Source organism: Filicampus tigris, chromosome 3, assembly GCF_054856515.1.
Source record: "Filicampus tigris isolate MCC_2025a chromosome 3, RoL_Ftig_1.0, whole genome shotgun sequence".
Classification (NCBI taxonomy): domain Eukaryota; kingdom Metazoa; phylum Chordata; class Actinopteri; order Syngnathiformes; family Syngnathidae; genus Filicampus; species Filicampus tigris.
Window position 1 is genome coordinate 13,497,578 of NC_141219.1, and position 68,811 is coordinate 13,566,388.

The 68,811-nt window shown below is 40.6% G+C and overlaps 4 protein-coding genes across 16 annotated transcripts; 2 read left to right on the forward strand and 2 right to left on the reverse strand.

The window, feature by feature from the left end:
* Window positions 1-6,884: 6,884 nt before the first annotated feature.
* Window positions 6,885-30,091, forward strand: rufy2 (RUN and FYVE domain containing 2). 8 transcript variants are annotated; one of them, XM_086024780.1, is made up of 21 exons: window positions 6,885-6,975; window positions 8,009-8,062; window positions 14,113-14,282; window positions 18,179-18,352; window positions 18,437-18,554; window positions 20,203-20,304; window positions 20,450-20,573; window positions 20,646-20,710; window positions 20,783-20,848; window positions 20,936-21,005; window positions 21,094-21,195; window positions 21,385-21,501; window positions 21,590-21,682; window positions 22,138-22,212; window positions 22,337-22,434; window positions 26,261-26,380; window positions 26,545-26,674; window positions 27,378-27,496; window positions 27,782-27,830; window positions 27,904-27,984; window positions 28,062-30,091. In XM_086024780.1, exons 3-21 carry the CDS (start codon window positions 14,207-14,209, stop codon window positions 28,203-28,205), a joined length of 1,923 nt encoding a protein of 640 aa, XP_085880906.1. In that variant the 5' UTR covers window positions 6,885-6,975; window positions 8,009-8,062; window positions 14,113-14,206; the 3' UTR covers window positions 28,206-30,091. The 8 variants fall into 8 exon arrangements, with proteins under 8 accessions (XP_085880906.1, XP_085880907.1, XP_085880904.1 ...); XM_086024781.1 differs by having other exon boundaries at window positions 6,972-7,108; window positions 8,005-8,062; XM_086024778.1 differs by lacking the exon at window positions 6,885-6,975 and adding an exon at window positions 13,645-13,859 and having other exon boundaries at window positions 8,027-8,062.
* A 38-nt stretch (window positions 30,092-30,129) lies between these two features.
* hnrnph3 (heterogeneous nuclear ribonucleoprotein H3 (2H9)) lies at window positions 30,130-38,591 on the reverse strand. 2 transcript variants are annotated; one of them, XM_086024785.1, is made up of 11 exons: window positions 38,427-38,591; window positions 36,213-36,305; window positions 35,271-35,426; window positions 35,027-35,170; window positions 33,661-33,799; window positions 33,008-33,207; window positions 32,156-32,254; window positions 31,313-31,419; window positions 31,106-31,241; window positions 30,878-30,931; window positions 30,130-30,802 (listed from the first exon to the last, which is right to left on the reverse strand). In XM_086024785.1, exons 2-11 carry the CDS (start codon window positions 36,298-36,300, stop codon window positions 30,735-30,737), a joined length of 1,191 nt encoding a protein of 396 aa, XP_085880911.1. In that variant the 5' UTR covers window positions 36,301-36,305; window positions 38,427-38,591; the 3' UTR covers window positions 30,130-30,734. The 2 variants fall into 2 exon arrangements, with proteins under 2 accessions (XP_085880911.1, XP_085880909.1); XM_086024783.1 differs by lacking the exon at window positions 38,427-38,591 and adding an exon at window positions 36,984-37,099.
* Window positions 37,845-42,606, forward strand: LOC147149969 (phenazine biosynthesis-like domain-containing protein 1). 3 transcript variants are annotated; one of them, XM_086024788.1, is made up of 10 exons: window positions 37,845-37,900; window positions 38,378-38,477; window positions 38,896-38,994; window positions 39,237-39,346; window positions 39,561-39,590; window positions 39,668-39,756; window positions 39,969-40,060; window positions 40,892-40,975; window positions 41,109-41,171; window positions 41,289-42,606. In XM_086024788.1, exons 2-10 carry the CDS (start codon window positions 38,417-38,419, stop codon window positions 41,399-41,401), a joined length of 741 nt encoding a protein of 246 aa, XP_085880914.1. In that variant the 5' UTR covers window positions 37,845-37,900; window positions 38,378-38,416; the 3' UTR covers window positions 41,402-42,606. The 3 variants fall into 3 exon arrangements, with proteins under 3 accessions (XP_085880914.1, XP_085880912.1, XP_085880913.1); XM_086024786.1 differs by lacking the exon at window positions 37,845-37,900 and adding an exon at window positions 38,046-38,201; XM_086024787.1 differs by lacking the exons at window positions 37,845-37,900; window positions 38,896-38,994 and adding an exon at window positions 38,046-38,201.
* dna2 (DNA replication helicase/nuclease 2) lies at window positions 41,487-58,204 on the reverse strand. Of its 3 annotated transcripts, none has more exons than XM_086024773.1 (25): window positions 58,139-58,204; window positions 56,114-56,167; window positions 54,977-55,646; window positions 54,763-54,871; window positions 53,941-54,090; window positions 53,650-53,833; window positions 52,384-52,532; window positions 52,168-52,290; window positions 51,802-52,045; window positions 51,152-51,266; window positions 49,024-49,180; window positions 48,768-48,947; window positions 48,195-48,431; window positions 48,011-48,124; window positions 47,816-47,925; window positions 46,384-46,493; window positions 46,177-46,305; window positions 46,004-46,096; window positions 45,766-45,899; window positions 44,259-44,348; window positions 43,902-44,115; window positions 43,692-43,781; window positions 43,428-43,613; window positions 43,218-43,367; window positions 41,487-42,145 (listed from the first exon to the last, which is right to left on the reverse strand). In XM_086024773.1, the coding sequence occupies exons 1-25, from the start codon at window positions 58,178-58,180 to the stop codon at window positions 42,095-42,097; spliced, it is 3,885 nt and encodes a 1,294-aa protein (XP_085880899.1). In that variant the 5' UTR covers window positions 58,181-58,204; the 3' UTR covers window positions 41,487-42,094. The 3 variants fall into 3 exon arrangements, with proteins under 3 accessions (XP_085880899.1, XP_085880897.1, XP_085880898.1); XM_086024771.1 differs by having other exon boundaries at window positions 45,706-45,899; XM_086024772.1 differs by lacking the exon at window positions 58,139-58,204 and adding an exon at window positions 56,376-56,658 and having other exon boundaries at window positions 45,706-45,899.
* Between the last annotated feature and the right edge of the window lie 10,607 nt (window positions 58,205-68,811).

Sequence of the window (68,811 nt, forward strand, 5' to 3'; positions counted from 1 at the left end):
AATCAGACACTTTAAAAACCTTGCTTCTTTGCGGGGCTGTGTAGACTTTGTTTACAGCCATGTGACTGCTTGATTAGTGAGATGGAGTCAAACGTCACTAGTCGATAGGTTGGATTGGTGAATTAGAGTCATGTGACAGCACTCGAGGCAGAAGTCTCTCAAAGCAATAAAAAAATAGAATAAAATAAGTAGCAAGCAGAATCTCGCTCGGTTTGACAGAGTAAGAGTCGTGTTTCTTCTTAACATAACTGCCAAAGTCACTCAATGCTTGCTCAAAGGAAAAATTGTTGCATTACAACTACTCTGACGAGTACAATCGACCCGATAAGTGACTCTTAACAGAATATAGTGTGTGACTACCCACCTCTACTCATTAGAGAGACAGAGGAAAAGCCCGTGGGTGGAGTAGCCTAGACGTCTACATAACTAGAGTAAAGTGGCCGTGTTTGGACACTAATACGAAGAGGCAGGATGTATTCTGTGGTGAAGCAAATGAGAGAAGGCTGATTCAAGAAGAAGGGGGAAAAGACAACAGAGGAAAGGAAATGTAGGGCTGTCGGAGCGAGGTCAAGTATTAGGTATGAGGAGAGCAGTGGGAGAAGGTGGATTGGGACCTACTAAGAATAGACAGACCAACAAAAAACAGGAAGGGATGGAAGAAAAGAGGCGACATTGGGAGAGAGGAGAAAACTGACAGGTTTTGAGTTGACGGTCTGTTGTGTTGTTTCAACCACAGGAAACCCTGTTGGCTTCCCCTTTCTATATGTGTGTGCGTGGGTGTGGTTCTTCCAGTAGCAAAGACACAAACACACAGTCGAGCCCATTCAAGTCCTCCAGCCTGAGATTGCTTAATTTAACTGTTTCCCCTGCTTTGGTGGCCGTTCAGTTAGTCGTCTGCTATATTCTATTAACATATTCTCTCTGTTGTCTAAACATTCTAAAGCTTTTGGAGACAAGACAACCGCGTCTTGAATGAAAAGTGGAATGAGCGTGGGTTAAACTACTATGACCATAAATGCATATACGTCGCACGTAATTGCTTACCACATCGTTAAATGTATGCCTCTCCGATAGAGTCAGTCAAAACGGAGCAATACTATCTGGTTGTTGTTTTTGTTGTTTTTTTACGTGTATGTGCTCACATTGGCAAATTGTCCCAGTAACAGATGCACTCTGTTATTTTGGATTATTCTACAGACGCACACACAACGGTGACACAGGCATCCAAAAATGTGCATAGAGATTAAGTGACCAAACATAACCCTTATTTATGTGTTTACAGTATACGTCCAATAGCACAAAATACAGAAAACTGAGGGAGCAACTTCCATGGCGTATATGTGTGTGTGCGTGCGTGTGGTTAATAAAAGTGTTCAGTTTCAATGATGTGATGTAATCCTTACAGCCGTATTATATAATGTGCCATATATATCATCGCTGTCCTGTGAAAAACACATATGTCCGGTTTTTTTTTTTTTTTCCAATTTTCTTATTTTTATGTAAATGATGTTTCCGCGTTATAGACATCGCATTAATGTGAACAGTTTTTTAAAAATTCAAAAATTGGACGTGTTTTTCACAGAATAGCGACGATATAGTACATAATATAATACACATTATTATGAATAACGAAAGCCTCTTCTCTTACCTGTTGCCATTCTACCCTCCATCATCCCTCCCTCCCTCCCTCCCTCCCTCTCTCCTCCCTGTGTCTTTGAATGAATGCACTTTGACTAGTGGAACATATGCTGCTGGTTGTTCAATACCCTCCCTCTGAGCAGTAGCACATCCGTGTGTGCGTGCGTGTGTGTGTGTTTGTGTGTGTGGGTGCGTGTGTGTGCGTGAGTGAGTGTGTGTTCATTGAAACGTGCCTCCTGTTGCACATCGGCCATCTGTTCCTTGAATGGACTGATGGAGTACTCCTGTAACCATGGCGATAGGCCATTCAGTCAAATGGCACCATCAAGCCACCCCTGGCTGTTTTGTGTGTTTGTGTGTATTTATATTTATGTTCAGGAATGGAATTGACTGGCCGAGTGGAGGAATTCCCACGTGTTGATGAAAGCAGGCTGACAACGTGTGTAGGACCGCTACTAGATTGTTTACCACTAACCCATTAAAAAGAGGCAAGAAACATCATTTGCTGTGAGATCTGAAGAGACAACTTTCAATCTTGTTTTGTTTATATAATTAACCCAACCGTTGTTGATTTTACCATAATAGAAAGTGAACATACACGTGTTACTTTTTGGGGCCGGGGGGGGGGGGGGGGGGGGGGGTCGGACACACTGAAAAAAGGGGCTGTGCACAAGAGTTGTCTTGGCAATCTGACACATTTTGAGCTCTTTTGTACAGCAGAGTGGTCAAGTCAAGATGTCTGATATACTCCTCCCCCAAAACACTGATGATGTCATTAAAGCAAAAAGCGCTTCAACAAAGTATCGGTTTGAGGGAGGGTGTGCACACTGATACAACCATCTTATCTGGCCTTTTTTTTTTAATTGACTCCATGGTTATATTTCAGTGTAGTTATACATATTTATTATTGGTATTTTATTATGTGATAGTTTAAACCTTTACTAGTAAAAGTCGGTTCAATTGATTTGTTAAATGGTCATACGATGTAATCAAACATATTTCAATTCGACCTTAATTCAGATTTACGAATTATTTATCAGTCAAGGAACATACATTACCCACACAAACGTGATCGGTGCGACAGCAAAATGAATATTGGGTTTCAACTGTCTCAAATCACTGGCCTATTCATCTGCACTCTCAGACCATTCAGCAACCCCACCCTTGCACACACACAATCCCCGCTTACCCATTACACCCTACACACACACACCCTGCTCCACCCAGTGGTCCGGGGTCTGCTGGCCATATGTCAGCCCATCTCTTGTGAGACACCTCTCCTGAGACCCTGAGCCCTCTTTTGTGTGCGTGCATGTGTGCGTGCATGCACGCACTAATGTGTTTGCCATCTTTGCTCACGATCCATCTCGAAACCGCTGTCATCCACCAAGTGTTTGAGTGCAACTGACCGCACCACATCTGCATCGAGTCAATAATTGTCTAATTGCCAAACGGAATAGGCATTATTTACCAGTGTTCACGTTTGAGCCTCCAGGGTTTTCTGTCTTGCAGGGTATCAGTGAAATACAGTCGAACTTCAAATGCTGAACCTAATCTGTTCCAAAATGCTGGTTGAGCTCTAAAGAATTCGCATGGACACGGTTTTGCACATAAAGAATAATGGAAAAACAATGAATCAGTTCCAAAAAAGGTCAAACTGTCAACTTCATAAAACATTTATTAACCGTACAGTCATTTTTTTTTTTTTAAAGTAACATCTTAACATTCCTATGTGTCGAACAACACAAAACGCGCCACCATGAACGCATCACAAGGCGGATCACATTTTTTTTTAAAAACAAAAAAAACAATTGAGGTGAATGAAGGTCTGCTGTATTCACTTTTTGCCTTGAGACAGTTGCCCACTATAAGGAGATACATTTTATTCAGAAGGAGAAGATAGCAGACTACCGCAGCAAAAAGTGGAGATTGGAGTATAATACTGCAGCATCCACAGCATGAGGCGCAGCAACATGGTAAGCTAACATTGCATATTGCCTGCTGAGTATCCTCAAAACTTGTTGTAAATATGATGATTTTTTTTTCCCTTTGTTATTGTTGTCTGCACCATACATATTGTATTGAGCAGCCAGGACAGAGACGTGTGAACTGCTTTCTTACATTGAATTTGAAGTCATCATCAAACTTTTCATCTTTGTCACCGGTGTTACCCCTATGTGGCTAAAGCTAACGAAAAAGCAAAACTCAAAGCCTTTATATGCTTGAAGTGTGATGATGGTTGACACTATCTTTGCTCTTGACATCAGCAAGTTTAACAAATACATCCATCCATTTCCTATAGTGCCGGTCTTCATTAGGCTTGCGAGTGAGCTGGAGTCTATCGCAGCAGACAATGGACAAGAGTCAAGGTACACCCTGGACTGGTCATTAGCCAATGGCAGAGCCCGTACAGATGAATACCTATGGACAATTCAAAGCCTTAAGTCAACCTAACCTGCATGTTTTTGGAATGCGGGAGGAAATCAGTGAAAATCCTCGCAAGCACGAAGAGAACATGCAAAGGCCTGAGATGTTACGTTAAACCGACATACGAACCAGTAATCCACATGTAAGTGTCAATGTATTTTCCTATTAAATGTTGTGTCACAAGAGAACTTTCCTGTGTGTACTTGTGAGAATTAGAGGGTTGAATATGGGACTGATTCGATCATCCCCGGTGCTTGGCAGACAGCGGCCCATTCCATATTGTGGTGTTTTGTTTTCAAGTCCTGTTATGATCTTGGTTTCAGGGTCAACCAAGCGAAATTCTTTCCCATTTTGTCAGCCTTTTTCACCACTGTCTCCACTATGTGGCAACACAGACAGGCAGATCACACACAGATTTGGCCCAAAAGTGCGCTTGTGTTGTTATTTTATTGACATCTGATTTGTCGTCGAAAAGTGACTTGAAAACTTTCCTATTTACGCTTGTAGCCACATGTAAAATTCTGCTTGCCTCATCATGAAGCTTTCGGGACAATTTATGGACCTGCTTTGTAGTTTGATTTAGTTGGACACATTGGAAAATATGCGAGCTCTGGAATAATAAATGAAAATAAGTAAATAAAGAATCATCACACCCAGTGAAAAGAACCAACAAATGCATCGTGACTGCAAAAGTTTTAAAACAGAGGTTAGAGGTGTCTTTCAATACTACTCATTCTTTCCACACCTTCGATTTCACTCAAGCAGTCACTCCATCTTTGTTTTTGCCGATGTTGTGTAAACAGAGCCACAGTGCGCACATACACAAACATTTACCATTTGCCGCAAATTTGTGCTCTCCCTTTAAAGTAAGCAAACAGGCGTCCAGTGGCGTCCTCGCAGATGTCTTTGAGTTTAAGCTCCCAACTGTTGTAATGCATAAACGTGTGAAAGTGATCTACTTTCTACTTTAGTAACAGAAGACCATCGTGTTGACTGTGTGGCCCTCGAAATGTGATTGACAGCCTCTCGTTAAAAAACAAATAATACCATGTATTGTAAACATGACTTTAAAATGACAAATACAATTGTTCTATATGCAAGTCACCGAGACAATGGGCTATTCAAATACAAACTCGTGTGCTAATGTGCACTACCTTCAAGTGTAAAGTCCTGCCACAAGTCTCTCTCTCATAGTCTCCGCACACATGCTGCTCTGAAAACACAATATTTTTGCTACAAAAACACCACATTTTCCTCCCAAGAGATTATTTTAAGAACATTCAATTTATTTATTTTTTTTTTAGGACATAAGACTCATAGTAAAACCATGAACCGTTCGAAAAATTACATTGCGTTACATTTACAATTTACATGAAACCCTTTCAAACGTACCATAATATTTCTTTTCTCGAGTGAAAACGTCCTATTTAAATCATTTTTACATAATTTAATCATTCATGTCTAATAATGTAAATGATATTTTCAACTTTTTGCAACTTGAAATGTTTCTGTATCATTGCAAGGAACTAATTTATATATATATATATATATATATATATATATATATATATATATATATATATATATATTTTTTTTTTTTCAAACATTAGAGTAAAAGAGGGTCTGAAAATGTCTGGCAGTGAATGAGTTAACCAGGTCATCGGTTGCACACACGCAGACGCTAGTGCTGCTTGTGTGCCACCTCTAAACGGCATTCCTGTGTTAATGCATGAATCGTGACACTTTGACTCCGTGTGTCTCTTTCTTCCCCTCCTTCTGGCCGCGGTTCAGATCCCCCTCTCTTTCTCACTTGTGTCTCGGGTCCCGTAACGCTTTAAGGCTGCACAGATGTCTTTCCACTGCTTCTGTCTCTGAAGTGCTCCGTGGGTCACATGTATGAAGATCCAGGTTAACAAACAGACAGATTGGGGAGGTGGCTAAAGAGGGTCATGGTCAAAGGTCGGCATAATAGGGAAATCCCAAAGCTTGACGCATGGAGCCACTTATCTTCCTTGTGCGGTGACTTTTTAGAGAAGCTATTTGGATCTTGTCCACGTGAACGTCTTTATGTTGTCTGCTGACTGCAATCCCTCCTCCTCCTCATGATTGGCCTCATTCACTATATTTCCTCAAATTATGGCTTTAAAGCTTGCAAGTTATGTTGCGTTTCCTCTTCAGGAAGTGTATGTATACATTTCTATTGCATCAAAGAGTTAACTGCTTACTGCTTATCCCATTGTAATGTTGTTACCAACCAAAAAAAGCAGTGCCTACTGAGGCATGTGATGATGAAGTGTGCAGTCTTACCGGCTACCACTCACAATTTATAGTTATATTTCGATTTTCTGCTCTCAGCTCCCCAGACTGTTTTCTCCCAGAATGCCTTGGTCCAGCCTGCTTAGGTTCCATTTCTCTGCATGTTCTCTGTCATGCCTTTTTACTGTGACATACACATATGCAATATATCAGTACCTTTTGTTGTTGATGTTAGTCATGAACTACCCTCATCCACAACATATGGAAATGTTTCTGCTTCATCTTGTGTGACGAAGAGTTTTACAAGGAGCTGTTATCTACGTCTTGCAAATTTGAATTTGTGAATACTGTATCTGAAGGGAATATTTGACATTGTGTTAATTCAATTGTTGGGAATGAAATTAATAATAAATGGTATAATTAGGGCGGACTGTGTATCGGTCAGTCATGGTGAAGAAGGAGCTGAGCCGAAAAGGCGAAGCGCTCGATTTACCGGTCGATCTACATTCCTATCCTTACCTATGGTCGCGAGCTGTGTGTCGTGACCGAAAGAACAAGATCCCGGATACAAGCGGCTGAAATCATTTTCCTCCGCAGAGTTTTCCGTGCTCTCCCTTAGAGATAGGGTGAAAAGCTCGGTCATCCAGCTGGCAAGTGATTCGATTTCACATTTTTTTGTCACATTTAATTGATCTGAAATGCTTTATTTATTGATAGCAAATATACATTTGTTCAGCTATCTATGCCAGTAACCTATGTAGCAACTTGTTGCCATTCATACAACAGAGTAAGTCGTGCCTTACTGCAAGTTGCCTGTATCAGTTTTGTGTTCAGTTAACCAGGCCCGGATTTCAAAATGAGTATGTATATTTGTGAGGGAGATGAAATCAACATTATTTCAGTATTCATACATTTTTGACATTTTTGTTGTGTAGTGGTGTGCCGTGAAATGTTTTTGGAATGTAAAATGCGTGCTTTGGCTGGAGTATGAATAAGTAGCAGTTTTTCACCACTGCAAGATACAATCAAAATACTGTCATAAAATACTGCATACAAATACCTAGTGGACATTTACCTAAAAGTCTGTTCACTTGTACACCGAGACCCACCCCGCCAGTTCAGATGCACCTCAACTAGGAACCTAAACACAGAGCTCGCATTTTGGGAAAATGCGAGACTGGTGTCCATACATTATTTTGTAGTACATGATTGGAAAAATAGCTCCAAAACATTGGCATGTTCTTCTTCATGTGTATCAATCAGTGTCACAGCTATAAATGTCTTACTGGAAACGCTTTGATCACAGAGGACAGAAAATTTGGACATTTCATTTTGAGGAGCACCACAGGTTGGTCACCTTTTTCCAACTGGATTTTCCATTATTGGACCACAGACCTTTTAAATGATACCTATCGAACATTATTGTGACGAGCACTTTTGTTGTCATTAATCCTCAAGCACTTAATAAAAAAATAAAAAAAAGTATACCCTCACCTTTAGGTCGGCTGAATTTAGGCTATTGATCCAATACAATAGCTGAATCAAAGAAATGCATAATAATTGCAATCATAATAAAATCACACTTACTCTTTGATTGCAAAGTCCATTTAGGCCTGTTGAGTATAAATTTCCATAAGGACGCAGATGGAAACATTAACTTGTTGGTTCTTTTTATGACCTTAGACAGGCCTCGGCCAAATGATTTCGGTGAGGGCCAGGGGAAATTCTTCAGCAGAGCCTGGTAAGTTATTTGACCTCCACCCAGACACACGCGCGCACACACATGCACACATTAGTGCAAGGTAGGGGGTCGCATCCCAGTAAAAGAGGTGATAGTGCTTCAGCAGGTACATGTCACCCCATCCTGCTCTTTGATTTGCACAGACGTTTCCCTTTAGCATTGGACCGACAAATGCACACACAAAGACCTTTGGTGCGTTCATAAAATAACCACGTGTATCACAGCCTTTTATTGTTTTTTTTTCAAATTTTTTGTATTGTTTGTAAAGTGCTTTGTTACAGCTCTAGCTGTTATGAAATGCGCGATATAAATAAAATTGTATTGTATTGTATTGTATAATCTGGGGAAAAATGGCAAATATGTCTGTCGATGTCAGTAAGCAACATTTTAAACAATAGTTTTAAAACTAAGAAATATGTACTGTATTTATTCCCAAAGACTAGGTATCCCCAATTTAGGGTTGGGTGGCAAAAGGGGACGTAGGTCAAATTTATTTGGTATTTGTACATTACAGGGATGAACTAAATTTCCAATTTGAGTGTTGAGCTGAAAAGGTTTGGTAGAATATAAAACAAACAAAAAACAAATCTTTTAATGTTTGATTTTAGCCCTGGTCCATATTTGGTAACCTTAAGTCCGCATGCCTCACTCTCTGGCACAAACAAAAATGTGACTTTCTCCAAGTCAGTCAGTGAAGAAAGGTAACAATAATGATATTGAAACATAGAATTGTATGAAACAGACCTAATAATATCATAATGATTACTTTTTTTTTCTTTAACATTTAAGGTTGAGGATAAGTGGCTTGGATAATGGATGGATGGAAGAAAGAAGCCATTTCACTCAGTTCAAACAGTTGGGTTAAAAATAACACAATTTTGGGTCAAAAATGGACAGATCCACTAATTGGTCCCAATTTGACCCACTTTCTTGTGTTATTCTGTACAGAACAGTACCATTTTAGGGGTTGTTTTGTACAAAACTACCCATTCTTTGGGTTGTTTTCTGCATAAACAACCCAGAAAGTTGGGTCAAATTGAGAGTTAATATCCCCGATGGTCATGTGCCATACAGTGATAAATACTGTAGAAATCTCATTTGCAATTAATGACACACCTTTGTGGGAGTATTTTTGTATGCCATCAAAAATATTGATTGTGAAAGTCAAGGTTTTCTATCAAATCTTTTGGGGGTGACCTCATTATTATGTTGAGCGCTTGAATAGGAATACCATACAGTATGTTAATGCAAGTAACCATTATTTCCCTCGAGACGGTGTCTTTGCGTGTGTATTAGGGGGTTAGTTAGAGGATCATCTCCTACTGTCATTGAGGTGTGAAGCCTGGATTTCTCATGTCCTCCTACACCCCCTCCCTTTTTACACCAGACCAGGTGTCAAAGCCCCCACTGAGGTGACACTTTTCACTGGTGCGAGAAAGCGCTTCCCTGCAACAACGTGCACGCACACATACACAAATAGCAGAGGACAAGTCGTGCTGGGAAATGGCTTCTCTTCTTGTATCGGATCAAAACAGGAACTTTTCCAGAAAGCAAGAACCAACTAAACTAAAGATGTCTTCTAACACACAAGCTTTAGCATCCACTAATAGTCGGACTTGCGGTTGACCTGCACTGAGATTCATGCAGTCACTGAGCATTTACAGTATCTCTACCTAATGGGTGTCTGTTTTTAGGAAGCTTGTCTTGTCCTGCTCTTCCTCCTCATTTCCCTTTACAGATAAATATGTCACTCACGCTGTAGAGATGTGTGTGTGCGTGCGTATGTGTTTGTGTGTTGGGGGTGGGTTTGGCGGGGGATGTTGAGTCACCCACATGAGGGCAAACACCTTTTTATGTCAAGGCCCCAAAATGACTTTTAAGGGCTGAAATTTCGGGTCCGTGTGAATGAGCATTGTTTTGACCACATTTCAAAAGCCTGCAGAAGTGTTAGAAGTACTCAAACTCTATACTTCAGTACTTAACTAGAAGTACATATCCATGTAGAAAAAAAAACCTGGTAAAAGTAGAAGTATGGATTGAATTCCTGTACTTAGGTGAAAATGAAATAAGTAGTCTTCAGATTCTGATGATTTTTTACTGTCAGTTGTATACAACGCCTGTCTTGAAAACTTGCCACAACAAATATGTTTTTGACCACAAAATAGTTTCCCTCTTTTATTAAATGACAAAGTGCTTGTATTAAGGAGAAGGAAAACAAATCAGCTTAGGTTGCATCACATGTTGTTGTGTAAGCGCTAACTACATAGCAATGGCTTGACTTTTATACTGTCAAAAAATGTTCCCCTCGCTATGCTAGTTCTGGAACCGAGAAAGAAAAAGGCTGAATTCGCTAATGATAATTAAGGCTTGAACAACTAAAGATTTTTTTTTCATTTTGTAGTTCACTATAATGTGATGAAATGGGAGCCGCAGTTCTAACATACTGGGGAACAGCAAAAAAGCGACTGTCTCGCCTGGTTGTACGACCTCGAAAAATACTTAGCTCTCACAATAAATTACATTAGCAAAGTAGGCCCAGAGAAGGCAGTGGTTTTATTCCTAAATATTATTGTAAGCCACTTTAACGTAACGCACAGTTTGAACATTAACACTGCATTTAGATATAGGAAAAGGAAACTGCATCTATCCATTTCTCTTTAAAAATGTACAACTTGTAATGGCATTTCCTCCTTGAAAAGCACCAGCACGGAACTATTGAATATAACTGTTACACAAGCCCACGATATCATACATTTAAATAATGAGGTTATTTTCCCTCTGGATGGCATCCCAGTAGCTTGAAATAAATGTAGACTGGAAACATGTAACCATCCATAAATTGCGATAGGAAATGTCTAACGTGTTGCCGTGTGTACGGGCCATTCAGTGATTATTTTGCATACAACAAGAGGGAGCCACACTTTGAGAATCACTACTAGCCTATATCATTTATGTTGCCTCTTAATGAACATGCCTTAAGACTCTGGATGCCAAAAAGTATTATTTTGGATCACACACACCTCAGGTAATTGTATACAGCGATAGCTGTATCTGCAGGTGCAAGTCACGTAACTTCCGATGATACGATCTGATAAAAGTTGTCCTCGTCTATCCTCCAAGTGTGTCTTGTTCCAGATGGGGGGAGCGTCCACGTGGCTCCCTCCAACACAGGCCACGTTTGATGTTGCCACCCCCTCGGTTTTCACATGTTAATGGTTTCAAGCACTCTTCACACTCGTTTGGAGTCTTTTTGTGGTTACCGTTTATAAACTATTCAAATCACACTTCATTTCAAATAAGGCCTTTGAGTTTGCCATTCCGAACTAAGAGATTCAAACGTGCCATTTGTTTGACACAGCGACACATTGGAAAGCAATTGTAACCATTTTTCATTTCATAGCATAATACATTGCACTCTTCTGCCCCCCCCCCCCGTTTAAAAAAACCCCACGGCAAATTAAGTTGTATCAAGTGTCCTCCAGCGTGTGGTTGCGTTTGTTCTGAATACTGTACTGCCACTGTAGAGTTTACTAAGAGAGTAAGTCTGCCATCTAGCGTTGATTTGTAGAAACACATCACATTGTTTCGGGGGGGGGTTAGTAGCAATTCATGTATCGAATGATCATCCATCCGAGGCCTGTATCAGCTAATTAAATAATCATATTCATAACTAGCGAGTTGTTGCTATATTTCCAAAGTAAATGATGTAAGTTAATTTCATGCTGAATTTGTCCATTAGGCAATCTTGTTTCACACAGCGCTGTTCAAAACACCAGGTTAAATTAGCTGCCATTTCTTTGAACGATCCTTAGCGCATCTAACGCCATATCTGCGTTTTAAAAATAATGAAAGCACAGTGATGTTTTAAGTGTGCTTTCAGTGGAGGATATTAAAACGTGAAATATAGCGTATATCAATACCCAACAAGCGTGTTTTACAGATTCCAACAACCTTCGCTATATAGAATATGCATTTATAATAAATTATAAATGGATGGATGGATACATAGATAATGCTACATTTTCTTAGGATGAGCATACACGAATTATAGAATGGCAAAGGTTAAAGTATGTATCATGATAAACTACTACATAAAAACAAAAATCTGTCCTCAATAAATGAAAGTTAAGAAAAGAGGTGAAATAATTATATTCCACTAATACTCTACACGTTACAAAGATAACTCCCATGAGTTATGATTGACACTGTCACGAGATATTTATTTACATGTGGTGTAGAACTGTACTGTGAGCACTATTTCCAAATATAGTGGCACCCTACCTTAGATTGTATAAACAACAATTGTATACGGAATGCTTTATTTTGGCAGTCTGCAAGTCATTCATCCCTACAAGGTCCTTCTGTCCAATCATCAGTCAGGGATCAGATTCAACGCTACTCAGATACTGTACCGTTCACTGACATGCATTATACACTCATTCACATCTTTGTGTATTTATAGCACATGAACAGTAAACCTATCCACCCCTCTGCTACTTGCCTCCCTCAGTGGATGGATCTTGCGGTCTCCCTCCCTCCATCCTCTCGCATCCCTCCCTGACTGTTCCCTCCCCCCCTCTCTCATTGGGTGCTGTGTGGGGTGATGGTTGTGGTTTCAGTCCGTGATGTCTCTGCCACAGCGTGTACTGGAATAGATAGATAGATAAATAGATAGATAGATAGATAGATAGATAGATAGATTGATATTTGTTCGCAGTCATAAAAGTGGAAGTGATATTTGCTGAGCTCCTGAGGTAAGATAAACATCACGCGATATTGTTTATGGGCTGATGGCATGACACTTAATGTATTTTCTTTCATGTGTACTGTCAACAAAGCTGTCCAGGTTGTGTTAATACAAATATATGCATTATTTGTCAGTAATTTGCAATATTTCTCCGAAACATACAATAAGTTGCATTCAGGCAGTGCTGCAGAAAGGCAGGCATGTATTGCCATAAAACAGTATCCTGTTCCAATTGGAGGAAAGAGCTTTCACTGAGCAGTGTGAGCATCATTGATTGGCTGGTAGAGCCATGTGTTGTTGAAGGCTGTGTCATGCTCATAGCACATTATTGTACATGTGGGGTTCAGGAGGGATTCCGTGAGGATGGGCTTTGAGGCGGAGGATGTAGGTGGTGAAGAGATTGCGAATGCTTTTGTCAACGTCTGTATTGACCAAAACAAATACAGTGGAACCTCCAAAGTTGAACCCAGTTCAATTGCCGGTTCACTTCCAATTTGTTGTAATTTCTGTTTGTTTGACCTCTAAGGTTCGACTGTAGCATGAATGCGTAAATATACAAGTAGACTTTCATCGGCGTTTTTACGTACTGCTTTTTCTTTGATATACCGGTACTGTCAAATGTCAAGCCCAACAAGCAGAAGATTGACGATTAGCCCTACATATGCACATTGAACTGCTCAACTCACACATTTGACTCATGTTACCTACATGTCAGGAAAAGTAAAAAAAAAAAAAAAAAAAAAACAAGCGGGAGATTTTTGACAGTATGAAGCAGAAGTGGCCAACAGACCACAGGGCGTCAACACTGAGTCATGAGCAACGTTTTTCTCTGCAGGGACTTAACACAGTGAAAAAGGATCTGGAAGTAAACCAGTCATATGATCCATGGTCAGCCATAAGCTATTAGGGCGAGAGAGGACAAAGGGATCGAGAGAGCGCTTAGTGCACAGCTGAAAATGCAAATGAAGAGGAAAAGTGTTGTAACGGACGCTCCATAGGGTGTTAGCTTCCATGTTTCTGCTCATGGATGCCTATTTCCAAAGCTTCAAGGTAAATTTGATTTGATAAGGAATACCTAACAGATTGTTTGAGTACTAGAGGTCCTGTGTGATGTACTGTATTTTTATTTGCAATAAAGAACAAGGCAGTGATAGTGAAGATTTGCGGGACAATGTTATGTTGCATCAGTCATTTTTCATGAAATTCTTTGATATGTTGCAATATAGATCTTGTACAGTGAAAATAGGCACCTCGAAATATGGTGGGCTTTCTGCCGATAACATCTGCACATTCTCTTCTCAAGCACACCGACGTGAGCCATTTAGAAACTCTGGAATCGGTGTGAACCACTATCACATTGGCACCGAGGGACCAGGTCAAGGAGGCTCCCGCCGGCCATGTATTCCCCCCAAAGCCTCCATCGCTGGGGCATCACTCACAGCGAGAGTATGGAGCGCTTAGCCTACAGCCAAGGTAAGATTCCACTGCAATGAGCTTTCACTACTGCCTGACACAACACTGCAAATGCACTACTTCTATCCGCGCAGTGCATTTGATCCATAAAACAACGTCAGGTACACCTGCACAATCTAATAAAATCCATCCCAATAACTGCATCAGCCTTAGTTTTTATCGACAATGTTGCATGTTCTCCCCGTGTTGCGTGGGATTCCTCCAGGTTTTGCGTTTCCTTCCACATTCCAGAAGCATGCACATTATGTTTACTGAAGACTCCAAATTATCCATTGTTGTGAATGCTTGTTTGTCTTCATGTGCAAAGTCAGCTGGGGTAGGCTCCAGCTCACTCGTGACCCTAATACAGACAAGCGGTATAAACAAAAATAAATTCAAATACATACTGTAATCTATTTAAAAAATATATACGCAGTCCAAGAAAATTATTGCAGCATCAGGCGGACTGTTGGGGAGAAATAGGGAAATATGGTTGTGCCAAAATGGCAACAATAAGCAGTAATATCTGCTGTTCTGGAAAACATTCTCTCTCTAGAATGCAACTTTTGCTGTAATCTTATAGCTAAAATGCACCACACTAAAATGACGATACAAATTGTGGCTTTTCTCGAGGAGTAGTCATAGGTCAGTGATTCTCAACCAGTGGCCGTGGCACATTTGTGTGAGAGATCATCAGGTGTGCCGCGGGAAATTATCCAGTGCCAATTATTTTGACAGTAAATAAATATTTTCTCATTTAAAAAACTGTTTTGTTAACGCATGTATGACAACCACGCATAGTAACAGGCAAAACAATAAAATGTTCCTCCACTAGGTGACAGCAGATACATAATGACCCTGTATAGCAACTTTTTATGAATCATTTTGCTAATTGGTGTGCCATACGATTTTTTCCGATGTGAAATATATGCCTCGGCTCCTTAAACTTTGAGGAAAAACTGCAAAAGGTGTTTAATTATAACCTATTTTTGCCAACAGGGTACCTGAAATATACAAATACAATATGATTCAAACTTTGATAACCAGTGAGTGGAAAGACCACATCTGATTAACATCTCATCATTGCTTTTGTATTTTTTCATTGTATAAAGACTTTGTAGACACCCTCTATGTCTTTACTCGTTAAACTGTCTTTTCTATCCATCCATCCATTATCTACATAATGCATAATTACAACTTTATTCCAGTAATATTTTGATGTTATTTTTGTTATTTCATGACTACAAGTCATTGTTCTTGTATGAGAGGAATTAGCGAAACATGGCAGTGCAAGCAATACAATAACATGTTCTGTTCTGGAAAACATTCAAAAATAATCCCACTTTTGCTCTGATTGTATTGCTAAAATTCCTCCATTTATTAATTTTCTTTACAGTTTATCCTCATTAGTGTCGTAGGCGTGCATAGAGCCTTTCCCTATAGTTGACTTGGGGTAATTAGAGTGGCACAACCTACATTGGTAACCAGCCACAGGCCACATAGACAATCAAAAAGTCACACTCACATTCACACTTAATTGCAATTTAGGGGTTTAAGGTCCATTGCTCTAAATTTTAGTCTTCAGTATGCATATACAGTATTTGGAATGTGGGAGGAACACGGAGTACTCTGCGAAAACCCACTCAATTCTATACAGAACATGCAAACTCCACACCGGTAAGGCTGGAGTCTGGCTTGAACCCCCAACTGTTGCGTGTCCACCGTGCTGCCCCAACAGCTAAACTGTATTACAAAAAAAAAACGAGTATAAGTGGTAACAAAAAAAACGAAGCCCATTACATAGCGAACATGAATATTCAATGTTATTCAGATAACCTTAAAATTACGTAATTTGTGTAATAAATTAAAGCGCTGTTATTTTTCGTCCTCGTACATTCTCGCGAGAACAGCCATTTTTTCTTATGGGGGCGGTCATGCAGTTGTCTGTGCAGCCTACAGGGGGCGGCAGAGCGGTATCCATGACGTAGTGTTTCCTTTTGTGTGTCTCGTGAGCGTGTTGTTGACACCGCCCCTCCGGTGAGAGGCTGCAAGGCGGGTGGCACTGTCACAAGTCGACTGCGGCTCACTTCTGCTCGCTGTAAACATCTCCACGGCGACACCATGTACGGAAAAGAAAGCGTCTCCAAGGAGCAGCACCTCTATATTTTGCCTCCGCCGGTGCTACGGACGTTCACCATGTAGACTACCGAACGACGCCTAGTTACGGTTGGCGAGCCTCACGTCACCCCTTGTCGTTTCTTTTGGCCTCGCGCTTCACCTGTCAGTATCGGTCAGTGTTTAGCTGATGCAATTTCTGCTATTTCTAAAATACGGTTGTGAACGGTCTCCAAGTAGCTCAGCGTCAAGCTCACTCGCCGAGCGTGGGGCCAGAACCAGCGGCTGCTTGGCCCCAGAGACGTAGCCAAACATGGCATCGGCCGCGGAGCACGACTTAGCTCTTTCCGAGGCCGACGGCAGCAAGGACAAATCTCAGGTGTTCGGCATATTGAGGTTACAAGAGGAGAAATCAAACGTCGGCGAGAAATGTGTTCCCACCGTGAGGGGTGGCGGGGGAGGAGACGGACGATGGCAGGCTCCCATCTTCGCGTTAGCCAGGAAAGCCTCCGAAACCATTTCGGGAAGCATTCACGTCCTGCCTAAAGTGTCGGAGAACAAAGCATCCGTGCCAGGAGAGTGGTCCGTTCAAGGTACAGTATTTTTATCCGTACATTTTATGTAGCGCGTGTCCTCATTAGCTGCTTTTGGGCAAGAGACAGGGTATATATTCCCAGACTCGTCATCAGCCAATCGGAGGACACACAGTCATTCATACATACTCACAGTCACATATATTTGCCATTAGAATTTCAATTAACCCACTATGCATATTTCTGGAATGAAAGGAAGCTGAAGAAAACACATGAACTATGCCATTGCGCTGCCGGGTAGAGTATCTGGAAATTCACAAAAGGTAAAACATTGTATTCGGATGTGACCCAGAGATGCAGGATGTATTACCTGGGTAAATTGTTTCTACACAACTCAAAGAATCTGAGACGACGAGGAACAAACATGACACAGTTAGGAGTGTAACCTCTTAGCATGGCTAAAATGACACCATATCCTCATATGTACAGCCGATCGATTGTTCATATCTGGGTGCTGTTGCATCTGCTGTGTTTCACCGTCTTAACAGTTGACAGCCTGTAAGCATCACATGATGCTCTGATGGGGGCTGAATGCACTGATGCGCCAATAAAATAAAAATGACTATTACCATGTCATCCTTTAAAAAAAAAAAAAAAAAAAAAAATATTTTTTAAACTATGTTATTTTTGTATTTGTATCTTTATTAGTTCAGTGTTTTTATTGTACTACCTTTTTAAATATACTTCTCATTCTCTTCTACTGCTTTGTGTTGTGTATGGCCATCACCTCCTGATTTTATTGTGTCCTGCCTGTACAGTAGTTGGTTGATCTGGCTAACCAACTAACCTGTTTTCTGAAGCTGAGCCGTGATTGGTCGTTACCTGAGCTCTGAGCAGATCTGATGTCATTTTCAGTCGCCAAAAGTGACAAAATCGCCGCCCCCTGAGATGGCTAAAAAGGGGGGGAGGAAACCGTTGTTTAAGCCACGCGAGCCAGCACATAAGATCCATGAAAGTGCTTGAGGCCAAAAGTTAGTTTTAGATGCTGCAAGGCCACCGAACACAAGTCATGAGGAGTACAATCTATTTGAATTGTGTTAACAACTTACTAAAAGTCTCAGGATTTAAATTTGAATGATGATGTACGTTTGTGTGCATATGCGCATGTGTGCCTGTCTGTCCTTTCTTTATTCATTTATTTTTCTCTTTCTCACTTTCTTTCTCTTCTTTGTCTCTTTATTTCTCTGTTCCTGTCTGTCTCTCTGTCAGCCTTGCGGGATCCCATGGCCATGGAGCGAGCCAACCTGCTCAACATGGCCAAGCTGAGTATTAAAGGCCTCATCGAGTCAGCACTGAGCTTTGGGAGAACGCTGGACTCGGACTACCCGCCTCTTCAGCAGTTCTTCGTTGTCATGGAGCACTGTCTCAAACATGGTCTGCGAGGTGAGATGACAGCAAGTTGATGTTGCAACTCCCTTCCATTTGGTCCTATGTGTAAGCATCCTCTTGGCTCTCCTATGTTTCCAGTGAAAAAGTCCTTTCTGGGATTTAATAAGTCTCTTTGGGGTCCCTTGGAGCTGGTGGAAAAACTTTGTCCAGAAGCAGGGGAGATCTCAGCCTCTGTACGAGATTTGCCAGGACTCAAGTAAGGAGTAAAAACGGCCCATGATAAGGAATTCAACCAAACATTTTGGGGAAAATATATCTCTAAAGTTACATATAACCACTGTCATACAATACTCACAACTTCAGGTCAGTGAGCAAGTCAGGATCAACTCCACAAGAATGTTTTTCTCTTTTCTTTTTGCTGTTCACATGGTAAAGAGTAAAATTGCGATATGACCATAAAACTGGAGTTGGGCGTCGCAATGAAAGTGGCACATGCATCTCTGTCCTGACTTTTGAGCAGAATATGTCTAAATAATGGGTCACCAACCACTTTGAAACTGATTGCTAATTCTTGGGTACTGACTAATGCAAGGTGCTAGCAGTTGCATACACACTTTTGAAATAACATATTTGCTGAAAGTACCTTTTAATTATGTTATTGAGCTGTCAAGGTGTTAACTTTGGAGGTTAATTTAAATGATTTAAGAGTTTAAAAAATGAAACGCTATGTTATTTACTTCTTCCTATAGCCTCTCTGTTCACGTGGGTACCCAAACTTCAGAGTCACTGGTGTGAAAATGGACAACCACAGACTTTAGGTAGTTGTACTTTCAGTTTCACCTGCGTGACGCATTTTGGAAAATTCTAAAGTAATTTGCGCACCTTGCAAAGCCAAATTCAAATACCATATTAGTTGCATAACTTTTGTGTCTCATCTCAGAGCAAAATACTCTGTTGAAGTGACACCTCCACAGGGCCTCGCAAATCAACGCTGCTGGACTGTGGTGCTTGTGGGCAGAACTAAACATTGTACAGTAGAAGAATTGTATTCAAGGATCAAAGAAAGAATTACAACGGTCTTTGAATCTAAATGTACTTTCTAATTGAACGTCCCATTCCAATATTTTACCCAAGTAAATATGTAGAAAATATTAGCAGACAAATGTGATTAATCGCAATTAGTTATGGCAAAATGTCCGATTAATTAATTAAAAAATTGACAGCTGTGTTATTCATGATATGTTTATGAAGACACCGATCATAATGATTTCTCACAATATTTATTAACAATCATTTAACAAGGTAGAAAAAAGATGAATATAAATCTCAAAGTTTTTCCAATTTTAAAATGTTGGCAACAAGTTTATGAAACCACAAAGACCAATCACTGGTGAGCTGTTTTTAGAGCAGGCCTGCAGACGACTCGTGAGGTACTTGATTATTTAATAAATGCTAATAGTTGTTTTTTCTAATTCAGAGGTTCCACTGCACATTCATCGAAGAACACACAGACACATGTGCAAACGCAATATGACATACGTGAAAAAAAGTTACTTTCACTTCCCTACTACTCACTACACTATGCTGTTCTATATTCTATTGCTTTAAGCACTGTGTATAACACACATTGTAGTATATATTTTCATTTACCGGTAGTTAAAAATCCACTAAAGATCACTGCTTGAAAATGTGACTTGGTTAGAATATTTTTACTAGTCTGAGCCAACAAATGTGCAAATTTTTCTCCGTTTGTGTTGAGTCAGACATCTAGTCCAGTGTTATTTCCAAATGTGCTGTTTTTAAAAAAAATTTTTTTTACGATGTCTATTGTCGAGATTTACATCGACGTGAAAGAAAGAAATGAATTCAACCTGATGTTCAGGTAACCTTTTCTTTGCATTTAGGAGTCCCTTAGGTCGGGCCAGGGCGTGGTTGCGACTGGCGCTTATGCAGAAGCGGCTGGCCGACTATCTGCGACTCCTCATCACTAGGAAGGACTTACTCTGGTAATTGTAAACACCCCACACAAATGCAAACAACATACTTTTGATAATGAGTATTAGAATTGTTCACCCAAAGCAATATGTTGAGTGTGGAGAAGTTGGAGCTAGTCGGGCTGGTCTGTGAGAAGCCATTGTCATTCCTCTGCAGTGATTTCTACGAGAATTCGGCACTGATGCTGGAAGAGGAAGGCGCCGTGATTGTGGGCCTGCTGGTCGGCCTGAACGTCATTGACGCCAACCTGTGTGTCAAAGGCGAAGACCTGGACTCTCAGGTAAACGCAATGTTGTTTTATGTCCCTTGGTTTAATGAAAAAACGAGATCATCATTCATAATCTATTTTTAGGTCGGGGTGATTGACTTCTCCATGTACTTAAAGAATGACATTGATGATTACCGGAGCGAAGAGAGGTACGTTCTCCTAATATGTATTCTAATGTTTCATGAAGTACCCTTTGAATGCGAATGTTTCCATGACTACAGGAACAGCCAGATAGCATCCATCTTGGATCAGAAAAACTACGTAGAGGAACTTAACCGGCAATTGAAGTAAGACTTGACTTTTGAGCTTACAGTATGGAATTTCATAGATATTCAAGGAAATTGTGCTTTTGTGTCAAATATTGCCGCGTCCAGTTCTACAGTTCATGGGCTACAGGGAAGAGTGGACTCTCTGGAAAAGTCCAACTCTAAACTCATAGAAGAGGTGAGACTCAGCATCTTTGGTGGCGATCACGAAAATGAAAGACACCGCTTAACTTCAATGTCAGTCTCTTTCAACTTTTTTGTCGCAGTTAGCTATAGCCAAGAACAACATCATTAAACTGCAGGAAGAGAACCAGCAACTAAGGAGTGAAAACAACCTCATTCTTATGAAGGCACAACAACATTTAGAGGTACTCACACACACTCAGGTACACTTTTTTTTTTTTCCCTCATTTGAGCCATTCGCAAAGACACCGTTTGTATTTGTAAGAAAGCATTTTTTATCCAGCTCTCATATCGGACCTCATTAGGCTGCTCGCGTCTGCCGAATGTTGTGGACAGTCAATGCATATTGCGTCTTTCTTTATTTTTTTTTGCAGGTGTCTCAAAGTGACGTGTCAGTGGAGAGAGACACATACAAACAGTCTCGTCAAGGTTTGGATGAAATGTACAACGAGGCGCAAAGGCAGCTGAAGGAGGAGTGTCAGCTCAGACAGGTGAGACTGCGCCTGTCTTTTACGCGTGCACCATCTAGCGAGTTGTAACGACAGCAGCGCTTGTGTACGTCGTGTGCCTTACCGTCAGGATGTGGAGAATGAGCTGGTGGTCCAGGTGTCAATGAAGCAGGAAATGGAACTGGCCATGAAACTTCTCGAGAAAGATATTCATGAAAAACAGGTGCAGAGTACGTCTCACGAAAAGTGTACAGTACCAGTCAAAAGATTGGAAACTAACCATTCAGTGTTTCGTCATTATCTAAAAAAAATAAAAATAAAATATGTATCCTGAGTTGTAGATCGATACTTAAGTCATTGACATTATGAAGAAATCTTGATGGAATTGTTTTGTCAGCAAAAAAGTGTTACTCAAAACTAAATGTCTTATAATTTAGCTTCTTCAAATTTGGCACCTTTTGCCCATATCACAACTTGGCACATCTTGGCTTTTTCTGAGTCAGCATTATGATGTGGAATGACTTTCCATTCTCATCTGTGTATTATCAATTAGTTAATAGCTTGAATTTCTTGACCTCCTAATGTGTTTGAGAACATTTGAATTTGAAGGTGTGTTTTCCAAACCTTTGACCTAATACATGTTGATGAATTTGTGCAACTGTTATTGTCTACAAACAGGACACGTTGATCGGTCTCAGAAATCAACTGGATGAAGTCAAAGCCATCAATGTCGAAATGTATCAGAAGATGCAGGTGCATACAAACACACACACTGCTTGCCTATTATGATGCGCACATGTACGGTACATACTAAATAGGATCTTCCGTTAGACTAAACTAGCCAACAGCTTCTGAGCCAAACATTCTCATCTTGTAGTCATCTGATGACGAAATGAAGAAGAAGAACAACATGATCAGTCGTCTTGAGGAAAAGACCAATCAGATCACTGCCACCATGAAGCAGCTGGAGCAGAGGTGAGCAACACAGAACATCTTGGTCCAACACAAACAAATCCTTTTCCCTCTTTTATCTCCTTAATTCATCCAATTCCTGGTTGCCGTATTTTCGATTTTGGCGATATCGTCAGGCGGTCCTGGCTAGGCGTTGTACAGACCAGTCGACTTTACGACTCCACTATGATGATGAGAGCACGATGTCAAGTATTTGTTAATCACGTGTTTTTGCAATGTTTGAGGAGGAGCAGATGAGTGCTCCGAATGAAATGAGTCGGTCACCTTAATTGATTTAAATTTTCTGCTATTTCTTTCTATTGGGCATATGCGCTGTCCATTGTCAGTGAATATAGATTCTTGTAAAGCATTACATCTTGGTTTTTTTTGTTTTTTTTAATTCAAGTACTGTACCAAAAATATCAATGACACTATCAGTGACTAGTTGCTGACTCGACTTATCGTATTAGTGTTGACTTTAAATATTTTGTAATAATGCAAGCCCAAGTCCTGACTGAAGCCTTGTAGAGGAGAAACAGAGGAAAAGGATTTTGGTCTTCACTCCTTTCACAAATGTCAGGGTTTCTCCCAAGGAAATCACCAACAGAACATAGAGTATTTCCCCAAGGAACTCATTGTCATGGCAGCGCGATACGCAAAGTTAGACAACAGTCGCTCCAGTTAATCATTAAATACATGAACTTTGTCATGTGTGAAAACACTCGGTGAGTTTCGAAGAATTCTGTTTGTTCATTTCTGTGGTGGGTTCAGTTAGTTGTTCACGTTCCCTGGTGCCTTTGTGGCAAAGTGATTAAAAAAAAAAAAAAATTTCAAACAGAACAATTTTGTGAATTTTGAGGATGATTCCACTAACCTGTTTTTGAATTCTTGCGAATGACATAAAAAAACAATCATTTTTTGTAACATCAATGTAATTTGTTAGAAAAACTGCATCACCGCCCACTTTTGTTTGAGAATTTTGTGGTGTAGCATGCCATAGAAAATATAGTCATATAAAATTTTGACACAGGACGCCAATGGAGTAGATGCCTAATGATTCGACTGCGTATACGATACACAGTTTATAAAACATTTTAGCTCCTTCTTTCCTGTCATCGAAAAACCCATCAATGAAAAAGCATCAAATACATAATGGAGCATATTTTCAGTCACACTCAAGATTCTTAGTAACTTCTTCACGATATCCTGGGAGAAATCCACTGACGTATTGAAGCTTCCACGCATGACAAGTTTTGTTACTGTTGCACCCCGTCTAAGCTGATTCATGAGGAATCGTCCTCACCGCATCAGTGAGAACCTCCCATAAACTCCTCCCCCACCCAAGTCACCCACCCATCAGCTTAAATGTGCTCCATCCTCTCTGTGAATGTTTCCCCCCCCCCCCCCGCGCTGACATAGTTACTTATTTTTGCGAAGCTCAAAAGGACGTTTTCATTTACAGCCAACTGAATCAGCGGCTCTGTATTGCGCAGGCATCAAACTGTGCTGTGATTGCCTTCATCTTCCTGCTTCTCCTCACATTCCCGATAGAGTGAAAAATAACCACAATGTGCAACTATTGTCTTGAGTGTCATGGCGGCCAGTTAGAATACTGATGTATTGACATCCTTTCTTCCTTCCTTTTCTTTCTGATCTTTTTTTTTTTTTTTTTTCTTTCCTTTTTTCCTTCCTCCCGCCTGTTTATCTCTTTTATGCCATGAAATCACCCATTGATTCATTTTACCCACATTGCTTTGCGATTGGTTCCACCTTCCCGTGTGCAGCGACAAAGATCTGTTAAGTCAGACCAGAACTCTGGCCATGTCGTTCGTCAAGTGTGCCAGCACAGACACCGAGCACCAGTACAAGCTAGTCAAGGACATCTCCTTCTGAGCATACTCATACACACACTCACGCGGGGACCGACTGGAGCAATTAACCCCGCTTTATTTTTAGTTTTATCCTTTTCCCACACGTTTTTGTGGACTGTGCAGTTTGGGGGAATATTATCGTTCTTTTGTGATGATCGGGGTTGTGAGGTCTCATTTCCGCGCATTGTCACGTCAGCCTTTTCTCACCGTAACGTCCCTCGAAGATATTGGCGGGAGGCCGTCCGTGTGGGGTACAAACTTCACATAATTGTCTAGCACACGCGCCACTCGACATGCCAGCGTGCTGATTTTAAGATGATTGACATTGACGATAAAGTTCAGGCTCTGAACGATACTGAACATCTTCATCTCAGAGCAATAACTTACACAACACACCAGTGGCATTTTCTGATTAAAAATGGCGGGGCACCAACCACTTAGGTAGACTACATATATGAACATATAACATTTTTAAAAATTGTACAATCCGAGTTATTATTCCTGCTAGTATGTACATTTAATCTATCAATCAAAATGCTATTACTGTAGTCACATGAGGAAGAGAGACCACTTTAATATAGAGGAAGTGTGTGTGTTGCGTTATTAAAAAAACAAACAAGTGTGAACTGAAATGGAGACTCTTACAATTAAGCAAACTTTAAACTTGCTGTTTACAAAAAGCAGATTGCACCACTGACGGTCACGACGCAGTCAGGATGGGGATCTCTTGCAGCCTCACAAATGGATTTGATTCCGTTGGATTACTGATTATCGATGTATCTCGAATCGATCCATATTCTCCTCTATGCTATCTTTTTCTTACTATTTGACTATTTCATACTTTTAATATAATTGTAAGATCCATATTTACATGATATTGCAGGTCCATTTTACTTATATCATATCTTTTGTCAAAATAAAATGGAAGCAATATCTGAATCCATGTAGTACAGTAATCGCCCTCTCCGGTGGGGGCTACATTCAAGACCCCCCCCCCCCCCGCGGAATAAAAACAATACACGACTCAAATACACCCGAGGCATGTTTTTTTACAGCATTTCAAATTTTATTTTAGATTTTTAAATGCGCTTTAGCAAGAGTAATAGATAACAGAAATACGGTACAAACAGCATGAAGTGTGCCATGTTCCCAAAATATTTGAGTTTATTCTTTGCGACGTGTCGCATTGACTATCCGGTGAGTGTTTCACTTCCAAGTTCCTCTTACTTAGCTATTTGAGTATTTAAATTTAGAAATCGATTCAGGATGTACATAGCGATGCATCTTGGAATCTATTTTTCGAACCCGTCCCTACGACAACAAATAGTTGACATAATCCGTTCATACTCATGCTGCAATACCAAGTTGAGCAGTAGACAAGACAAACGTGGAGGAAATTATTTGAAAACTGAATCACATGTCTTAAGTATAAAATACATAATTGAATAAAATAGAAGTGCGTTTTTTTTTTGTTTTTTTTCCACTTCAGCTCCATCTGCTGGATCAGGTGGGTCACTTCCCCTCTTGCCCTCCAATGCAAAACTCCCCAACTGTAAAAACATTGAACTAAGGACCCTGAGTGTTACATAGACACAGTCGTGGCTTGGCACACTATTTATTGACTGTAATGATAGATTGGGACAGTAAATCCGTGTTTATAGAAACTTACCCGTAGAGGGATTTGTAAAAGCTCATAATATCACTGTCTTTACCACCTTGACCAATAAAATGTGATGTTTTGAATGTGCTTGGGAGTGTCTGTGTCGGAAGCTCACTTGTTGATCGCAGGCCACCTCCGCCATCTTTCTCTCTGCCTCGGTTGCACGTGTTTAAGTTTTCACCCTCCGTTGGACGCCTTCGCACATCATCCTGGTTCTTTTCTCCTTTGCCATCGTCCTCCTTCCCCCTCCTGCGCCATTTTTTTTTTTTTTTTTTTCCTCTCCATGGGCCTGAGTTTGTCGCTGGTTGTAATGGCGCAGATTACAGGAGGCCGAGAGCCACCGCACCACGGCCGAGGAGGGCACCAGGCGCTTCAAGATGGACTTTGCCAACAAGGCCGACAGCCTGCAGCGGCAGATCGACCTCAGAGAGAAACAGCTGTAAGCCCAGCGGACACACTGCTGTTGTTAACGCGGCCTGAAGATGTCACGTTTTTTTTTTTGTTGACGAGGAAGCATATATTCCGGGGAGCAATCGTTGTTTGCGCTGATTTAAAAAAAAATTTTAAATTTTTTTTTATGTGCGCGTGGTGTCTGGTTGGCAGTTTGCAGCTGGAGACGGACTTGAAAATCGAGCGGGAGTGGAGGCAAACGCTGCAGAACGATCTGCACCGGGAGAGAGAAACGGTGGCTCAGCTCAGGACGCAGGCGCTGCAGATCAACGGCCTCAAGATGGTAACAAAAGAATTTTGAAAGAGAGCCTTAACAAGAATCTTGCGTGGCATTGTGGCCAAAGGTAGAATGCTGGTCAATTAGGGGCGACTTATATTCCAAAAAGTATGCAACGTACAAGCTTTGCCTGCAGTCCGCTTAGTTTCATGCTAACAATTCAAAACGCTATAGATGGGCTAACAAATACTACAGCATTGGTGTTACAGCGTTCAACCCAACAAATATTTCAAGTCAAATGGTGAAGCGCAACATGACGGATAATATAATGCTCACAGGCATACATTCTTTATCTTAGATGAAGAATACTATTACTGTGACTTAATGAGCAATTGCAACTCTCTGTATTATTCTGCTCCCAGGTAGCCAACATAAATGACTTGATTGCGCACAACTGATCTACAACCTCCTGAGTCACTGACATTGGTCGACTTCCAATTTTCCATTCCGATCCATTTTAAGACAAATATGATATTGGATCGCTGTCTGTTAACACGATTGCGTCACAAGTTGTGAGGTTTGAATCTCGACGCCGGCCTTCCCGTGTGGAGTTTGCATGTTGCCCCCGTGCTTGCGGTGTACTCGCCCAAGGTCAGCTGGGGTCATGGATATTATCCATCGCGTTGGTTTACCTAATGAAGCGAGTGTCATTGAATACACTGTAAACCATGGGTGTGTGTTTTTTTTTTCTTTTTCTTCCCGCCCACAGGAATTCCATCGCCTGCAGGACGAGAACTTCCAGCTGAAGAGCATCTGTGAAGACCAAGAACAAGCTCTCGAGGAACTTGGCTCTAAACTTAGCGAGTACGTCTGCTATTTAACTCGCATGTAGGTTGGCATCCATGTCATAGCTGAAGCGCCGCTGGGATTTCAATTTTGATTATATTTCCTCAAATAGTCCATATTCGCCTTATGTTTTTGAACTCATTTGATTTAAAAAAAAAAAAAAAAAGAAAGGTTTAACGACTTGGTGAAAATCCTCATTTTTTAATTGCATTATTTATCATTTAATCATAAAATGAAGAAAAAAATAGTAAATATATCATGGTGTACAACAAACCAATTAGCCATTTGTTTAATGTGATACTATGACCTCCTCGCTTTGTCAAACAGGTCCAAAATGAAAATTGAAGACATCAAGGAAGCCAACAAAGCTCTTCAGGTAAAATATACGCTGTTGCATAGCATCACCGAGGTGGAGTTAGTTGTAAGCTTTCGTGTGGCCGTTGTTGCAGGGCGGCCAGGTGTGGTTGAAAGACAAGGACGCGAGCCACTGCAAGCTGTGTGAGAAGGAGTTCTCCATCTCAAGACGCAAGGTAAGCCCCAAGTCAACACTGACTTTGCTCACTTCGGTTGCCTGTATCATCATCGTCGTCGTCGTCGTCATGTCCAGCATCACTGTAGGAACTGCGGAGAGATCTTCTGCAACGGCTGCTCGGACAACGAACTTCCGCTGCCCGCGTCTCCCAAACCGGTGCGCGTGTGCGACACCTGCCACGCTCTCCTCCTCCAGAGATGCTCGTCCAATCCCACCTGAAGCGTTAACGCTACCTCCACCCGTACGACACCCTCCCGTCTGCAAGGTCCATCTCTTGAAATCTTGCATGCACATTTGACACCATCACACTGGGATTATACTGGATTGATTTGGAAGTTGAGATATCGACATACCGTGTTTCCTCAAATAGTGGCCTCCACTTGAATTAGACGGCGTGCCTCATTACATATAGTAAGCGCCATTACCACGAAGCACACCTCCAGCATTACAAATGTGGCATCTGTAAAGCTGAGGTTTACAGCGGTGTTTTGAACACAAACTGTTTTTTTTTTTAACATTTCAGCATTGAAAAGAAAACAAAACACGTTATTCCGGTTACTATATAAGAATTCGACTGACTAATTCATCACTCTCCATCAGTGTCAGGGTGCCGCCATGTTGGGCTGCCCAACAAAATAAACATCACAACTACCCTTGCAAACGTCAAGTGACCAGACCTGTAAAAACTGTTTAGGAGGCTATATGAGGAAATACAGTATGCTGTATGTACTGTATATGTTTTTTTTAATCAAATATCGTAATTGCCTAAGTCATTTTTGAAGGTTTTCGAAAAACCTAAATTGAGTTCCATCAATTTAAGCCTTTGCATATTACTCGGACCTGGATGACTGAGCAGCTATACCAAGAAGTAATTTTTTTTTTTTCAAATTTAAAAATGACTTGCAATTATGCTATGCCAACTTTCCCCACTAGATGGGGCAATTACACTTTGAGCTTTCATCCACTTGCTCATGACAAATTCATGATGTGTGATGGGACACATTGTGGTCATCTATGGCAGTGCACGTCGTTTGTCTGCTCAACAGGGCCAAATGTTCACGGATGTTTACGTCTCCTCATCTGGATGTGCTGCTGTTGTGTTAAAATATTAGAAACTCTGTCCGTGCCCTGTAGTGTGCGTTCTGAACTCAAGTAAGGACACTTAAAGGCACCGAAAGAAGATGGACTTCCCCGGCTGTAAAAGACGGGACTTCACACTAAAGGAAAAACACCTAAGATTAAATGACTGACTGCATAATGTTTTTTGAACCAATATGTGATCAGATTAAGTGCCACCACTAATTGAAGATTAGCACTGGAAGAAACTAAAGCACAGAAAGTTTACTGCCGCTCCCCCTCAAGGCTGCTGCTCTTGTTCCGTGTTGGTGCCACTCGAGCTTGTGCAAATACTGTTAGTGCCAAAATGAACCAGGGACAGTATTAACACTTTTGAGTTTCATTGTAGAAAACAGCAAGACAGGTCTAGCAGGAACAAGTTCCATTTACAGTTGCTGTTGGTTTGAGGCACAATTGCGGTTGAATGCTGCTTCAAGGAACCTGGAAGTATATTTCTTTTGCCATTTTCTTCTGTTCACTTAATTAACTGACCTGCTAAAAGTTGCTGAGTCCTTTTTTCTACAGTTTTATTTTTCTTTTCTTGAGAATCGAAGTATCCTAAATTAGGATGAGCGGTTCAGAAAATGGATGGATGGATGTTGACTGGTCCCATGACAGAATTTAACTGTAGATAAAAGTCTATAGTCCATTATCAAGTCTACATGCTCATCTGCGCGCTCTGGTTTTGTACTTAGCGATCCGGACAAGTGACAACCTGGAAGTTGCCACTTTTTTTCTAATTTATTCCAGTGTCAACGGATAACTCTTACTATTATCTAATTCTGATTAACACCTGGGCCTCATTTTACATAGTTTTGCTCTTATGTAAAGGAGTCCCAGTTCTCATGGGGATATGTACAGTTTTTTTTTTGTTATTGTTTATACAGTATTGTTAATGAAAGTGAACTTTATCACCACATGATTTATGATTGCCAAAAGTATGCTGCCTTGACTGTAGCAGTTTTGATTAAATGAAATTATAAACTTGATCCTGTAACATTATTTTGACATTTCTTTTCTCCATATGTAGTGTACACCAAACAAATGATAGGTCATTTAATTAAAAAAACAAAAACATGTATTGGGCAAAATGTACAACAGCTGTGCTGTAAATGGTCAACTTGAGCTGTAATAGACTTCCAACTCTTAAGATATTGAAGTGAGGTTTTTGTCACAAACAGAAAAGATTCAAACACACAGGCTCACATTTGTTAAACTTTTAAAGCAAAATTCATCTGGGAATACCACGTCCAATCCCTGTGGCAGAAGGCCCAAAAAACCCCACTGAAACTTTCAGAAGTAGACAAAATTAAACAATGTTAATATGTTTTTCCCCCCCAAATACTTCCTACAGGTGGCAGTAACTGGTCTTGACGATGCAGCACAACTAATTTCGTTTTTTTTTTTGCGGGGACAAACATTAGGTTACCCACAAAATCAGACCATAAACATGTCCAGCTTTTACCCCTTCAGTCTTGTCGTCAAAATTGAATAACTCAGTGTAATTCACTGGACTGTATACATTTTTAAATAAAGGAAAAAGAGGCGGAATAGCAAAACAGATGTCAGATCAACTTGGGGACAAAATGTGGCCCTTGAGGACCATGACAGAAAGGATGTCAGGGAATTACATCAGTATGAGCCTCGCAGCCCGCTGCTCCGTGAACTGCCTCCTGAGTTACCATAGTAACCGCCGCGACCTAAGAAATGTAGAAAAATGTTATACATACATTTTTTTTTTTTATGACAACAGAACAGAAAGATTTAACACGCACTCGTTTCGGCTCCGATGGCTGTGGAGTTGAGAAAGAGCTCGATGTAGCGGTGCTCTGTGGACAAAAGGAACGATTGAAAATCACATAAGTGGACGACTTTCTTTTTCTTGAAAAATGACTATTGTCATAACATTTTTTTTTTTTTTTTTTTTCACAAAATAGGTCATATTTTTTTTAATTCCTATGGCAAAATTCTCTGCTGTAAAAGATGGAGAGGACAAGGCGTACGCATGTTGTGCTTGTCTTTGGACATGGCAGCCACGGCGTCCTCATGGGTGCGGAACTCCACGTCTGCCTCTCCTGTCAGCTTGCCGCTGAGAGCAACGTCGATGTGGACGCTCAGCGGGTTCAAAGGTGAGAAGAACTGGAAAGGAAACAAAAAGTGTCACAGACACAACACAATGCCAATGAAGCATTTGGGCGCCATCTTCTCACTTTAGCAACGTCCATCTCGCTGGCGCGGTATGGCAAACCCCTCATGTGGACAAAATGGCCGCCGTGGTAACTTGAGCCTCCTTCGGACTGACGACTGTAACTGTTGCCTAGTGACAAATATACACTTACACTAGAACTAACATAATACAATCTGAATTCAACACATTCATAAATATGCTGGATATGATTATTTCAAATTTTATCGACAAAAGTAAAACTTGATGTTACAGGGCAGACCAACATCGAATCAATTGTTTTCTTTTTTACCCTATCATCTTGTAAATGAGCTCAAAATGTCAATGCTACACCAAAACAAAAGTACCATTGATAAAGGTTTTAACATCCAATCCCGCACATTTATATGAACACAAACTAATTGAATGCCTCATAAATTTAGGCTACTGGTTTATAAAAATGTTAGTAATTTTTAATTGTTTATCCACCAGATAACACCTTTCCATTTCAAAGCATGCAACAATCTTTTACTTTTATTTCTACATAGCTGCCTTGCTACTGAACTAGGTGTGTATTCATCTGCATCTTCAAAAGTCAATAGGGTTAAAAATATATAATATTTGATGTGTATTTTTCAGACTAAAGTAGTCTAAAAGTTCTACTTAAATTATCATTACTGTACGAAGCACATTTTTCAGGTATCTGTATTTTATTTTTCTGTCAACTTTGTACTTACATTTCCAAAACATAGCTGAACTTAAAAAAAAAAAAAAAAAACCCTCATGACTTTTCCCACTCCATACAAAAAGACTATTAAGAGAGCGGTCAAATCTACCGTGACTGAGATCTTGCGGACAACGCTACTCCAAAGGAGTCAGAAGATATTACCTCTTGATCCTCGCTCTTCTCTTACGCGCTCATCAAACATGCAGTTCCCAAAGCCATAGCTGTTTAATCCATTGTAGCTGTCAAAACTATGTCCATAACCTGGACACATACAATAAGAACAATTAGACAAGAAGAAAATGACCTCGTCTTTTGCGTCATCCGCATGAGACGAGCTCAGACGGCAATGTCAAACAGAAACATCTTTATGCAACATCCTCCAACAGATGAAAAGTTTTACGTGACCTCCCTCTAGTGATCACTGCCTAAGAACAGTTTAGTTGTACATTGGCACCTTCACGTTAGAAACAAATTTTGTTCCGTGAACGGGGTAACTCAAAACGTTTGTAAATCAGGTAGCTTTCCCATTGAAGTGAATGGAGATGCAATTAAAACACCAAATTATCATACTTACATTTTAGGACATATATACATGCAGTATATAATATACATACCGGTATGTATATATATATATATATGTTGAGGCAGTTTGCATAATGAAACATGTCCATAACTAGAGACAGATTTTCTATCAAAATTTGGTGCGTAACTTAAGTTCGTAAAACGGAGGTTCCACTGTATTAACTTGAATTCAATTTCTACCAAGTGTTTACATACCACTTGTATTTATCCGCCATGCATTTTGATTAAATCATTAAGTTTGTGTTTAGTTACTGCCATATTGAAGTACAGTGTCGACGTTCAAACTACACAATGTTGCACAAGGCTAACAATATTTATGATGCTTTCTGGGAGTAAAGTGTCCTGTTTTTAATGAACACTTCCGAGTGGAAGCCATGGTTCCGAGTGACGTCTTCAGCAAATCTTATGCCACATCATCTGAAACCTACTTACCTCCCCCGTAGCCCCCTCCGCCCCTCATGGAGTCCATGAGAGAGCTGCTGCGACTGGGACCAGAGTTAAAGTATCCCCCCCTGGGGCCCTCCATCACAGGTCTGTCGTAGGGCCCCGGTCTCTGGCCCCCGATCACCCGCCGGGGTTCGTCCAGGTAGTCTCGGATCTCGACGCGACTGCTCTTAAAGATCTCAATGTACCTGCGAGGAGAGAGGCCGGCCGCGGCGAGTCAGGTGGGGGGTGTGGAAATGGCTCATGTGGGCCAGCACACATACACAGAAAGATACACACAGAAAAGACAGGTATGCCTAACAGTTGTCTAGCTGGCAACAACCTGGACAAAATGTCTTTAAATGCACTTGCTCTACCTCAGACTCGGCAAACTGCCTCTACAAGCCCAATGCCCCCATTACACTAGGACTACATGTAGGAAATTACACAGTAAGTAAAAGCTGAGCACACATTACTTCTACACATTGCATTGTATGAAAGCCCCAATTAAAAAAAAAAAAAAAAAAAAAATTACTCTAGCACACCCCTCCCGCCCCCTTATTGGCAACAGAATGTGACAGAAGATATCCCCCAGTAGAGTATGGACTAGAGTAGAAGAAGCCCGACCCAGTCCAGCCCGTCCCCCTTGCCGTCCGTCCCACCTGTGCCCTATCCTTTCCTTGTGTTTCCCCCGAGCCTTTTCTGCTATCTCCTTTGAGGCAAACTGCACGAAGGCTTCCCCTGTGCTCCTCCCCTGGTAGTCCACTGGCAGAGTAATCCCATTCGGCACGATTCTCAACCCTTCAACCCAAGCACACAAATACATAAGTCGGTAGGTAGGCAGGTAGACAAACACCCACTGGAGCTTTCAGCTGGAGGACAAGTCATGAGGGCCACAAGCTGTACAGCTTTAACAGGACTACATTCAAACTAAGCATCTGACATGATTGTGCTTTATGGAATAGGCCCAGAGGAGGGCAGAATGACAAGAAAGAACTGGCCTGGAGTCAGCGCACGCTAAAGAGGAGGTCACGTATTGTGTTGGGGGGGGGCTAACTGCTAACTCACGAGCCACAATATTAGGCACACCTGCCCAAGTGAGTGAGCGCCACAAAAGAAACAAAAGAGTCAACCCTATTGCTAACCTGTTTGTTATTCCGGAATCGACCTATTTCTGCTTTTTGGGTGGAACCTATCGGGGGTTGGTTTGTTTGCTAAGTAGTTGGTGTTGATAGGGAAGTTTGAAGTATTCTTGAGTACATCAGGGAAGAGCAAAGTTTAGCCTGAGTGGAGGTTACACGTCAGAGAACAAGTCATCAGTATTCATTTTGCACTTTGAACAACGGGAGCCACTAAAACAGGCATGTAAAAAATATATAAATAGCTTGGCATATAATCAATTGATCTCCCAGTGCTCTACTTTAACATTTTACCGCGAGTCTGTGTCTAATGTAGACGCACAAAACAAATTTGAGCAGGATGGGAGTACTTCCTAAAGTGAGTCTTTTGAATGTTACAGTACATGACTTTTATAGGGCAGTAGAGCTGACCCCAGGTCAGTGTCAAGCATCATTCATTTCCCCCTAACCCAAACAAGCCCGGCCTATTCCATTGTTGGACCTCCTTAATATAGATCATACATAAACAATAAATCATTTGGTCAACAACATAGTGACATATTATAACAAGGTCAACATACTACAAGAACAAACAGACATATGCAGACATGCAATCCTGCCTTACAAGCTTTAACGTCTACTTTGTTATATTCATCTGAAACGTTCTTTGTGATCTTCAGATATATTTAATACAAGAGTAGAAAAAGAAAAATACAATCACATGTGAAAATATATTCGGTTTACTACAAAATGATGGGGTACAACATTTATAATGTGAACAATCTTTCATTTGAATAGTTTGGCTTTGCCTCCTTAGACGGCATGAAAAAGTAAAAATAAAAAAAATAAAACAATAGTTTATCACGTGTGAAGACTAGTAAGCTAATGCGAGTGTGTTATGTTGGCATACCTGAAAAGAATTGAACAATTTCTTCCTTGCTGCAGCCAAAGGGCAGGCCTCTGAGTCTCAGCATGCAGCCACTGGAGCTGTCATAGTCAGCAGGGCCGCTACGCTTCAGCACCCAGTCCATCTCGCTACGATTCGACTTGAACACTAACACACACACAATATACAGTTCGATAGAAAGTCAAAGGTTTATTTCAACAATATCTGAATTCAAACACCCCCGAAGTAACACAAAACTATTCCTTACCCTCAATGTATCTGTGTCCCATGTATTTGCGATCTTTACAAAGAGCATTCTTGAAATCCTCCGACGTTTTCAGCTCAATAAAGGCCTCCCCGCTGGGGCGGCCTTCTTTCGAGTAGGTGAAACACACGCCATTGACTTTGCCAATGATGTCGCAGTCTGCACACAAGACATTTATTTACATTACCTTGAGGGGAATAAAACCACAGACCCAGACATGTTCTGTGCTAAAGAAAAGCACATAATATTTAAAAGCTATGTAGCTGCAAACACGGGCTGAACAACAATCTAATCGCGATCACTGGGCCGTAATTATGACAGATTTAATATGCAATTTGTTTTTGTTTCAAGGTCCCCCACCGCGTGAAATAAAGTATAAAATGGATGATTGTGTGTAGTAATTCATCCATGCAGACGGTTCATTTGCTACGTGCAGCGATGAGGTGATGTCATCTTTACTGGACGTCTCAATGAAATGAGATTAAGGAGCGTCTTCTAATTTCCACAAAATATTTCTACCTCCTCCCACTTCACTTCTCTGTCATTGTCAAATGAGCCATGTCATGCAGGACCATAGGTATTTCTGTAAACAGTGTGCCACGTGACGACTTTTTCTTTTGGTGCATGTCACCCGATGTCGTGCTTTGTGCGCACGCATGTCACATCACAGATGCATTACTTTCACATTAGAAGTCGCATGTTTTTGTAATGTAAACAATACATACAGAGATCAGACTTCACAAAATATCCAAATTGGGCATCATGTCCTGCAGTGTGAACGTAGCCTTAATGTGTAAGGAGTGCTGTTGTAGATATGCTCCATATTCAAAGTAGCTTCAAATAACTTCAATGAATTGGTGCTAGTTGAATACAATTTGAATTGCATTCAAATTTCATGTATATTCAAGTCTCTGGCCGTGAACAGGTGTGTATGCTCTGTCTCACCTGAAAAGAAACTGGCCACTTCCATCTGGGTGCAGGCCCAAGGAAGGCCTCTGATCCTAACCACGTAACCTTCTTCGTTGGAAGACATCCTCACTGGCAGACAGTAAGCACAAGAATAAGTCGTTTGAATTTAAGCCTTCATATTTTTTTAAACAAAATATAATTGACAGCAGCCACTGATTAAGTCATATTGAGCACCACATCACATTCAAGTTAGTTGAAAAACATTTTTACATAGTGATATAAACTGTCATTTCTAACTGACAGCCACCAATAATCATTCTATCTACTAACTGGTTCTGTAGCACCAAGTTGACAAATGGCGAAGAATTGCTGGTAGTGATGTTGCATATAATTCCTTCGTAACAAGGTTGGCAGTTTCCAGCTAAAAAGTTCCTATGGAAACCTTAATAACAACAAGCAAACCAACTGCCTAAACTTTACAGCACAATTATTTTCTCTGTAGGGCTGACGTTGTAGAGAAAGCCCCCCAGTCGCCCCAAACGAAACGTCACTTTAACAGTTGATGATTGTTCTTTGGTGAGCATACGACATTTGGAGTTGGCTCGCTAGTAGCGCTTATCTGATGTGCTAATGTTAGCTGGACAACGTTAGCAGTTAGCTTCGGCTAACAGCGGTCAAATGTTCAACGCGAGCTAGCACAATTTAAGCCCACTAAATCGTAGTCACTGTGTAGCAGAATTTGTCATTGACTGTAAATACAAACCGAGCGCCCGCTTATAAGTTTGAAAAAAGGCGAAATTGTCTCACGATCGCGTATTATGCAGCCGGTGTCTTCCGTCTTGTACCAGCAAGCCTCAGGTGACACTTCCTGTAATCACCCTGACGCTATGTTCTCGCGAGAGTGGGATTTGACTACACGACTGATTCACGGGTTGAATGCTTTAAATACCTGAGGAGTGTTTGTATACAACCAGTTGAAATGGAATGTACATGTGGACTATCTTTGTTCAAAATTATCTCAGAGACTTCATTTCCTGAGACGACTCAGATTGTTTGGTGTGAGCACAACAATAATGACTTCATTTTACATTGCAATTTTAGAGAATCTATAGGTCTGCTTGGTTTGGTCCTTTAACTGTCAAATTGAAAACAAAAGTCGAATGACGTGTAACTGCAATGAAAGTGATTGGAAGGAAAGAGTTCACTCCATTGCAAGAATTTTTTTCAAAGCTCGGTTCTTGCACAGTTTAAAAGAATCACCAGCGACCCTTTCCATTTGTTGCATGATGAATATGAGATTCTCCCTTCGCGTAGACGCTATCGAGTACTCACATGTTAAAGCAACAGATACAAACTTTCTTTTGTCCCTTCTTCTGTGGCTCTTAAACAAATCGGTGTGATACTCATCAGATGCACTAGGTCACTTTTATATTAAGGGTCTTGCTTTCATGATATTTGATATGGTGCAATTAAGTGCAATCTTTTTAGGGCCTTTATTATTGGCGATTTTATGGTATTGATATGTGTTATGGCCATACTATTATTTTGTCGTTGAATGTGCATTTTTTTTGTGGTTGTGTGATTGTGCAACTGTGATGCAGTGTCGAATTTCCTACAGTGTCTGGGACAATAAAGTTATCTTATCGCCATCCCCCTGTGTTCTCGCGTTACTTCGGGACAACTACGCGTATACTGTACTACGAAACATATGCCTGAAATAAAGGGTACTGTATTTTTCCCCTTTTTAATATTGTTTAAAGGTACTTTCTGACATTGAAAAATATGTACCATAGCTCAATAAAGTTTTAGAAACACTCATACAGGACCATGAAAATTATTGTATAACTAGGACGCACTCTGCGTGTGGCAACACTGACTAACAAACAGCCTGGGTCAAAGTCCCCCCAAAAAAGCTCTGTTGTATCGCTTTGCACATTCAAAATGGAGATTCCTATTTTTATAGTGGATGCCTTTACTGATTTACCATTTAAGGGGAACCCAGCAGCTGTTTGTCTTTTAAAACACGTGAGTGGCAATACAAACTATAGTAGTTATTTTCACATTGGATGACGAAACTTAAACAGTAGCTACAATTATTTTATGAAAAGACAGTTTCATTTGTAGAATATTCAAGCAGACAGGCATTCATTACATATCTGATTAACTTTGGTTATTGTATTTTTGCACTTTGTTTCTGTCAGGAGCTGCGTGATGAATTGTATCAGAAGATAGCAGCGGAAATGAACTTACCAGAAACTGTCTTCCTCACCACAGTCAAGCCTTCTGAGGATTTCGCAAAAGGTCAGATGCAAAAATAGTTTGATTGCACTCGAAAAACAAAAAATAATTAATAACTCTGCGAGTACAGATTAACACGTCTCACGCCTCACCTGTTGTATAAAGCCGAGCCACGATTGGTCGTCGTTACCTGAGCAACTATAATGTAATTTTCAGTCGACAGCAAGTGGCAAAATGGCCGCCCTCTGAGATGAACAAAACAGGTGGATTTTACTGCTACCGGTACTCATATTCCACAAAGGCAGCATTTGTCAGAATGCCGTACTAGCGGGTCTGCATAGAACATAATATTGTAAAGAAAATGTTTGGGTTGACTTCCCCTATAAAATTTCCCTATTTTTTCCCCCCAAAATGGGCAATTCTCATTATTGCCAATATAATTATTATACTGAATTATATTATTTAATTCCTTTTTGGATAGGTGTGAGGTTCCGTCTACGTTGGTTCACACCAACCACTGAGGTTAATCTGTGTGGTCACGCCACTCTGGCCTCTGCTGCCGTCCTCTTCAAACACAAGCGTAAGATACTTTTAAAAAAATTTTTGTATATATACACATTGCCAACTTGAGTCCAATGTTCCTTCACATAAACACATCAGTGACACACTAGAGCAGTGAGCAGCTTTCCAGCACCCACAGAAACAACACATCTGAATTATTTAATAAGAGTTTTTCTTTTTTTTATGGTGATAAAAATCATCCAATAACACCAATATTACGTCCTTTTAGAATTAATGTGCTACTGTTATTTGACCTTTCAGAAAATTTTAATTCCACTGTGGTGTTTGAGACCAGGAGTGGCGATCTGTCTGTTGTACAACAGGGAGAAGATTTGGTGATGGATTTTCCCCTCAACCCACCCACCAAGCAGGTGCACTATTCGAAAAGATAATTGTAATTTCAGAGAATGGATGCAATTAATATGAAATAAAATGTTTTACTAGTCTGTAAGATACACTATAAAAGATGGTAGGGAAGGTAGCAGGAAATCATGTGTCTCAATCAACATGTACACAGTATTTCTCATACACAATGAAAAGACCAAATGCGAATACAAACAGTAACATATTTTTTCTTTACTCTAGGCTCCTGAACATTTTAGAGACCTTATTAAGGTGAGTAAAACAATCATGGCTAACAGTGTAGGTTTTTTTTTTTTTTTCCCCATGTCTTCATGTGATGTATCCTCCAGGCCTCGGTAGGAGACCACCCAGTCCAGGATGTTTATCTGAGCTCCAACACTAAGAAACTACTGCTCCGACTGGCGGACACCTGTGACAGGTTACAATCTACACATACTTATGCAAAGACATTCACTGCAATGCACCAAATTGAATTTGGAGTCAATATTAAGGAACATCCACATAAAACAGCCGAGTTTCTTAACAAAGAGGTCATATGTCTCTTCCTACTGGTATTAGTGAAGTATCAATGTTTGTATAGTGAGACGCACATCAAAGCACCACCAACCAAGTACAAGTCTGTGCTTCCAGGTCAGTGCTCACCAGTCTTAAAGTCAACCCTGAAGCGCTACTAAGCAGCGACAAGAGCGGACGAGTCCAAGGCGTCATAGTCACCACGAAAGGTATTTTTCCTTTCCTAAACCTGACCTGACCACTTACAGTGTGTAAATGGTATCATCACTACCTGTAATTTAGTTCTGACATGATGATTATGTAGCATGGTGCAATCTTTGTCAAGTATCATTTAGAAATACACTCCCAGCCACGTTAGGTACTCAGACACAATCCAAGGAGATCCAACTCAACAGAAATTCTGTTTTTATAAAGCTAATTCTCACTTTTGATGCCATGTGATAAAGACAGAACTCGTGCTTACCTAGTCAAGTTTTTTATTTTTTATTTTTTTTAAATACGATATTTTAATTGAAAGGGGCCTAGCATTATGGCTTTACAGCGCTGTTTAACAACCACAGAGATAAGTCTACTGTAAAAGTGGAAAAGCATGACTGTATGATACCCGATACTCGCAATTATTTGAATTCTGTTTGGATACACTCAATATTCTCTCAAAATTGTGCATTATCATTATAAATTCACACATTTAAAATAAGTTATTCAACTGGATTTTTTTTTTAGGTCAACATATCATGTGCATATCATTTTTGTCCAATGGTGTCTGAATTTTGTAAATATGTGCCTGTACTCACTAAAAGCTGGTAATCACAGTATTATTCGATTTTATAGGTGTATCTAATGAAATGGCCTGCATTTAAAACTTTGAATTACTTACCATTTTTGCATAAAACCAATTTATTCAAGTACATAGAAGCTGTGTAACTTTTTTTTTTCTTTCCTTTTTTCAGTAACCGGTGTCTTTTGAGGAATGCACACTCGTTAACAGCATAAAGTGTGGTCATCCTTTCTATTGTAATTGCATGTTTTCTGGATTTAAGGATCTCCAGATTGCCAGCCAGGATATGACTTCTATTCCAGATATTTTGCCCCTTGGAACGGAATTCCAGAGGACCCCGTTACTGGTTAGGATTTTTCCTACTACTGTACAATGTTTAGTTGTCACGACAGTTGCCAAAATGTTGTGCTATTCTATGCAAAATAATGGTTTTATATGTATGGTGTTCTATAAAATGACATCTACTTTTGCAATTGCAGGTTCTGCACACACCGTCCTGGCTAGCTACTGGTCTAAAGAACTGGGAAAGAAGAAAATGCTTGGTCATTAATTTAACAAAAATCCGTTCACATATTCAGTCATCAGCTCTTGCTTGCGTCGCAAAGTCGCAATCATCTCACCGTGTTGACATTTCTTTCTCCATCCTGATGTGTGCGTAGCATTCCAGTGTTCCGGGCGAGGTGGCGAGCTGCGGCTGGAGGTGAGAGAAAACGGGAGACTTAACATAGCGGGGAAGAGCGTCACCGTGCTGCAGGGAACAATCACACTGTAGACATCTGCAGAGAAGAGCGCCTTTACTCTTAAGGCAATGAACCATCCACGTGCTTATTCACAACATCACAAAGCCTGAGGGAAGGTCATGTATTCATCACCAGTTTTATTATTCAAATAGGTTACACAAAAAAGGAAAATAACACACATAAAATCAAAGACTAATCAATTATACAAAATTTGTCGAAAAGGTAAAAATTACACATTGAATCAAAGCATTTGCACTGTCAGTCATCATAGTTTATCATCACATGAGATGTTTGACTGATTCAACCTTCAAGTTTAACCAAAATCATGTCAGTTCTTATTGCCCTTCCTCTGTTTAGCATCTACAGTAGTCTCCTCAAATATCTAATCTAAGAATTTCTGCGACTTGACATTTTCGCAGGTTTACAAATGTGTCTTACTCAAATGAATTCAAGTATGAAATTATGTCAGATTAACAGGTAATTTATGTAACACCGTTTAGTTAAAGATAAAAAAAATCCTTAAATTACACAGTTAAATTATTTGACTAAAAACCCACAATGATTCATCATTCTGAGCAAAAATATACAGTCACTGCTAAAGCAGCGTCGATCATTTGAGCAAATAAATATATAGTTCATTGAAGCTGTGAGGCACTGTAAAGACATCCTGGTTGCCGCGATGTGACCGACGTGGAGGCGTTCAATCGCTGCTGACGTCTACGTGATCACAGGAGCATCATGGGTAAGGCTTTGTGGGCTGACGGAGGGAGTTGGATTATGTGAGGTTAGTTAAGGAGGGGAAGGACAGCAGGAAAAGTGAACACTTTAAATTAGAAGTGCATGGACAAGTTGTGAATTTTGCCGTTCAACTCATTGTTACAGAAGAGCAAGTAGTGCATAAAGCACTGAAAACGAACAGCATTCAAAAGTCCAGAGCAGGTCAAATGAATGTTGCTGAATATCGGAAACTTTGATTGGACAAAACTTCCTTGATTCACTTTTAACATTCACGGCCAGAGACCATTTTGACCCACAGGATATTGTTATTATATATGCCAAATAAAAGCATAGCCTCCTTTCATCAGGAAAATAATAAAATACTTTTCCATTCATAATCACTGGTTGAAAAAAAAAAAGGTCGCTTGTACAATATGCAGCCTCTTCTGCTGTTGCACCTAAAATGGAGCATCACGCCATCTACTGGTTGTTGTGCATCAATAAAGTTGTTTTTACAGTGGAGTAGTATCAGATGCTTCCCCACCCCTCCCTGTTGAAAAAATCAATTGACAAGCACTGTATACTTGTCAATGGCAGTGATAATCAATAGTGAATTCCTTACTAAAAGACCGATGAATTCATTGATCATGGATATAATTAATAATAGATTGTAAATGTGTATTTAGGGGTATGTCTCAGACACATTTGAATTAATATGGGAATATTTTGATCTCAATACTGTCATAAACCCATAATGAGGGAATTGTAGTCTCCAAAGTAAAGAAAGAGGGGACCAAGATTACAGTAATAAAAAAATAAAAACAAAACTCCCAAAAGGTCTGGTGTTTCTTATTGGTATTTTTTATGCCCATATAAAATTGAATATTTATGCAAAATAAATGTGCTTGCTTTTAGGGCGGCAGTAGCTCATCCATAAGGACTTAGTACTGAAGATCTCATCATGGTCCCACAAGAATTTATGACCTATTACAAATACCATTATGAACACGCTCAATAATAAAACTATGACAAGTGTTCTGCTCCCAAGCCCGCACGCTAACTCTGGCAGGGAGGGCAAACAACCAACTAAAAAGCAAACAAGACGTTCTCGGAGAGAGAGAGGACAAAGGATATCATGTTCTCCTGCTCCAGATGACTGAGTAGTTTCTCCACGGGGGCGTATCGTCTGAGCGTGGACGCGGAACCCACCATCAGCAGTTTGTGTTTGGCCCTGGTGACGGCGACATTCAGCCGGCGCCAGTCCTTCAGCAGCTCTCCTAGCTAAGAAGCAAGAAACAGGTCAGCTCGCAGGTCACGAGGGGCGTAACAATGAAAACGTACGTTTTCTTCTTCCGTTGTACTCCTGACGAAAGAGAGCACAATCACGCTCTTGTCCCGTCCTTGGTATTTGTCCACCGTGTTCACCTCCACGCCGCTAAACGCCGACGACTGCAGCAGAGCCGAGACGCTCTTCAGTTGTTGTCTGTATGGGGCGATGACACCTATGTCACTGGCCTTACAGCCGGCCTAAGAGAGAAACGTAAACCAGGTTTGGTCGAGAGAAGCATTTATCGAGCCTTAGTGTCATGTGACCTGAGGGCATACCTTGATCAACAGGGACAGAAGGAGGTGGACGATGGCTGCCTCGGTGCGATTGCTTATGCCTCCTTGGACCACCGACTCCAAAGCTGGCACCTTCCAGGAGAAAGGTCATCTTTGAATGCACTTGATCACATGGTAGTTTCTGGGACGTGCAATACGTGCGGCCACACTGGGTGAGATTTCAACTAGAAGCGAGGCGTATTTCCGACATACCACGGAGCAATCCAGGAAGCAAATGGGTTTGCTAGGTAGCAACGCGGCCCGTATCCACGCCGCATCCTGCGGGGCGTGCGCGTCAGGAAGAAAACCGAGCTCCGACTGGACGGACGTCAGCGAGGGCAGAGAGAGGAGAGCCGACGCCGTCTTCTCTGAGCCGCACTCCAGGCGGCCGTCATACATTAGACAGTTGCTCAGGGACATGATCTGCCTGGAAGGAAACAGTCAGTTGGACCAGTCGTTTGAAGAAGAACATAAATCTTTGATCACTGTTATATTTAATATCCTGTGAAGACAGCAGATCTAAGTGACGCTGACTTTTACTGAGTCCTGCAGGGAAGAGGTAAGGTGTACCTGTTCATGCGGTATTGGACGTTGAGGTGGACCACAGCTTCACTGTGGCACTCTAGTCGCTTGAACAGACTCTCATCCATCCCTAGTGACCTGTTGAAAAACGAAAATATATGAAAAACGGGTATTTCTGAATTAGTTGTCCATAGGATTCTGAACGTATTCATTCCTATGTGTTAAATGAATCGCTATGAGTTTCAATATTTAAACTGAACTACTGATATTCAAAGAGGAAGTCAATCCAAAAAATGTCTTGACAATATACTCTATGCAGCCCCACTAGTCTAAACGCGGCAATCTGATTAATATTGTGTTTGTGGAATATGAATTAAATAGTAAAATCCACCTGTTTTTATCCATCCCAGGGAGCGGCCATTTTGTCACTTGCTGTCAGCTGAAAATGACATCACAGTTGCTCGGAGCTCAGGTAACGCCCAATCATGGCTCAGCTACAGAAAACAGGTGAGCCGTGATTGGCTGTTATCTGAGCCCTGAGAAACTGTGATGTTATTTTCAGTCAACAGCAAGTGACAAAATGGCTGCTCTTTGGGATGGACAAAAACAGGTGGATTTTACTACTTCCACAAACACAATTTTAATCAGAATGCCGTGTTTAGACTAGTGGGGCTGCGTAGAATCCACCCGCTAAAAACGGGTGGATTTTGCTGCTTAAAGCGAAATTCAACCCAAACATATTTTTTTCAAGAATATGTTCCCAGCAAGCCCACTAGCTGAAACACAGCATTCTGATTAATTTAGCGTTTGTGGAATTTAAGTTAAGCAGTAAAATGCACTCGTTTTTAGCCATATCTGGGGGCGGCCATTTTGTCTTCTGTCGACTGAAAACGACATCACAACTGCTCACAACAACCAATCACTGTTTTCTGAATCTGAGCCGTGATTGGTGGTTGAGAGCAGTTGTGATGTCATTTTCAGTTGACAAAAGACAAAATGGAGCCCCCAGAGATGGCTAAAAACGAGTAGATTAACACTTATTCCACAAACGCAATATTTATCAGAATGCCTTGTTTCAACTAGTGGGCTTGCATAGAGCATATTCTTTAAAAAAAAAAAAAGTTTGCGTTGACTTCCCCTTTAACTCAAATTCCATAAATGAAATATTAATCAGAATACCGTGTTCAGACTAGTGGAGGCGCATAGAACATAATTGTAAAGACTACTTTTGGGTTGACTTCCACTTTAATGAACTTTTCTATATTCTAGCTTATTAACTCATTCATTGCCATTGACGAATTTACTCATCTTTTCACAGTCCAGCCATTCAATCCCAGGAACGTATTTTTTTTTATATTGTTTTCAAATTTTTTCAAACGTTAGGGTAAAAGAGGGTCTGCAAATGTGTGGCAGTGAATGAGTTAGGAATAAATCCTGAAGGTTGTAAGACAAACAAAGTGTACAATAAAGGTGTTTCTTGTTTTAAAAACCGTACCTTGCTTCCTGATGATGCACTATTGGGGGCAGCTGTTGGTGGTCGCCAACGAGGACAAACCTGTTGGCGTAGAACAGCGGGCCCAGGCAGATGGGCTGGCTGATCTGCGACGCTTCATCCACGATGCAGAAGTCAAAGCGCCTTCTTGTGAAAATGGGATGCTTGATGCCCATGCAAGTTGTTCCCACGACCAGCTAAAGGGAAAAAACAAGACAACAACAAGAAAAAAGAGCTTAAAACGGGTCTGCAGTGTGAACCGTAAAACACACCAATACTGGCAAGAGAAAAGTGTTAAAACCTCTCTGTTATAAAGCTGTTCCAGTTCTGTCAGCGTGTGAACACCTTTCTTTCGGACGCTTTCGTCCGTGTATGGAAGGATGTCTGGATGGACCTGTGGAGAGGAAAAATCTTGTATCTTTCTGGCTAATATTTGGACTTTTTTTTGTACAATACAACTACAGCATAGGCAACCTTCTGCCCTTGGCCAAGACGCAGGAAGCCAACTTTGAAGCGCTTCAGCTTCAACAGGATGTTGTCGACAGCAGAATGCGTGTAGCTGGTCAGCAAGACGCTGAAGCCGCACGCGTGTAGGATGCGAACCTGCACGGGAGGGAAGTAAAGAGATTGTGACACCGGCGAGGTCGTCTTCATTATTCTTAAGTGGGTTCATGAGGCTACCAGGGTGCAGATGGTGGTGGTTTTGCCTGTGCCGGGCATGCCGACAATCAGTGTGTAGTCTTTCGACAACAACACCTTCTTCATGGCCTGCTTCTGGGGCTTGTTGAGACCTGCAAATACATGCACGGTTAAATCGCACACTAGTGGAGATATAACAATGAAGACATTTTTCCAAAAAAAAAGTAAATGATCTGCTTACATGTCATCTAAGAAAATGTTTATGACTGCACATTTTGATTCTTTGAATTACCTATGCAGGGTTTGGATGTGTATATGATTTATGTCTATATTCATTAATACATCACAGCCTTTTATTGTTTTTGTTCCATTTATTGTATTGTTTGTAAACTGCTTTGTTACAGCTCTAGCGGTTATGAAATGCGCTATATAAATAAAATGCTATTGCATTGTATTGTATTAAAGGGTTCATTGGTAGATGCATTGTGCAATATGTTGGAAAGTTGACTTCACAGGTCCCAAGATGAGAATGTATCGTACGCCGTGCTTTTCCCAGTGACGACAATATAGTATCTTGGCCTGTTTGTTTTTAAATATCATAATTTAGTGGAGCTGGAACATAGGAAGGCAGAGGTCACGCTTCTAAGTTGTGGCTCAAAAGAACGGTTCGTCCAGGTGAATTTTTCATAATCTGGATTGATTTCCACTCAAAATCAGCAGACCAATAGTTCTTCAGGTGATCGAACTCAGGATGCAGAAGATGACACTGGGCCTTGTTGAGATGAGCTGATTTGGGCCAAACACTCAACAACACTGCATGAAATAAGGGGCGCTACTTTTTCTTTTTCTATTCAGGTACAGGAATGGATTGGAAGTATATGTTATGCCTTCAATAGGGTTGTCCCGACCCAACTGACATGATTGGGAATCGGGGACAATCACATCGATTTTCAGCAGACCAGTATCCACTGAAAAAGATTGGGTTTTTGAATTTTCTTATTTTCTAAAGTCAAGAATACATTTAGTTGAGTTTCAATTGATTTTGAACCACTGCTGATTTACAGTCATATACGGAAGGTATTATCTTGAGATATATATATTTTTTTGAATAAAGGTAAGAATTTAGACGTGGTCTTCCTTCTCTTCTTCATTGTATTGCAGAGGTATTGGATCGGGACTCGGTATCTGCAGATATTTAAAGTCAAATGACTTGGATGCAAAAAAAAAAAAAAAAAAGTGATTGGGGCATTTCTAGTCTTCAATAATACTCCACAAGTTTGATTTTTATCAAATGTTTTCATAAAAAGAAACTTAATGAAAATGTGATCTCTGGTTCAAGGACCACTTGGTGTTTCTTGGGGATAAGAATGTCATCAGTGACTTCATAAGTACTAAATAAGAAATACAAAAAGGCAGCACTAAAACATTAAGTTAATGTTATGAAAGGAGTCCAGCTATGAGGAGAAAAAAAAACCTTTGAGGATGTTTGCCACTGTGTCTTTGCCCTCTCGGGGTAGAACATCACTGAGATTGCAAATAAACTCCGGCGAACGATGATCCACAACCAACTCCCTCAGACGATTACTGCACAAATTGAACGCAACGTGACCGTTTGAGGAAACAAGTCAGAAGGACGAAATGCATCAAATGGCAAAATACGACAAACCACCTGGCTTGGCTGCTTTCCATCAGCCGGGAGAGATTGGTGAGGTGAGCGCTGAGACCCATCACACCTTCGTCGACATCCAATCTAAACGTTTGCTCACTGAGCTTAGACACATCCCTGCGACGGACAATCGACTTTTATTTGACTGGAGACTATGCAGGAACGCGTACGATAGATTTGACCTCACCTGTCCAAGGTACAACTGATGGATGTCCTGCTAACATCACAGAGGTATCCTGTTGCCAGGGCGATGAAACGACCTCCCTGGTCACTCAGGACAACGCGATCCCCGCTGGCCGGGCCGCAACCGCTTGAATCGTGCGTCTCCTTAGCACGCTGGAAACGATGAAGGAAAACGCCCTCTGTCTGGACGCTCGCAGAGCCAATCAACAGCAGGTTCCCGATGCAACTTCCTTTCTTCTCGCTAGGGGCAAGTTCGAGTATTCGGAGTTTCATCCAAAACGCCTGTCACTGTCAACTAACGGCCACGCAGCAGATGGCACAATATTTCTTTCTTTGTTACAACTTTTGGGGACAGAGAAGTGACTGAATTTTGAAATTACTATCGATGATCATGTGCAAAGAAATTTCATGAATGAATTCATTCATTAATCCATCGGCGCAACTACAAATGAGACCTCGGGGGACTCCTGCTAGCTGTTTAGTGATGCTTGGTCATACGTCACAATTCATTTGCGTTATCCTCGGTTGTTAAAACACGGTCGTTGGTAATTGGACTTGACAATATGAGCCTTGTTACCTTTCCTCGGGCGTCTGGAGCCACACGCGCTTTCGGCCATTTCTGGCCTCCATGCTGGCGGCCTCGAGGCTGCAGAGCAGCAGCCAGTGGGCGAAATAGTCCAAGTGCGTGGAAGTCAGGTGACCCGTCTCCAGCTGCACAAAGTCATCACTGATATCTGCGGACGTGCCTTCCAACACCCTGGCGAACAGATGGAGGAAGACAATGAGGTCGGCAAAGATATTAGTTTAGGATTTGCAAGTATGTACAGGTATACCTTTCATACAGAGCACAGTTTCTCCTTTGAGGGCAATAATGGCAGGTCTTTTTGTCCGTCACCATGTCAGGAAGTCTGGCCAGGCGACTTGCCCCGACGCCCTTCTGCACCGAGTTGTGGACGTAATGAACCAAGGTGTTCCTCAGCTTCAGCAATTCTACAGAGAAAGAAAACAAAGGATGGTTAAAATAATAATGGCTTTTTAGTAGGGCTGTCAAAGTTAAATCATTAACTATGGGGATGAATTTTAATCTGTAACGCATTAAAAAAATTAACTCAGTTAACTCGGTTTTATTTACTTCCTGTAGTAGCTGACCTCTGCTCACTTTGCAGCCTAACTTAACACTGTCACAAAGACGGACTATACCGTAACATAGTTTTACTTTAAAAAGTTGCTCGACTGCTCATTGGTGGAATCCAAAAATAATTTGCGCACTTTGCAAAGCCAAATTCAAATACAATATTAGTTGTATGTCTTTGGTGTACCATTCAACAGTTATATTTTCCAGGAAAATAATCTTATTCAAGCATCAAAGAAAACAGTCTATGAATCAAAATATACGTTGATTTTTTTTTTTTCCACATTAATTCGACGATCGGTTCAAAACTTCGGAAAAAAAATGTAGCTGAAAAATACCATTAATCGCCATCAATTATGGAAAATTTTGCGATTAATTAGTTAAAAAAAAAATGTGAGCGTTTGACACCACTACTTTTTAGACATTTTGTAACTTAAAAGCATTCACCCTATTCGGGCAGCCACGGCCGAGTGGTTAAGACTGTTTGCTGCCTGCCCCGAGGGGATCTCGGTTCAAGTCATAAACACGCAGAAGAATGCCAGCATAGGTCAGTTTCATAAAGTGTGGACAAAGCAAGAGAGGATGTGGCAATGGACCATCCCCCCTCAACATCCCCGGACCCACGGCTGTAGTGTAATTGAGAAAAGCATACTCTGAACTGCTCCCCAAGCAATAAAGTAGCAATGCGTTTGCCGAGCGGCATAGCTGTGATGGCTTAAGGACAACTTTCATGCATTGTATGCGCATGTACTGTATTTAGAACTGTAAAGACGATTCTCTCTTGCTCTCTTTCCATTCACTGACAAGTCAAGGCCATCATCATATGTAGATAGGCATCTCATATGTGTCCAAATTTGTAATCCAGTTTTTAATAATAGAAAATAGTAATTTCATTATCTCCCTGAGAAAAGGACACCATCTGGTGCTCGGACCTTAATGCTGAAAAATGAGATGTACTAAGATCCAATACACAAGCAAGATAGCAAAAATAGAATTATTTGAGAAGTATTTCTAATAATCCTTGCCTGTGTCATGTAGCTAAACATGCAAATGATTAGAAACAGCCCTAAGTGTGATGCAGTTGAATTCTGCGACAATGATAACTACAAACATGACAATAAAAAAAAAAAAAAGTTAAATGACTAGCTCTCTGACAGTGTCCACCTACACTGATCAATCTTACATTACCATCAGCATTCGTACTTACCGCTAAGTATAGTGAAACCCATTAGATCCAGGGGTACCTAATAGAGTGTCCAGTTAAGACCAGCGAATGGGTCAAATATCACTATAAAGTCCCTTTGGTGTCCTCATCAGTATCACTTGTGGGAGACTAATGAAACTCTGAAGTCTTATTAGAAGTGGATAAACATTTGCACACATACTAATAAGTCTCTTTAAAATGTGTTTCCCTCATTTTATACCTTTTTTTTTTTTCATAAGACGTACGTACGTGATTTTGCCATCTCACACTCCCTCTCTGTTAACTACAATGGTCACATACTAAATCTTTTTTTTTTTTTTTAAACGATTTTACAGTCCACAACAAGCTATTTGATAAAACAAGTTATTTTGACCATGTACATTCTATTTTCATGATCATTGAACATTTTGCATGAAATTGCTGTCCACCCTGTCATTGTCCACCCTGTCAACAAGCTCACATATTTTGCTGTTTGTACATTTCTCTGCTTGCAGTAAAAGTATACCCAATAAAGGTCTTGGACCAAGTTTGCACGTCGGCTACTTAATCAATGAATAATTTCAAGGGAAAAACGTCACTTCGTCTCCTAGACCAAAATTGAGCAGCTTGGTGGAGCGTCGCATACCTCTGCGGTCCATGTGGCTGGCCACAACAGGATGCAGGTTTCCAGTCTTCAGGTAAAGCAGGAACCCGGCAGCGGGATTGTATCTCTCCAACGTCATCAGAGTGTACAAAATCACCTTGACACAGACAAGACTCGACATGATCTTTTTTGAAACCACTACTGGATATAACCGCCAAAACAATCACGTACACTATCAGCACAGTAGTATCGTCACAAATGCTCTTTACACTTCTAGGAAGTAATAATAGAAAGACATATTTTGTTTGTCTCCTTTGGAGATTTGAGAGCTTCCTCCTGTCTCTAGTATCTTTGTGGGGATTTGAGACGTCAGATGTCCAAAACTCACAATCTCTGTTTGTGTTTGGAGTGGTAATGGTTACTATGCAATAAAGGAACACCAAAAACAGTCAGTTATTCCTAGCAGCGACGATTGTACAGAGCAGGTACACGGGACGTAGTGCATAGGTGCGTAGGACTGAAACCAATCTTCAAATAATTCAGGTACCTTGATTTAAAAAAAAAAAAAAAAAATTAAAAAAAATAAATAAAAAAACTGTGGCCCTATACGGACAGTTACCAGATACATGTGCTGTAGTCCCGCAACAATTGCGGCGCACAGTTTGTCTCAATGCCAAATAGTTTCTACCAACCTGACTGCGATGTTCTGTCGAGTTGGACTCCCTCCCAGTTTTCAGTTCCAAGGGGATCGTCATCAATTCAGAGGATTTGTGGCTGGCATTTCGGGTCCTTTGGATTCGAACCCGTGCCGTCAAGTCGATCTTCCCTTTGAGACCGAATCGCGGCGCCCACACGTTCTCTTCGATGTCGGCCAGCTCTGCAATGGTAGCCGCGGCCGAGTACTGCGTCCTGTCTGCAACCCCGCCGTCGCTTGGGCTGAAGTCACAACCAAAAAAAAAAAAAAGAGACTAAATTCCAACGGGAAGCAAGCAATTGAAAATAAACGCGCACCGAGAGAAAATATATGTACTATGTAATCTACAGTGTTGCATAGTCACATTTTGAGGCTGATGGCTTTTGATGTTGGCGAGCTGAGGTATTCCTTTGCCCAGAGCTCCAATGAGGGGAGGTAATCATGCAGCTCCTGCTTCATCTCATCCTGAGTTACACCCAAACTATACCTACACACAAAAAAAACCACACAACAAGAGTAAGACATTTTCTCTTTCATCTCACTTCATACTTCTGCTAGCTGGGGAAAACAAACAACTTACATGTCGCCAAGATGCTGGGGACTGTGCAGAGCCTTCTCAGCTATGTTCGTCAAAGTGCCCAAAGAGAAATCCTGAGCAGTGGCTGCTCTCTGGAACACTTCATGAATGATGGTGCCGTTCAGCATTTGCTTGGAGCCGCCGTCAAAACTCTACTTGCGATAAAAGAGCGGATGACAAAAGAATGTGAGATTGAATCAAAAAAGTCATACCCGCGGGCCACCAACTTAATTTGACCTGTCACCTTTCCTATAGTCAACAAAAGCGTGAAAAGGATGATTCCCATCTTCTTCATTTGGGATTTGCTAATGGTGTCATTTACTTTTCCTTTTCTCCCTTCGAACTTAGGTGCCACATGAACTATGTAAGATTTGGGTGGGCCACCACAGTAAGTTTTGCTTTCAAATATTTACATCAATTCCACCTACAGGATAATATACCTCGATTCAAAATGAAATACGGTGTTGTACAACAACAAAAACAAAACTCAACTGAAGAAAAAAACGTTTTTATTTATCCTATCACTTTTACTACTACTACGACTCGATAACTTACATAATATCTATTTATTTGCAAAAACAACCCATAAAATGGAAGAAATCTGAGATACCATTTCTCATTCTATAATTTTATTTTGACACATATTTCATTGTATATATATTCTCTAACGTCCAATACATCCCTGGAACTTCAGTTTTCCAAATTCGATAGTTTTAGAAAAGAAATATAATATAGGACTACAGTGGACTCACGCATATTTGTGGTTGAGCACCCACGGACTTGCATTCCTGCTTCTTTTTTTTTTCAATTTGCCCCCCAATACTTTAAAAAATATATATATATTTTTCCCCCAATGCATGTGAATGTGCGTTAATTATAGGTGGATTTTTGCTATTCACAAACCGACCCCGGCTCTATCACCCTGTGAATAGCAGCGGCCCACTGCATTTGTTCTAAGTCAAATTCAAGTCATAAAGAATGCTTGGTAATATTTGACAATTTAAAAAAACGTGGTCAAGATAAATTAATCCAAACAAATACTAAATAGTTGTCCTCACTTGTATTTCTCCAGCCATGTCCCTTTACTACAATATATTCCAAAAGTAGCTAGCTATTCATTAATATGATGCTAAATTCAAGAATAATCAAATGCAATTGGGAAATAATATTTGATATTATTAACAATGCTATACGCAATGCTATTAACAAAATTAGACTTACATGGTATCAAAATGAATCATTTTGCTTCCAAAGTGAAATAAAATTGACCTTAAACATCTCCCCGAGCACTGCTCGCCTCATGCAGCGGATGGAGCTGGAGATGCTGGTGCCTGAGACAAGACAGTCGGGAAGTAAAACCAGCAGGCCTTGTTCTTGGTCCACCACCCAGGATCCAGCATCAGCGCGGCCCTCCAGGTGGACCACATCGCCGCGACCAACAGGTGTCATCTCCCTGACAAAAAAAAAAAAAAAATTGTGGTGGTAGAATAATCACCATCATGTTGGAGGGATAAAGGAGACGTGAACGTTCAAGCGCCAGCATGGCAGAGGACGCCCTACCATCCGTCTTTCAGCAGACACGTCTCAGTGGGTTGCAGAGATCTGAAGTGCGTGATGGTCAGGACTTTTTGATCAAGCCTCTCCTCCACGTTTAAAACCCAGTAGCGGTTGTTTGGACCTCCACAGAGGATCACGTGATCTGGCAATTTACTGCAGAGAAAAACAAGATCACTGACAGACAGTCCACTGTAGTCTATTTATGCCAAGGAGCGGATAAAGTATGCTAATTTTAAACACAAACATTTTTTTATGTACAAAACATTAGTAAAATAAACTATTTACTATCTGTCTGTTTTAAAGAAATATGGCCCTTAAGCACAAAAAGTTAGATTGCGCCTGATCTATATGGATTTAAATTACAAGGGCATGGTGCCACCTAGTGACAATTTTTTGTTTGTGGTTGCAGGTTAAGCGCTCCATTTTGTGGTATTTAAGTTGCCAATGCATTGGTGCATTTTAAAGCAGACGCCGCTATTTGATGAAATACAGATTGTCTGGCAGTTCTCCTGTGAGGCCAGAATTCTGAAATAAATTGATCATAAAAACGTACAGTACCTTGGATGATTGTAAATGAGGAAAGCATATTCTGTGATTGAGTTTGCATGTAATGGTTACACTACATTGGGGAAACGTGACTTGCCGGCGAGATATGTCAAAACATATGCGATGACCGTCACAATGCGAGTACTGTGATAGAATGTAAAAAAAAAAATGAAAAATAAGACTTGAATCGAGAGAGAGAGAAAAACTGCCCAAATTTCACAGCGCGCTACATTTGAGGTGAACATGGCTGTCCGGAATACAGCGTAAACGTAGCATTACCAGGCTTTCTCCTTGTGGACGAGACATTCACTTGGCTCCATCTGCTCTGTGAACCAGCTCTCCTCCAGACCCTCTTCCATGGGAAATGCTGACGTGGTCCCAGTTTCACCTTATTCAGCAGACAATACAGTAAAGAGTATCTTATCGCATGTAAAACTTGACCAGCAACATTTTTTGCTCTAATCACACAATTATTTAAGTAGCAAGGGTGCACCTCCTGCTGGCTTCTCATTGGATGATTTCAGTTGGTGCTGAACCACATCTGAAGATTCCAAGGCTTTTTGGGGATCTTTTTCCACTGAGTCGACCTCTTCCTCTGCATGTGTCTGTGCTGCAGGTGTGTCAGCTTGCCCCTCAGGTGCGTGCACACAGACGACCTCACTTTTGCTTTCTGTTGTCTTTTGCTCAACTATGGCTGTAAAAACAGTCTCTCCCTCATGTTTGTGTTCTTTCTCTGGGCTGTCTTCCAATATGTAAGCAGTTCTTGCCCTCTTTGCATCATGGAGCTCTTCGGAAGGAATGAAGAGTCTTTTGAACGAGCCACAGCTCTCCTTTTCACCGTTTGACATTTCACGTAGACTTTTGGAGCGAGGACTTTGACAGACAGGGGACAAGTGGACAGTATTCCACACCATAGCCGTTTCTTTCCTGGGCTCAGGTATCAGCTCTTTCAGGCCTCGAGAGGGCGAAAGTAACATCTGACTACTTGGGGTCTCGGGAACCAGGAGGAGGTCTGGAGAGGAGGGAGGAAAGTTTTCAATATCCTCGAGGATGCTGCTCTTTAAGGGAGAGTACGCTTCAGTGGGGAGGACGCCTCCATTTTTGACTTGCAGGTCCGTCTTGCAGAGCACAGAACTTGTTCCTGGTGACTTAGGGGGCAAAGTCTGAAAGCAGTAAATTGATTTTATTACTGTTAAATACACAAACCAGTAAAAGTCCGTGCACAAATACGGAGAAGGAAAGGAACTACTCTGAATCCAAAGTACAGCACATCATGTGTCAAACACAATGGAGGCAGTGTTAGTGTAGGCTTACTGGTGTTTATCAAAGAAGTGACTCCTGATAGAAGAACAAGATGAAGGCATAGGACTCACATCCAGCCAAAATACAAACAGACATCCAGCCAAATACGCATGTCACCAGAAAGTGAATGAATTAATGGATGGACAAAGCCATTAAATCTTTAATTCAAACAAGTAAAAATTCTATTCACTCATATCTGCCAAATAAGTGAGACGGACACCCAAGGAGAAAAAAACAGCAACATTAAACTGCTACAGAAAACGTAAACTAATAACAAAGAGCATGCATTCGTGTTGACGTCTCAGTATAAAAAAACAGCTTTAGGCACCTTGTTTCCAGGAGTAAAGAAAGTAGAGATGTCTCTCTGTCCTCCTGGTGTGACCTGACAAAGCAAGAATTGAACTCTGTTTCAGGAAATCCAAAGTACATGTTTGTTTTCCACCACTCAGGCAGATTTAAACAACACGCATAAGACTGAATAGTAGCAGTAGCAGCCGTCCAGCACACGTCGCCTTTCTTTACAAAAACACGAATATAACAAGACGATTACAAGTGTGAAATTGATATTGACATAAGCAACGTCAACTCACCTTGGGAATCTTCACTTTGGTTCTTTTCATATTGGCCAAAGTAATCAAATTCGGGCTGGCTTCCAGTGGGCATGCGATAACGCAACGGCTACTTCCATGTTAAGGTAGCCAACATCGCTAATGTCTGCTGGCTGCACACAGCGCTGGTTAACGTTGTACTTTTACGAACGACGCAATTCAACAAAACTCAATCTTATCGACGGGATTGCGTTTGTATTATCCATATGTGTCATCTTGCAGTTTGCCTTGGCGCGCCATATAAAACAAGTTTCGCGCAACGGAAATGGCGTCATGTAAACTTCCGGTGACTATTTTTTAAAATAAAGGTTAAATGAATTGAATAAGTAAAATACATAAACATAATACTATACTTAATACATAATTAAAAATGTATATTACGTTTTTTTTGTTTTATTTTTCGCTATTAAATGTTACTTAAAAAACCGACTCCAAATTTTGGAACTATTTGGAGGTTTGAATCGGTTGACAACGATTGGAGGTTTGACTCGGTGGACAACGATTCAAACCTCCAAATAGTTCCAAAATTTAGGACATGCAGAGAGCTATTTTCCTCTTTCCCAAAAGTGACACACAGAGACAAACAAACATTACCACTCAATTTAGAGTATCCAATTAACTTGCCATACATATTTTTGGAATGTGGGAGGAAACTGGAGTAGCCAGAGAAAACCCACACAGGGATGAGGAGAACATTTTAACTTCACACAGGAAGGCCGGGGCCAGACTCGAACCCATGACCTCTGCACTGTGAGGCGGACATGCTAACCAGTCAACTACTGTGCTGCCCTTAAGCACCATTGTATATTCTAACGCCATATTTATTTATGTGCATTTCACCATTGTAATGTAGCCCACTACAAAAACAGGTTTAACACCTCTGCTTCAGCTGCATCATTACAATGGGCAAGCATTAACCTTTAATGCCACAAATGAACAAGACTTAATTTTACAAGTGTTATGTCACTTTTTATAGCACAAGGAACCATATTTGGAAGGTTAATTTGAACACCACAAGCAACATAAAGCATGTGATTTCTCACAGCCCATCTGCAAAAAAAAACCCAAACAAAACATTTTTTTTACGTCTTTACATTATTATCATTTTGTATATAAAACACCACTTTGTCCAGTTGACTGTCTGAATTTGCCACCGAGGTCAGCCACAAACTCAGAGAATGAATGGGAACAACAGAGGGGACAAACAGAAATGCAAGAGGGGAGGGAAAGTGAGAGGGAGGTAATTAGATTGAACCGGACTAATTACGTCAATTGATTTGGAGGTAGCAGCCGAAGAACTGAAGAACTAATTACCAAATGTTTTGATAAGCTCACTGAGATATTTGTGTAATGTGTCAGGGCTGGCACCTGTTGAAGTAGCTGCAGGGAATGATCGCTCCCTACAGTGCTCATGATCGTTGTGAAGCGTCAGTAAAAGTCACTGTGGTAAAGGTCAAACACAACTTCAATATGTCACGTGTTGCTAGCTGACCTTTTGCTCGAATTTATTTTCGCAAATAGCAAATAATGGAAATAATCAAGCCCAGAGCCAAGATGTCTCCTTCATGAAACCTTAATTAACACTACATGCAAAGATGAAAAAAGAAGATAAACGAGTTAGCCGTTGCTTTTATACCTCTATAATGTATTGATATATTTCAATTTATGGCAACATTTTCAGCACACAGCGCCAGTGACAGTGCTGTTGCGCAACATCGGTCATAATTTCACCCAGTTTATTGTACCTGTGTAGAAGAACAGCACAACGTGATCCTGTGTGCTCTCATACGCCCCCTTTGGTGAGGAAGAGTACTGGCTGACTCACCTCACACTATGTTACCTTCTTTTTTATGCCACCAGCAAAGCAAAAATAAATAACACAAAAATATGAACCTGCCTATGGAAAATTAGAGTGCATCAAGTTAAGTGGAATTCAGAATTATAAGAGGATAAAAGAAGTATAAAAATGAATGATCCACAGAAAAAAATATTCTCCTCATTACATGACAGTGTGCCAATTTGAAATCAAAATGTGAAATAGTGTTGGGGGCCAGAAGACTAACCGACAAGGACACGTGTGTGTGTGTGTGTGTGCGTATGTGTGTATAAAAGCACCGTGAGACACAAAGTCAGGGAGAGCATAGCTTGTGATTAACTACCTCATTATTTTTGACACAAAGTCTTGTGAAAAATTCATCATCATAAACCGAAGGTGACAAAGGGTATTGAAATGATTTTCTTTTGATGCCAAAACAACTCCATCATAATGACATTTAATATAAAAACTAATCCTGTAATACTGTCACAGGTAATATTGCTTGAGTGGGTTTGGGGCCTTTGACTTGGATAGTGACATTTCCATTTCATTTTGGAAGTTAAACTCATTTTAAAGCGGGAGTCAACCTAAACACTTTTTTTTTCTTCCAGAATATGTTCTATGCAAGCCCACTAGTTTAAACGCGGCATTCTGATTAATATTGCGTTTATGGAATATGAGAAACCCACCTGTTTTTAGCTAGCGCAGGCAACCAACAACCAATCATGGCTCAGCTTCAGAAGACAGGTGAGCCATGATTGCTTGTTATCTGAGCCCTGAGCAACTTCGATGTCATCTTCAGTCAACAGAAGTCACAAACGCAATATTAATCAGAACGCCGTATTTCAACTGCTTCCTCTTTAAAGTGGAAGTCAACCCAAACATATTTTTTTCAAAATTATGTTCCCAGCAGGCCCACTAGTTGAAACAAGGCATTCTGATAAATATTGCGTTTGTGGAATAAGTGTTGAACCACTCCTTTTTAGCCATCTCTGGGGGCGGCCATTTTGTCTTCTGTCGACTGAAAGTGACATCACAATTGCTCACAATGACCAATCACGGCTCAGATTCAGAAAACAGGTCAGCCTTGATTGCTCGTTGTGAGCAGTTGTAATGTCATTTTCAGTCGACAGAAGACAAAACGGCCACCCCGAGAGATGGCTAAAAACGAGTGGATTAACACTTATTCTACAAACGCAATATTTATCAGAATGCCCTGTTTCAACTAGTGGGCTTGCATAGAACATATCCTTGAGAAAAAAAATGTTTGCGTTGACTTCCCTTTTAAGCATTCTCTAAAAACAATTATTCAACTGATCGGTTAAATGACTTACTTTATAAAGGGAGTGCTTACTATAACCCCGCCCCTTCCATCCACAATATACAGTAAGTATATTTAAATCCTCCTGAGGCATATTTTTGGAGCATTTATGGTGCTTAATTTTTTTGTAAGGTCTTTATATACACAATAATACAAACACAAAATAACAATCCTTCTATGTGCGTACAGTGAAGAAATCTCACGTTTTCCAAAGTAACAAATTTATCATCTCACAAATAGTCATGCCAAAAGATGTACATTACAAAGCCAACATTTTCTGTAGGCATAAAATGCAGGATTACAGAGGATCACATTCAATAATTTTGTACGAAAAATAGGCTGCGCTGAAATACTTGCCGTTTTCATTGTTGTTATTTCAAATTTACATTGTCTCATCCAAAATAAAATAAGAGTTGGACCTAAATGAATATTAACTGCATAAAAAAAAAAAAGAAAGAAAAGAAAAAAGAAAAGAAAAATAGCAAGATTGTGAACCTGGCACCCGGGATGGATGTGGGTGTACTGTATGTGCAAATGGTTTGGCATTTTTTAAATTACAGTAATTTTCCAACAAATAAACTGAGATAACCATTCGTGAATCAAGCCCTTGAAATTGCAAATGCTTTAAACGCGGTGTTCTGTAATGAACAGAGCTGGGCACCACGTCGTCGATTAAATATGCCGGACGGAACGCGGTGGCGGTTAGGCGATGCCCAGCTCTGGTAATGAAATTGCCTCACAGCGCACGCGCGTGTGTTCTGCAGGCTGCGGACAGATCCGCGACTGTTGCATGAAGCAGCTGGAGCAGCGCATGACGGACTGTTCTATGCCTCCGTGTGGGGCCAAAGAATGGAGAAGTGATTGCCTGTTGATTGCTTTCAAGAGCTGACACGCTCAGCTGGTCTGAGGGTTTGTGACACGCACACAGTCGGGGGCTGTGATTGGTGGCCCCCGGATTCTTTCCTGGCATACTATAAATCGAAGGTGTGGGCTGACTTGTACTGTACGTGAAATTGAAATCCATGACTCAAAGAGCTTCCCGCCTACAACTCTCTCAGGAGAAAGGCCATCTTTTACAGAGTAGGGAAAACCTCCTCAGTCGGTGCTCAATGTATGGATACATAAAAGGAGAGAATTATTCAGACCTTTGCACAAATTGCTCCATTTCAAAAAATGATGTCTATGTACTGGGGGAATGCGTCATCCATTGGTGGGCAGCAACAACTATACTTTGTTGCAGAACTTAGCTCGAATTTTTCTTAGGTATATGCAAGCCTACTACTTGAATTGAGTCTATACTTATCTGTTGACTTTTTATTTGCACTTCCGACAAGTCGAAAACAAATATTTGTACATTCTACTGCATACTTCGTCAAAACAGACTGGTTACTTTTTCAACCTCTGTGGATGATGTCACGACATAACAAGACTGCTGTTGTGATCTTGACTCAGATCTTTGAGACTTTTAACCCTTTCATCACTACAGTGGACAGCTGTTTAAAAGTAGCTTTCGCCTGTATTAATTAATCTAAAAAATATATTTATATTTTAAATAGCATTAAATCATAATTAATGCATAACAGGGTTAAAAATATATTTTTTAATTTAATTAATATAGGCAAAAGCAACTTTTAAATAGCTGTCCACTGTAGTGACCACTATGCATGAAAGGGTTAAAGTGCAAAGTGCAAACCAGGGAGCAAGAACGACAGCAATGCAACAGATTTGGAGAAACGAGATTTTGTGCATGTATCCATGGCTTTATTTAAGAGATTTTTTCATGTTATTGGCTACAAGAGGGATTTGTAGTAAAAGTGCTGTCTTTTGCTAGCCCAGGGGTGGCCAACCATTCAAAGGCAAATGACATTTTCATCAGACAAACCTGCTGTAACAATCTCAAGAGCTCATCGTTTGGTTTTATCACGGCATTGATGTCACAGTATGATATTTAATGCAATATTGTGTGCAAGCTCAAACACCTTTGTGTCATCAGTTGGGTTAAAAATAACACAAATTGGGGTGGAAAATGGACCGATCCACTCATTGGGTCAATTTGACCCACCTTCTTGCGTTGCTTGTACAAAACAGCCCCATTTTTTGACAGCAGCTTCAAAAATTAACCGTCTGATCTGAAAAAACACCTTTTTTTTCAGTTGCTATTGTTAGCTTAATTAAGCACTTTCTGTTTGTCTGAACATGTTTTAATAGCCTTTAAAAGCCTCAGCCAACGCTAGGTAGCTATCAAATTGAGTCTTGTCTATAATTGACTTTGGCACGTGACGTGTCAGGTGTGCTGCCTCTTCTCCTTGAGCCAGATTGACGTACACAAACTGTCATAGAGTCAATCGCATCCAGCTCGCATTCAAGCACTCTTGCCTTCACCTGAGCCGTATTTTATATTCTTCTCAGACTTTCGGCACGTGGGTCCTCTGCTTTGTTCACCTCGTTTCTGAGCAGCACGTAATCTTGCAACCCTGTCCGGATTTCCCCTGCTGGAATCATCAAAGGATTCAATAAATATTCATCATGTATATCTATTGTCCTCCCATGTCTGCGCCTGTGCCCCGCTTCCTACATCAAACCGTAACACTGATGTACAGTGCAGAGTCTGTACTTGTTGGATCACTACTTTTACCATTCATTTTTTAGACAAGTATTATCATTATTTTGTTTTATCATAGTAGCTATTTTTGTGTATATGAAATACAAATTATTATTACTCATTGTTATGAAATACTACGAGTTACTTATCACTAAGACATTAAAAATATGGAGAAACGGTGGTGTGATTTTTGTTCGATTGATGGCCAGTGTTCAATCTGCAACAGCCAATCACGGCCTTATAAAGATATTTTATGGATGAATCGTTTTTCTTAAGTGACAAAACCGTTGTAGTGAGCGCCTCTATGGAGAGTAAAATGCCATCGCCATAAAATTAGTGATAGTTGGGTGATCATTCTAATATTTTCAGAGGTTGCCATCAGCATAAGTAGAGATGTCAACAAAAATGTGGGTGACTATTGATCGCAGTTTTCGGACTTCAGGTGACATTTGGTGGCCTACATGACATGTTTAGACTGTAGCGGCGCTCATAGTACGGCTAATTGAGGATCGACATATTATATTAGTGTCCGCAACTAAAGAGCAAATCGAACCCATTGCATAAAGAAACCACAGGAGCCAGCAAACTTTGGTTGTATAAATGAAGATTGATTTTCTTTTCCTTTTTTTTCTTTTAAGTTTGATTGCAGACACCCGTTGAACCGGGGCCGACTTCCGGTCGACTCGAGGGACGGAGGTCGGCCCAGTCCGTCCCCCGGGGGGTATGTATTGTATTTTGTGCAGACTTTGCCTCTAATTTTTGAAAAATCTGTACAGTAAAATCAGTCCAAACTTCACATGGTGATAGTATGGGCCACCAGGAAGAAGAATCCACTGGAATGATTTTCTACTTATTGAGGGAATGTTTTTTTATGGCACTTCAAACGTGAGAGAAGTGATGAGTTATGTACTGTATTTTGTGCACAGTTGTGACATGCGGAAAATTATTTACCGTAAGCTTTAGAATACGTGCGCACTCAACAATTTAGAAGCGGATAGTTTGACCACGGAAAAACCAAAGCGTGATAGCTTGACCGCAGTCTCTGTTGCTGTGCTCTTAAGTAACGCGTGGTATGCTGAGGAAGTATTGTTTTGTTGCAAATTAAACAAGGGCTTGTGGAATAGCAAGAAGTCTTTGCTCCTTTGGCTATTCAACAACACCCGTCCATGACTAATCACACCTTTCAGCTCACCCCCACCCATTGCAGCTTCAAGGGTCGTGCAAAACAACGTGTAAAGCGTGACAACACTTAAAATTTGGGCCAATACAAAGTCAAGTATATATCCACAAGGGACTGGGTGTTTTGGGGGTTTTTTTTAAGCCCAGCAGTTCATTTAGGGAGAACAGATGTATCCATTCTGCTTCTCGAGCTCCGCATCTGCATTCTGCAGCCCAAAAAATTTACAATATCTGTAGGGAAAAAAAAAAAACATTAGCAGCAGACTCTGGGAGATTCATGGGGTTTTAATTGTGCTATTTGGAACATGATGTTTACACTATTCAGTAAGTGTAATTCTAAATATTCTGTGACATTCATCATTATGTATCCATATGATAACATTTGATGATTCCAAATTCCAGATAATTATGCATCAATGGAAACTGTCTACCTTGTTCAATTCAAGAAAGTAGTTCACTAAATGTCCTTTGAGAAGTTTCTGGAACTGTTTTGTCCCTTTGGATCCCTATAGGTGAATTAGATTAATGTACAGGCAAATCTCTAATTTGGCTTAATTAAAACGTAATTGACTTTCTGCAGGAGTCTATAAGCTACTGCGTTAAAACACAACATCAGGGAACCAGATCGTAGCTGGTTGTGCCATCTGTTTCCTTGTGTTGCATCCTTTCGGTTTCTGCATTCTGCGTGTTTTTCTCTCTGTTTACCATAATGCAGTCAGAAGTTCCAGCATGCAAGCACAGACTCAGCCAAGCCAATGAAAGGAGCCCCAACCATAGAGCTGATCAGATTTGAAGTCCAAAGTTTGTTGCGCTTGAATTGCCAGTCTGATGTTTATGCTGGATGAAAAAAAGTCACCGGAGAAGAAAAGCTTGCCCTTAAACATTTTTTTTTTTCAAGAACACACAGTTCTATGAAAACCCACTAGTTGAAACGGGGCATTCTGATAAATATTGCGTTTGTGGAATAAGTGTTAATTCACTCGTTTTTAGCCATCTCTGGGGGCGGCCATTTTGTCTTCTGTCGACTGAAAATGACATCACAACGGCGCACAACAACCAATCACGGCTCAGATTCAGAAAACAGGTCAGCCGTGATTGGTTGTTGTGAGCAGTTGTGATGTCATTTTCAGTCGACAGAAGACAAAATGGCCGCCGCCAGAGATGGCTAAAAATGAGTGCATTTTTGCTGCTTAATATATATTCCACAAACGCAAAATTAATCCGAATGTTGTGTTTCAACTAGTGGGCCTGCTGGAAACATATTCTTGAAAAAAAATATGTTTGGGTTGACTTCCGCTTTAAAGGGCATACATGCGTTCATGCATATTTTATCAACATCAGGGATTGTTTTGAATGTGCATGAAAGAATGGATGTTGAATATTATGGTCGTACCTGACTGCTGTCTCCTGGGGATAATAAAAGCAGCCAAACAGAACCAGATGAACTTTGTCCTGCTAATATGCGAGGAAGGACTTTGTAAAAGTGTCACAGTGATTCTACACATACCCTCAATGAAACATTCCTTATCGTCTCTTTTTGTTCGAGCCTCTAATTTACCGTGTCTTTCATATCCATTTATTTCTTCTATTCTCAGCTGAATGTCAAACGTCTTGCTGCGCGTCTTTTTCTTTGGTGCTGGGTAGTTTTTTATTAAGATCCTAAATCAGATCATTAATATTGATGTCCATCCCAATTAACTGACAGGGACTTTTTTTTTTGTTCCTTCAACTACAGCAACGTCTTTAGCAGACACTCGTGCTCAGACAGTCTGCACCATTGTTACCATTCAAGACAGATGGATTGAAGAAATTACAACTACAGTTTGTACACAGTCAACCATCTGCAAACTTGTAGTGGCACTGTGATGTTTGTTTACAAACAGCTTGTGGGAGCCCGCTTACAGTTGATACATTTCAAAAAAACGGTCCTTAACGGCTTAATAACTGCACAATAATGAATGTAGGGTAGGGGTTGCACAGATTAGTTGACTTTACTACATACTCCACAATGACATTTAGAACACAATGTTGACAAGTTCCTAATCATGAGTTTTGGGCTTTAGGAGAAGGCAGAGCTGCTTGCAGCAGATGAATATGCAGTTGGTCACCTTATTTCAATGAAATGAAAAAAAAAAAAAGGACAGGCTCGGGCAGGACTTTGACAACTGTTTGGCCTGCACTATCAACGCGGAAGAAGAGCAGTGACTAAATCCACTGCACAAAGAGGTCTGTGATTCAAAATTAAACAGCACTTTTCCTTCCACTCAACTTGTAATTGACAGCCATCTGTTGGGCTTTGCCTCTTGTGGAAGGTGTCGGACTCATGATTGTACAGACAACGGAAACGGACCGAGAGGCCATTTAATCCTTGTTCATGTGTTTAAAGGGGGGAAGTCGACCCAAACATATATTTTGTTTAAGAATATGTTCTATGAAAGCCCATGAGTTGAAACAAGGCATTTTGATAAATATTGCATTTGTGGAATAAGAGTTAATCCATCCGTTTTTAGCCATCTCTGGGGGCGGCCATTTTGTCACTTCTGTCGACTGAAAATGACATCACAGTTGCTCAGGTAAAGACCAATTACGGCTGACCAGTTTTTTTGAAGCTGAGCCATGATTGGTTGTTACCTGTTGCAGTTGTGATGATAAAATGGCCGCCCCTACAGAGGGCTAAAAACGGATGAATTTGGCTGCTTAACTCATATTCCACAAACGCAATATTTATCAGAATGCCGTGTTTCGACTAGTGGGCCTGCTGTGAACATAGTCTTGAAAAAAATAAACCTCAGACTTCAACAGAGTATGTGTTTAGAGGTAAAATGTGTGTTCTATATGTTTTTTAACTGACGTTAAGCGAGGCAGCATCGCTCACCACACGTTTTATAATTGTAAATCTGAAAATAAAATATTCCATAGAGCCCTTTGTCCGTCTTGTTTTATAGTTTGAGGTGTCACAAAAGCAAGAAAAAAAAATGGTGTAAAAGTTGTTGGAAACCACCTGTGTGTGTGTTGAAAGACCAGTCAAAATGGGTATACAATGGCTGGCAATATGGGAGACTCTGCTTTGAAAATGGCTGGCAATGAATGAGTTACATGGTTTCCAGGAGATAAGCTGAAACATGGACATGCATATTAGTGCATTGATTCATTTCATCTTAAGGACAAGCTGCGAGAAAGGAAGGTCAAAGGAGCATCATCTTTAATGCTGCTAATTAACATAATGACTATACTGGCTTGGAGCATTTCCCAAGGCCATTTGGAACCGAGTTATTAAAGAGCCAGTAAGGCTGCTTGCAGTTCACCTGACTGGTTTCTGGTCTTTGCTGCAATATACTGGACCACAATGCCATTTTGCTGGTTCAGTATTTTATTTTTCTGTGCCATGAACTTTATATTAGCCACACAGCACTCTCAGTAATAAGTGCTCTGTTTCACAGTCAGTGCACTTGGGAGTGTGAAAATGAAAATGGGATCCGATTTATGAAGCAGGCTGTGTGGTAGCAACTCAGCGATAAAATTTTAATGGAACTCTACAAACAGGACAAGATCCATGCAATCGGTGACCCCCACATACCCTTCTTTCCATATCATCATCCCTGGATAAAAATGAATGTAACTAAACAGTTTGAAAGTAGTGTGCATTTGTATCTGTTTCATAAAGTGAAATTATTTATGCATCGTGAGAGCCACATTTGCTGAAGTATCCTGCATGGGGACATAAAACGACACCGCAGTCTTCAATGTACATTCGCATTTTGTTTTCAAACGAAATTTAGTGAAACAAAAAAAAAAATGTAAAATACATATTAAGGGTATGTATTATTGAAAATGTACTTTCTGATTGCTTGTGTAGAAGTCTGTACGTCTGTCTGGAGTGTTTGCCCATTCATCATGTCAAAGTGGAAAATTACACAATCAAGTAAATCTAGACCCGTCACCAGACAACAGTCTTTTAGGGGGCACATGAAATGCATGGGGGAGGGGGTAATTATTATTACCCTATAAACAATTGCATGCATGTGTAGCTCAAATGCAACAGTGCAAACACACTTGGACGCTTTGAACCTACGCTTTTGACCGCCAGCAACTTTCACGGCACCCTATGGCCCGCCCTTTGTGAAGGGTCTGAGTAAAGCAAAATGTGTCTGTGAGAAAGTCGTTCTAAATTTGTTGGATTGAGACGTCACAAGACCCCCTCTAATGTGGGCCTATGCTGAGTCATAATAATGACCGGGGGCTACTTCGCTACTTTTTCAGTTTGACCCACACAAAAAAAATAAAAATAAATAAATAAATATGAGAGAGACAGAGAGAGAGAGAAATCGCGGTACACAACCTGCGCCACAACTTAGACCTGCTTTTTTTCATTAATTGTCAACTGTGGGCATGTGAAACCTCTTGAGACGTTTCGGTTATCGTCTATTAAGGGCTGTATAAATAAATTTGCCTTGACTTGAATTTTAGCTGATCTAAATTGTAGCCTATTTTCTTTCAGCAAATTGTCAGATGAAGCGGGGGCACATATAGAAAACGTTTTCAGCCCGCCCGAACGCCAAGGGAGGTGCAATGTGGTCTGCCAAATTCCCAAACACGGGAAACCAGATTTGCCCCAGCACGAAAACGAAGGTGCGCCAATTTTTAAGGCAAGCGCATATGCACCTGTCTACGAAATTAGGGCCCCTCATGTGTGGGTCCAGTTTGTGGAGCGAGCAGCGGACGCATCTGAAAACACATGCTTATCTTTTCATATCATTTCATCTAAGTGGTGGAAGACTAGCAAAGTAAGAATTTCAGTGCATTTTGTTTTTTACTGAGCACATGACAAATAAACATTTAGAATCTTGAATCACACAACTGAGTTTTAAACATCTACGGGGAACCATCCAAAACTCATCAAAGTCCATTAAACAATGCTGTTTGAGCTTCTGACTTCAAAATAAATTTTCCCATAGGAAATCATGAAAGGTGAAAAAGTCTGCTGTGGGGCAAATTGGGAACATCGTAAAAATTTATTAACTAAGCAGGCAATGTTTTCTTGGGCAATGTTTTTAACTGACATTTTAATGGTCAGGCAGCACAGTGTCCTTGCGGTTAGCACTCAGGCAGCACAGTGTCCTTGTGGTTGGCACAATCTGCCGTGCAGTGCTCGCGACAGGTTTCTCCAGGTATTCTGGCTTTCCCAGACATTCTAAACGCATGTTAAGTTCATCCAAGACTAAATCATCCATAGACTATGATTGTGAATATATGATGTGCCCTTATGAAAGTCAACTACCGGTACTTTAGAACAGACTGCAGCTCACCCGTGACCCTAATCAAGATAAGTGTTCCAGAAAATAAATGGATGAGTAGTTGGATTTTAACTCATTCACTGCCAGACATGTTCAGGCCCTCTTTTACCCTAAGGTTTAAAAAAAAAAAAAAAAATATATATATATATATATATATATATATATATATATATACATATATATATACATATACATATACATATATA

Excerpts from the sequence above, each read along its gene's own strand:
- rufy2 (XM_086024775.1), top strand. The coding sequence starts at position 16,690 with ATGGCATCGGCCGCGGAGCACGACTTAGCTCTTTCCGAGGCCGACGGC. Across the intron at positions 20,849-20,935 it reads GAACTTAACCGGCAATTGAA|TTCTACAGTTCATGGGCTAC; the intron begins GTAAGACTTGAC and ends TGCCGCGTCCAG. Across the intron at positions 26,381-26,544 it reads GACCTCAGAGAGAAACAGCT|TTTGCAGCTGGAGACGGACT; the intron begins GTAAGCCCAGCG and ends TCTGGTTGGCAG.
- hnrnph3 (XM_086024785.1), bottom strand. The coding sequence starts at position 36,300 with ATGTCTTCCAACGAAGAAGGTTACGTGGTTAGGATCAGAGGCCTTCCT. Across the intron at positions 32,255-33,007 it reads CGGAGGGGGCTACGGGGGAG|GTTATGGACATAGTTTTGAC; the intron begins GTAAGTAGGTTT and ends GTATGTGTCCAG. Across the intron at positions 31,420-32,155 it reads AGAAGAGCGAGGATCAAGAG|GCAACAGTTACAGTCGTCAG; the intron begins GTAATATCTTCT and ends ATTTGTCACTAG.
- LOC147149969 (XM_086024786.1), top strand. The coding sequence starts at position 38,118 with ATGGAGATTCCTATTTTTATAGTGGATGCCTTTACTGATTTACCATTT. Across the intron at positions 39,347-39,560 it reads TCAACCCACCCACCAAGCAG|GCTCCTGAACATTTTAGAGA; the intron begins GTGCACTATTCG and ends TCTTTACTCTAG. Across the intron at positions 41,172-41,288 it reads GGGAAAGAAGAAAATGCTTG|CATTCCAGTGTTCCGGGCGA; the intron begins GTCATTAATTTA and ends ATGTGTGCGTAG.
- dna2 (XM_086024771.1), bottom strand. The coding sequence starts at position 58,180 with ATGAGAGCACACAGGATCACGTTGTGCTGTTCTTCTACACAG. Across the intron at positions 54,872-54,976 it reads CAATGAGAAGCCAGCAGGAG|GTGAAACTGGGACCACGTCA; the intron begins GTGCACCCTTGC and ends CTGCTGAATAAG. Across the intron at positions 44,116-44,258 it reads GTCCAATACCGCATGAACAG|GCAGATCATGTCCCTGAGCA; the intron begins GTACACCTTACC and ends GTTTCCTTCCAG.